The following is a 62,659-nucleotide window of genomic DNA, read 5'->3' as shown; positions in this document are numbered from 1 at the left end:
TACAAATTTCCGAGGCACATTAGCGTTGTCAAAGGCACTCTGGGGAGGGGGGGTGGGGTGATGCATAAGCCCAGGCACAAAGCCACCCCCAGCAACTCTGCAAACACCCTAACCCCTGTTTCTTTTAGAGGGATTAGATGTCAATAACTTGGAAAAGCACAGCACTGAGTGCAGAAAAACAGAGAAGTGGAAGTTCCTGTTTGCAGAAGGAGAGTTTGGTGCCGTCGGGAGGCTGTAATTTGCTGGACAAGAACACTTCCCAAGGTCATTAGGAAAAGATCATTCGCATACTGACACACACACACACACACACACAGCGGCCCAGGAGGATGCTAAACGTCGCTCTCACTATTTACATTATTCATGAAGCCACTTAAATAGCTATGACTCCTCTAGGATTCACCCCACAAACTGACATCACATCCATTTAGTGCAGGCTTCCCCAGCTCCTGTCCTGGGGGGCCAGTCTGCACCACAGTTGGCAAATTAAACCTTATTCAGCTCAGCAGCCCAGGTTTGGCAGGTGTGTTTGAGCAGGGAAATCAGCAAACTGTGGTGCAGACTGACACTCCCCCCCCCCCCCCCCAGTAGTGTGGAGCCCTGCTTTAGCATATTGAAACGGTTAGAGAAAGTCTTAAAGTTGACAAATATATTTTCTAGAATTTTTGATTAATATGTAAAGTAACACAAATGCAAAAAATACAAAACAATTCATTTGTGGTCACTGTGGAAAATCAAAAGGCTGCCAGATGTTTGCAGACCACAAAAATGTTTCGCCCTCAAACCGCCCACTCTGCTGCATCTCCATGCCGATGAGCTTCTTCCCCATCTGCTAACCGCATTAGCTAAGTTCCATTAGATGTCCAGGTCCAGCTCATCTCACCCGTGACATAATATAAAGCTATTTGCTATAAGACTCTCCGACAGCCATTAACTGAACAGAAACAGGTTTTTTTTTTTATATAAAACACTCAAGATAAATTGTTCAAACACCATCCTTGGCATTTTGATTGTACCTGTTTGCACAAATTATCTACTTATTTTCTTAAGGGCAGTTTGAAGTTTGATCTGTGTTTCACGTTGGTGCAACATGATCCCTCACCGCTCATTTGCTGCGGAGCTGAATCACGCCTGCTGCCGGACCCAAAGCAGCCCAGGATGAGCTGTGCCCAACACAGGCATCGGAAAAGTACCTACGACCTTAGGGGGGTTAGACAGAGGTTAGGGAAGGCAGCTGGTAAACATGAGCAGGAGGGAGACCATCTGCAAATGAGGAGACTGGTTACACTTGACTGTGCACACTGTACATCACCGAGACCCCTGTCATACACACAAGGCTCCTTAAAGATCTTTCAATTAGGATTAAAAATAAAACTAGAAGATACAATGGCATGAGGCTCTCCATGGTATGCAAGCAGAAGTTCTTGTGAGTAGTGGGAGCACCTGCATGAACAGACGTTCACTTTCTTTCTTTGGAAACCAGAGCTGCAGCTGTTTGGCTGGTTGGCTACAGCTACAGCTACAGTAGAGCTATTTGAACATTTTAAATTTAGTCACCAGGGGACGCTGTTCTAGTATCGCCGACTTAGGCCCTTAACTGCTCCAGTCAAACCAAGAGCTAAATACAAGCGGTAATACGTGTATTGTTTTGAGCAAAAATGTAATGTACCTCAGTAAAAATCCGACTAACTAGGAACAGCAAGTGACTGGCGTAAACACAATGTCGAGCTGCCTTATAGCTCAAATAATAAACATAAAGTTCACATTTAAAATTTTATTTTGTTATACGTGTCACCTTAAAAAACGCTTATTTGATGTATGTAACATTTATGCGTTAACTGTACATCGATTAAACCTTCAAGTGCTGAACCGTGAAAACAGGAAATTAAAGCAAATATGTGGCATAAACTATTATAGGTGAAGCTGTTATTGTTTATGTGCCATGGGTTTAAAGTAAAGAACCTTTAATACGTTGTACAATAATAACAAATTACAATAATATTTTGTTGTAATAATAAAATTTAATTTTATTGTTTAATATTAGCATCTGTCAAAATTATTTCACAAATACTTCCTAAAAACATCATCCAAATTTTGTATAGCAATATATAGCCCAATGTATAATCCGAATACTGTATAATTGGCTAGAACTACAATCGGAATAACATGGGAAAAACAGGAGGGACTGACGTTAATAAACGTAGGTGTACATACGTGGCTTCTCCAGACATACCTTAATCAAAATCAATTCATATTCCAGGATAAAGTAGCATACGTCACGTATTATAACAAAAGCGACTAAGTAAATAGTCATTTGAACGTGCGGTCCGCCGTAGTTGTAAATCTGAGAATAACGACACCGAATAAAACGTTGTACTGTAGTTATAATACTAGCCACGAGGTGGTAGCCTACTATTGTATAACAAGCCCTATGGCAATGAGGGCGGAAGAAAAACATTTTATTTAAAAGAGTGTACTTTTACGAGTGGGTTGTTATAAAGGACTTTTCAGATAGTAACAGCTGATTTCTATGTTAAATCGGGAAAAAAATCATAAAATAGTAATACTGGGAAAATTGAATTAAAAATATCTATTCGAGACGGAGCGATCAAGTTGTGCACAGATACATTTTAGTCGCAAAAATATGGCTATATAAACAGCTGAATCATGGATGAAACTGAGCAAGTGGACAGTGTGAGAGTGAGCGGTTGTAGTCGGATGATCCTGCTGCTGAATGACAGTGATCACGGGTGACCGGGGAGGGACGCGTCTTGACCACTACAGAAACATACAGGACAATATGTGGTCATACAATTCCGCTGGACGTGCCTAATTCCTCGCTTCGGATTGATGTCGCTTTTAACTAGGTCAGTTTTCCCGGAGGACTGATGATGAAAGGAAAAATGGTCGGCATTTTAGATAGGACTCTCTTGGCCACTGTAAATTTCCATAAATATTCGCGTGCAGCGTAATATTACCCGGGTTGCATATTATTCCATGAAGTGATTTATGTCTGAAGTGGGAGACGGACACCTGGCAGGGAGACTGTGAAGCGGGGCAGCACAATGTGTCCTTGGACTTTACAGACAAGGCAAAAAAATGAAACTGGAAGCAATCGTTTGAACGCACCTACTGTAAAATAAATAAGGCAAACCGATTAAAATGTTTTATTTATAAATACTCACGAGTGGAAGACGGTGAACATACACAAATGTATCATAAAAGCATTAGATAGGCTATGCGGCGGTTGTTCGATCTTAATTTTTTATTATTAGGCACTGATTTCATGTAATTTTAAAAGATCGACTTATTACCGCCATTTTAGAAACAGTGACAGAGCAACACAAATACTGCATATAGACCTATGTAAAAATGACATTTAGATCTGGTATTTTAATCAGAGGTAAAACAAAAGTAATTTGGAATATTTAAATATTAAAACAGGATAAAATCAATAGGCTACCTAAACAATAACTATTAGTTTACATTAACGATTTCCACACTAATATTTTGTAGCTGAAATAGGTTTCATTTTAAAGACGTATTTATGGTAGACTACATGTAAATTACAAGCACATCCCCATAAGCATTTTAAATGGCGGGTTTTAAGTAGCCTAATAAATCTTTAACTTCGTCGGTTACCTGAAAGGAGCGTTATAGCTCTTAACTTCATACTTAATTATAAACGCAATGATGTATTATCACTTATACTTTATCTATACTTTATCTAATTTAGCGATAACCAGAATTTAAATATTTTCTTAGCCCAGAGATTAACGTTGCCCGATGAAAAAATCCACGCAAATGTTCTACACAATATTTTATTTCCCTAAACTTAACATAAATATATTTAATCAGTAACCCGTGCGTCAAATTTAAATCCGTTAATTTTAACTGCATGTCAGTTTTACATAAATTGTGCGTAAACCACAGACTTCTTCAATCCGTTAACTTTCTTCATAGCGCGTAATGCATCGCAACCCTAAGAAATCCGGTTTGTCGACTTCAGACAAACCTGAAAAATCCATATTTTAAACGACTACATAATAATTCCGATAGGCCTATAAAAAGCAATTAAATTCTATAAGTTTTTAATGGAAAAAATAAATAGGCTACATGACATGCAGGCCGTGTAGCGGATTAGGAGAAAAGACCGTAAAGTTGGCATTTGTAAAATGGCGATTAATTTCGACAAGCCCTGTTCTATATCGGGCCGCTCTAATTAGTGTCCATTAGGAAGGTGTAAAGCGGCGCTCGCGCTGGGAGCAGATGATTGACAGGGTCCGGTGGGGGCGGGGGGGCGACGCCAGTCTTAGGTCTCAGGCGCCTGGACGGGATGCTCACCAGCAGGAGCGGGTGTAGACGAACCCAGATAACATACCTCGGCCCATTTTGGTTACTCGCCCGATAATATCCACAACAAGTCGTCCAACAGGAAGTTTTTAAGAATCCTTATCCATCTCTTTATCTGCTTTGGAAATGTGCTGCAGAAAGACGAGGGACCTGATCCGTCAATGTCACTTCGCAATAATATTTCGTATAAAATTTGTATATAATGTTGCCTTGTTAAAACTCTATTTAAAAATAATTGCTGCCATGTGATCTGTACAGGGTGCTTACATAAGCGGGCCTCATCGTTTCAGTTGTTCCTTATTCACTGCTATTATTTTTGAGTATGTCTGAAGATGAATAGAATGATGGATTTTTTTTTTAACTTTAAGACGTTTCATTAGCTGTTACCGGAGCTGTCGTCGAAAAAAAAAATCTAAATTTCCCGGTCTCATGTTTTACAAATAATACATTAATAATTTATAATTAATAACCTATAAATGTGCCATATAGACTAAAATCGTAAACACATATACAAAGATATGCCAATATTAGCATATTTTAAATGCTTCAACAAATTTTCGGCCTTTTACTATTTTAACATTGTTGTAATGTTTTTGAATAAAAACGGAAAGCAGACTGCTGAGTAAACTGTTGCATAATAGCTATCTAAATCGATTAATATTTTCAGCTGTTGCAAGTCACTCAAATATTTGGAAATCACAGGAGGGTGCTACAGTCTGTGCATACACGGAAGGGCAAAAGGGAAGAAATCACCTCTATTAATCATCTTGACAAAAAACAGTTTCCATACGCCCTACTTCATGTTTACTTTATTTCACCAATTATTGCTGCGCTGCGCCCGGCGTGTTGACTCGCTCTTCCTAAAAGTGCTGGCGTTCATTCATCAGCGAGGTTCGTCCCAGTGCTACAGGGCAGAAATATTCTTTAAAACTATAAACACCGACCCTGGGGCAGGGACAAAAGGGCCATTTACTCCACTACAGTATTAAACGTGATATATTGTTAGAGATAAAACTAACGATAATACCGTCTGCCTCCTATAACCGTCTCCACACGCATTAATGACACTTCTAATGTTAGCTTAGTTCACTTCTGAATTTAGATATTGCTCAATGCTAGACTCAGTCGCGGGATACTTTTAAATAACCAAATTAAAGCCAAATAAAGTGCTCAGCAAGGAAACTATGTATATTTCAAATATTTGTCCGTGACGTTTTGTATAGAACTAAACTAATCAAACGAGCATGAATTTCAGCAATGATAAGCAAGGAATCTGCACGCATCAAATCAGCGAGGTATTTAACTGGAGAGAATTTAATTCAGCAAAGAACTCTTGGGGTGTGGCGGGACACAGCGACTGAATCTTTTTCCTATATTAATATAACAAAGACTCGTTTTTATTTCACAAATGGTGTATAAAGTTGCTGTTCCAGTTTCTCCATGCATTTTGAAGGGATTTATATAGACATTTGTACTTAGGCGAAACAGTGGGAAGGTCGTAATAATTAGTCTATACAAAAAATTCTGTGGTATCCCAGCAAACCCTGACTAGGATAAGCGGTCGGAAGGTGGATGGATGCAGAGATGGATGCATGGATGGATGGTGGTGCTTAGGTCTTCTTAGTTCTCAGTTCTCAAGCTTTGGAGGTTTTCTGTAACCAGTTATCACATTTTGATAACGAGAGCAGCGGCACCCGGATCATTCATCAGGCGGCGGTTGAGTTGCCTTAGTGCTGGTTTCAGGTTCCAACGCAGCGCCAAACCAGCTCCTTACGAAGCTCCCGTTTCTCCCACCGCTTTCTGCCGCATTTCCAGGAAAAAAACCCAACCTTTAAAACATACTGCCGGCCTTCTTCCCTAAAATATAGTATTAGTTCAGGTCCACTGCAGTTCACCCATACATTCTCCACGCATAGCAGAAACCTGACGAAGAAGAACTTATACCTTAAGTGGTGGATTTTCGTGTTTTAGCGTCGGAATTGGAAAGTTTGCCTTCAAAAACAATGCATCAGCATATTTTCCTTTATTTTGATCCAGTGCAGTTGATTTTCCTCAGTAGTGTTTTCCAGTATGCAAATGATTTACTAGTTTAGTGACAAAGAACTAGATGTTGAATTGCAATAACTGGGTTTCACATTTGGATGTTAGGCCTGACTATGAACGGATGCTTGGTGCTTTTCACCTCATTGTGCAAGGACGAACGCAACGTCTAACAAATTAAGTTCCTGGAAACGTGTCAAAAATCACTGACAGTCTCCAAACGCCGGGGTCAACGTTATTATATGAAACCCTGAATTTCATACTGCTTGTATTTGCAAGGCATTTTTTATGCATGGACATTTAAGGTTACCTGACATTATAAACTGTCAACGTCACAGGTACCACACTAGCCAATGGAGGGCTGTTACGCTTTTTTGGCTGGGATCTGGAAGCCCCTCCTTTTCGCCGCCTGTACGTAACCGCAACCCTAGACCCTCACAAGTCAGAAACAGGGTTTATAGTGAAGATGAACACTTTTCTCAAGAGCCTCCTTGTCGCACTAGAGAGCGCTTCAGTTTGGTGAATTTTCGGGGAGGGGTAACCCTCGCGACAGCTTCATCGATTTGTTGTCGGGAAAACTGAGTAAGTGTTCACTGGTCATGTTCCCCAGCTCCCTAACGTCCACTCCTTTTTCAGTAAGGGATATATTGAATCTGGAGCAGAACCAGGACGAGATGGCCTCTTTGGAAATATCACCACGGCTGGAGACCGCGGTCCCGACTTCGTCATGTATGCTGGCGAAGTTCAAACAGGAGCCCCTGATAGAGATGCAGGCCGGGGTCCCCGTGTTCAGCGAAGACGCGGCCGACCTTAAAGGCAGCAAAAACTCTTCTCTTAACTTCACTGCTACCTTTTATGGAAAGAACTTCCTGGATATGGACATCATCAAAGAGGCACGGGCGGACAACACATTAGAGGAAAAGGAAAGAAAAGGTGAAGGAGGTTTTATCCAGCTTATGGTTGTCAATAATAAACCGATGTCATTGAGGATAAATTTGTAATTATTGGTGGCCTTTTTAAAAAATATTTTAATTTCGTTTTGTTAACGGCTTTATTAATAAATAACAGCATGGCTAAATGCATGGAAGCTTTTCTAGCAAGACTTTTATTTGTATTGTCCCAAAAACGAGTTCTTTCCACATCTTTAAAAACTCCGCAATTCAGAGCTTTAAAACTGTCAGCTGTTATAAGTAGTTGACAAGCGAATATCGAAAATGGATGGATTGATGGATGTTTAGGCATATAGGCTATATGTGTTGTTCCAGGTTTATCGGTTCGAAGTTATAGCCGGGTAACCAGAAAGTAATATTGATAACGACTAAATAAAATGTTTCGACAAATCCTGCAATGTTGCCTGCAGCTGCATAAAAACTGAAAGATAACATTTGTATGTATATAAAGATAATATTGTTTGTTTAATAAGTAGAGCTTAAGTTTTTCTGGCTCCGTTTAATTACAAATAGGCCCATCTTTATTATTACTATTATTATTGTAACTATTAAAACATTAATAATGAATAATTGTAACAACATGAAAAAATAATTACGAATTAATTATTATTATTATTATTATTATTATTATTTATTGACTTATACATTAATTCCCTCTCAAGACGAACAGAGTGACGACTTAAAGACCGAGGACACGGAGCGACCGAGACAGAGGAAGAGGCGCAAGCCGCGCGTCCTCTTCTCTCAGGCCCAGGTTTACGAGCTGGAGAGGCGCTTTAAACAGCAGAAGTACCTTTCGGCCCCGGAGAGAGACCACCTAGCCAGCGTGCTTAAACTCACGTCAACCCAGGTGAAAATATGGTTCCAAAACCGCCGTTACAAGTGCAAGAGACAGCGCCAAGACCAGACTCTGGAGATGGTGGCCATCCCGCCTCCAAGGCGCATATCGGTTCCGGTCCTGGTTCGGGACGGAAAGCCCTGTGTGGGTGATACCTCTGCATACAGTTCTTCCTACAACGTGGGCATGAACCACTACGCGTACAACACGTACCCGCACTTCGCTAACTACCCAAATCCCGGTTGCAACACAAACTACGCCTGTAATTACGCCACAGGAACCATGCCGGCCATCCAGTCACCGCCAGGCAGCAGTAACTACATGAACATCAGCGTGGCTGAGCTCAGTAACGTCCAGACCCAGTTCCAGTCAAGCAACGGAGTCTCTTCCCTGCATGGTATAAGAGCCTGGTGACGACAAGTCAAAAAAGCCTTTTTTTAACGAAACACATCATTCTTACACATTTCGAAGGCGAAAGATGTGATTTAAGTGGCGGCCACTTCACAGCCCCTTTTTTATTCTTACAAAAAAAGCGAACTGTAATGATTGTATTTAACAGGCGTGTTTTTTGTGAATGTACATAAACGAGGGCACTGGTAACCAACGATGATCGGAACACCCAATGAATGGCTTTATCGAAACGTTAATTTCTTCTTTATTATTTTGGCGATAAAATAGGAAAAAATGCCTATATGTATCGTGGAGATACACTTGATTTTTACCCCTCAATGTAACAAGATACGCTAAAATTGTACGTTACATTGTAAGATTGGCCTGCTGTATGGTTTTCCCCTCTGTATGTCAATTCCCGCAAAAAAAAAACAAGTTTGACGTTTTGTTTATAGATTTCTTTGTATTCCTTATTGTTAATAATTAGCAATACACACCGTGAAACTTTGCTAAAACGACACCCTTCTGAAAAAATACATAGAAAAGAGGGAGCATAATATAATTCGTCAGGAAAATTTGTTGTGGCGGAGCTTATAACTTAACATTCATTTCTTAAAGGAAATTCGAAGCATTTTTTTCCTCCAGTAATCGGGAATATTAGCCTCGTGTACCATTGTGCTAGAGGAATGTATTAGGCAGTATGTACAGTCCCCAAAATATACTATAGGAATTACAGACGCAATAGAGACCAATCGAAAAACACGTCAAATCGAATGCGGTAACATTCTACAAAACATGAGGTTACACAGAAGAAAAAGTTACTTCTAACCAAATAGATAAATTACTATCTATTTCTCTGCGTAAAAGCTATAACTACAGAGGGTTAGCGCGATCGGAACTATTCTAGTGAAGATAACTAAATACTTGTTATAATAAAACATTTTGACTACAATTAAGACCTACTGGAGAATAGATGAAAATTACTGCTTTTCAACGACTGCCGTAATTAAGCGATCTGTTTTTTTCGCTATATACCATTTATCGAAATTACAGGATAAACGCAGTTGTTCGGTATTTAATTGTTACATCATTAATTTTAATTATTTAATTATTTAATTATTATTATTTTATAATTATTATTTTATTATGTTGCTGTCATTAACATTTTATGACTATTACAAAATTCCATCCCTCTTCCGTCCGTTTATCTATCACAGGGTTGCAAGGTATAAAAAAAACATTATATATATATATAAAACATAAGTTTCGAAAATTGGAGTTAGATCGGTGAGTATAGCAACAACACAGCTATATAACTTCTGGTTTTAAAATACATTTTTAAGCCCAACATGAAAACATTTCCAATAGAATACGCAACCCAAAAAAAAAACGTGATTATGTCTGAGAATAACATTCACCAATAGCATTTCTGAAAGTCTTTGAACACTGGCAGATGATAGGCTGTTAACAATCATTCCCACACCTGTACATCCTGTCGTTTTACAAAAAGACGATCAATGTCACCTACTATTGGCTAAATTCAGCCAATTTATGTATATACATTTCGCTTCGAGCAGCGCTTAAGGATCGTCTTGGCAAAATGTTGGAAAGAAATATTTCATAGGCCCACGTGTTTATTATAATTTAAAGTAAACTGTTATTTAACACCATAAATGCTCAAACCATGTTGAATGAGTGGGCTTTTTTTTCTCTCATGACCTGAAGAATGTTGCTTTTCAACAGGAAGGCGCGCAAACTGTGCAACTCAATGCATTATTTTAAAAAAATGGGTAAAAAAAAAACTATTTAATTATCTTAATGAATGATGGTGCTCTCAATTCAATTCCAAGGTTACCGAGAAATATTTAAGTTGTTCGTTAAAAGCCTATTCTAGCTGTACGTTTAGAGATAAACATCGCAAGAAACCGCGGAAAATCTGAAGGCGAAGCGGGTCGGACAGTCCGACAATCCAAATTCAATTTTTAATTAAGGGACAGATGTTCAATGGCTTAAAATTTGCTCTGCACTTTTCATGTCAAATTAAACAGGTAAATTTTTGCTTTATTTGAAATTAAACTGTGACATACCAGGCGGTAAAATTCATCTTATTTTGTCACGCGCTGCACCCGATTTTTATGAGCTCCTATGCAGGGGATGTTTGGACCGCGAGAACATCCATATTCGGCTATATAAAAGCTACGCAACGCCTTCTTTGGTGTAACACGATTCATGCAATCTTTTTTTTTTTTTTACTTTTCGTTTATTCGGAAAACAGAAAAGTCTAAGATGTACGTATTCCTAAATGATCCTTCGGCTAATATTATTGTAGCCTATTATTTGTTGCATATTTATTAGCTGTAGTTCTCGGAACCACCATGACCATGGCCTATACTAAGAAGTATAGGCCTCTCTCACGTTTGTAGTAACATCGAAAAAAAGTTTCATCTTTAGGTCAATCATTACATTAGCAAACAATATTTTAGATACAGCAATAACAATCTTTAAAAGACGTTTATAAAAGCTTTAAATTTGTAAACTTCCCATCGTGGCGCACAACTATAGAACGTACCGAGCAGGGTTCACCAACATGGTGCCCGCGGGCAACAGGACACACCACAGGAGTCGCCCGCGGACCTGTTCTAAAAATAGCACAACTCACCAGTGAGCAGCGTCTAAAATTTAATCTTATCCTATTCTTCTTTAAATCACATTTGCATTTATATAGATTTGAAAATGACAATATCTAAAAAAGCATTTAAAACATGTTTATTATACAGAGCAAATTTGTTATTTTATTTCAATATTTTAGCCCTTCGTATGGCTCAGTACCCGTGAAGTAGCTCTCAGTTTCAAAAAGGTTGGTGACCCCTGGTATAGACAATACATATATGTTATTTAAAAAACAGTATTTTTTAGTAAAAAAATCTAATTCAAAATAGATATCTAAAAACACAAGCAGCGAAACGTACCATAGAACATAAGGCACATCCTAAAATAATCGCTCTCGACGAATTCGCTTACTCAAAATAAACGTCAAGTCAAAATCTGGCATCCAGCAACTATATAATTTCTGCTCATAATTAACGAATTATGGTTCTGGGGGTCATTTCAACCATCGGCGTCGCCGCCATTAAACATTTCAAAATTATTCGTTTGGACCCACCCACATTTAACATAAAATATTCGTTTTCTACCAGTGATGCCCCCCGACCCCCCACATTCAAAATGATTCTGACATAGGAAGGTACAATGCACGCTTCGTTGTATATAGCAAAACAAAGAAAAACTTTGATCGACCCAAACTGTAAGACCACACAGATTCACATGGGTCAGGGACTTCATAGTCATTTTTCGAGGTTTTCCCAGTTTCCTACGCCAGTCCATCGGCAATGCAGTTACCGCCTGCATTGACATGGGGTAATGCATTTGTTTAATCGCCTTCATCAACTCATTAATCACCAGTTCAAACCCATATCCATTTGTACCTCTCGTTTTCGGGATGGTGTTGAATGGCAGACTCAACTCAAACACATTACCGCATGAAGGGAGCCGCAACGGACAAAAACCCAGTTAATTCATTACGGGATTCATGCAATTAGGGTGATCCAGAGCACTGAAATAGAAATATTAGCCACATTGGAAGGTGATCGAACTTTTCTGAAGTAAATCACAAGGACAGAAATTAAAACAATGAAAAGAGCGTCTCCGTATGCAGTCCGATGACCTGCAGTGTCAAAACTTTATACTTTATTCCTGTCCGCCAATAAGGTTCAGAATATCATAGAAAGACGGCAATGCTTTGCAGACGATTTAGGGGGCATCCACGGCGCAAAACGGTGACGAAGCTCCAAGGCATGCGAACGCCCCCGAATTCCCCCGAACGCTCCCGAACGCCTCGTCGCCGACACGCGCACACAAACACAGCAAAGGCAGAGACAAAGGTCATGATGGTACGCTGCCGAACCACTGGCCCAGGGCAGGGAAAAGAACAGGCCTGATAACGCCACAGCGTGCTAAAAATACACAGCCTGCTCAGCCGACCGAAAGCAATAGGCGGGGGAAAATAAGCAGGAATAATCTTCCTTTCCGGGTCTTATCAGAGGAAAGACAAGGCGGCATGCGTCTTTATCATCAGTAACGTGATAACTGCCAACCACCCCCCCCCCCCAAACCTGTCGGCCATATTCTTTTCTGCCTAAGACGGCAAGTCAAGGACAATGAAAAACTGATACAATGCCCCTCCACCTATCATTTTCATTTTTTAATTATGAGATGGCTTCTTCGCACTTCTCCAGTAGTGCTGTGAGTGCGAGTTTGGCAAAGGACTCCACTGACCCTTCATGCGGCGCATAAACCCCGCCTCCCGGGATGCCCAGTCACATTCCCATTCAATCTTCCCAAATAAAACACCATTGTCTGGAGAGCATAGAGTAAACTCATAAAGCAACTGTCACAATGTGCGTGTCCAACAATCTCCGGCAAAATTACAGACATCGACACATTTTACCATGTACCAAATGACATAAAAATAAGTTACTTTATTTATACCATGTACATGTGAGAGCCTGTCAGTTATTAAAATTAAAAATATAATTACTACATATAGGTGGCATAATATATCCCAACCACAAACTGCAGCTGCTCTTCACCAGAGTCAAATACTGGAATTACTATCACTGAATGTTTAAGCTGACATAGAAAATAAGGAGAGTTCTGAGTGGGACCCTACTTCATGCATGTATTCCTGGTACAGCGCACATGACAAACACCATACCTACCATGACACCCAGCGTGGGCAATATTTAACAAGGATGATGATAACTATGAGTATGGAAGCAGAGTAACAACGTTACAAATAGCATTAATATCCATTCAGAACTTTTGTGGCTGAAGGCTAATTACATTAACAAGGCAGAAGATGCCAGTCTGGGGTGAAGCTGCCTGTGTCACATGACACTGGCTGCACCATGAGGACGTTAACAGATCTGCGACAAACCCCCTCACTGTCTAAGGCACTCCTCCTGAACGGGACACGTCCTCTGCGTTTCTTTGTGGAAAGTCTGACTGTGCGAAAGGTCTCGGTTCGGCTGCGTTTCCGTTTACTCCGGCTAAATGAAGGGGAACAGCCTTTTCTTCAGAATGTACAGGACGGTGGCCAGAAACAGGGCGAGAGCGAGGAAGATCAGCAGTTTGTCTGTCAGCTCCCGCCGGTTGTACTTTGTGATGAGTTTTCTCCCCAACTGTATGGTTCCTGTCATGGCCTTAAACTCTTCGTGTGTTTCCAGCACGGTTCTCGAAGACGTGGCTACAGAGAAGAAAAGTATGACAAGCTGTACTGCTCTGTCTCCCAGCATGCGCGCGGAAGCACAGCTAACTGGCCAGTAAGGCGCAGAACAGCCCACTGGGACTGAAAGGCTGCCATCACAACACGACAGAATGTTTACAATAGAATTATCACGGCGATTGCAGGTTACGGATGTGACATTTAGACTCATGTTGTCCTCAGAGTCGATCTGCATATCTTTTCGTGCAAACCGAGTATAGAGAAATTCTCAAAATTCATATTAATCTTGTTAGAGACGCGTAGGATTTGATCAGCACTGCGGTTGTGACTTCAAACGGACCTTTGCGTGGATTTGCCCGCTATCAGTGTTAGCGGCACAGTGCTGTGAGCTGTGCAGGCCGAGGAAGCAGTGCTGGAAAGCAGCATGCTGCTTTTCCAAGCACACAATAGCCTAACACACAGCGTAGTCCTTCGCAGCCTTATGTACAATGGGCAACGGCAGGCAAATTTTGCCCCTGGTTTTCTCCCCAGACCCTCTAGGGGGCCCCACTCACCCAGTGAGCTCATGGTCTCCTCACTTTGCTGCACCTGCTGTGACATCATTCGACTGATGTTCATGAGGCTCTCCGTGATGTCACTGGTGGTCTGGGCAAGGCTCTCTTTAGTTGTCTTTCTGATTGGTGGGAGACAGAGCCAATCACACGCTGGCCCACCTGCTAGTGTCCTTTCTGTCAACATGCCTCAATCCATACTGAGCGGGTTAGGCAGAGCTCTTAAATCCTGAGTGTCGATTCGTCAGTCAGAATTTTTTTTGCTCACAATTGCAAAGTAAATTATGCAGGGAAAATAATGTAATGCAAAGCAAGAACAGCATGCAAGGATAAATAATTTAAGCCCCAGCTGTTTACAAAGCATATTAAGTGAATGCATGCAGGTTATAGCCTCTAAGACACAGTACCATGCACAGAAAGACAGATCAAGGTTGAGAAAGGGAAGCATTTCCACTGTAGAAAGCTTATTTTAAGACAAGGATGACTGACACACATACTGCTGCGTCACAGCAAATGGTCCATACCCTTAACACCAATACGGATCTACTGTTTGCCTGCTGACGTGATGATAACGCATTTAACCACAAGATGCATTAAGCCTACTTCAGATGAGAGCAGAACACAAAGGCAGAAATCCAGGCTCATAAAACCACAGAACAGCACGCTAATTTCAAGGTGAGGCATAGATGAAATCCAAGTGCAGCATCACTGCTCACCTCTGTCTCACTGAGGCATCTCCACCCTGAAACAACTCATCCTTTTCGATGTTATCGATGGACAACTTGCAGGCAAGGTTGGCTTTTCTCCATGCTGTCTGGTTACTGTAAAACCGTAAAAAAAAACATACGTTGAAGATGTCCACAATGGTTACATGACTGTACAAAGTCAGCACACATACAGAAATAAAATCATCCTACAGAATCATCTCCACAACTCCAATCAGTATATTCATCATTTGTTTGCCGTGTCAGCATAATGTATTTGAGATGACATATTAATCCTTAATAGCCCTCTCGCACAAACATCGGGGAAAATCACGTTTTATGTGAGTATGGTAAATATTATCGGTTTGTGATAACGATCCCCTGTGAACAATGGTTTAATGATAGTCTGTGACAAGCGGTTACTCTATCGGACCGCTGGGTAGCTTTCATGATTCAAATGCTTGTACACTCCACACAGAACTGTTTAAATACCAGATAGGTGAGAGGAAACTCGTGCTGTATTAGGCACAGTGCAATAACAGGCTTCAAACTCCCAACCCGTAAGGGCGGCACATTTGGCCCGCTGCCTGCAGTCTCTTCACCTTAACATCTGCTTGCGATGGCATTCCGTTTCATTCAGTATAGCCAGCATGTCGGACTCCTTGTCTTGTTCCTTCGCCATATGCTCCATATCCTGTAAAAGAGGCGCAATGTTGTACTGTAGCTGACATACTCCTTCAGATTCGGTCTGAAACGTCTCCTCACCTGAATGCGCTGTCGAAGTTGATTAAATGTTTCTTTTACTTTGCAGTTGAGATCCATCAACTCGCTTTGCTCCGAGCATCTGCCAATATCCTAAAATAAAAGTAGTATAAAACACTCTGCGTGTTACTGATAACGGGCAAAGCACTGAGTAACTAGTTCCGTTAGTTAAACGATGTAATTGTAATTATTAGCAGTGTGAGCTGCAGCCTGACTGATGCTGCCATTCTGTTGTCATGATCAGTCCATCCCGGTGGCCACTAAAAACCCCTAACCGGCTTAACTACGTAATGCATCAAGCTAACGTTAGCCGCTAACACCGGCTACTGACCAACCTTTTTAAATAATCAACAAATTATAAAACAAAGACACAGAGCAGCAAAGCCACCGTTTAGGTGTGTTGATACAAGTACAGTGTCGGGTGCATTCAGACCTGAATGAGGGCTTTTAATTCCAAGTCATATTTGATAATTTCCTGTCCACATATTCCTACGTGGACATCCTGCGGCCTCGCCATGATGGATAATGGACTACGGCAAGCGGCAAGAAACCTAAAGCACCGCAAACGCGATTTTCATTGCCCTCGAAGACGGAAGTTACAGTGATACAGTATTAGAAGTACAGGTTCAATTGAGTGCCATGACACCTGCTATAGTGCGTTTCCAGCAAGCGATCGATCTTAGCGAATAACGAACAAGATAATGAACGACGCAAGTAAAGAAGGAGTGAGAACCACGAGTGTTTCCTGAAATCCGTCGTTAATCCAGAATTAACGAACGAACTTAAAGTTGTACTTTGATGGCTCCTCCCCAGCCAAACTCTCGGTAACAGGAGTGTGGATCCCACGTATTTCAACGTATATACTGTCACACAATATATATGCAAATGTAAAAAACATATATTGATTAGAAAATCAAGAAAACACACCGAAGCATATGAAATAAATTAACCCATTTGTTGAGAATATAAAAATGGGCTCAAAATGTGAGCAATGGTGAACAGCAACAGGAAAATTAAGTTATTTTCTGAAGAAGCATAAAACAACTTATTGACTCCAATGTTGTACAGCATAGTACACACAACAAGAATCCGAGGAGGAAATCTTAGAGCTTCAAAGGACTTCTGTAGGCTCCAGGATCACATCTTCCACATGTCTAGAGCACGCTTTACAGCAGTGTGTGTTCTTTGGTGTGGGGTGTTACACCTCTCTGTAGCCACAGTTTGGGAATTCAACACTAGAGTCAGCAGGTATTAGCTAATAGGATGGCAGATTTCTCCTAATAAGCAAATGCACCATACTTTGCCATCTAAGACACTCCAAAGCTGGACTAGATATAAGCATCATGTGTAACTCCCTGGGCCACTTGGTCACAATGTCTGTAAAATGTCCTTAATGGCTGCATATCCCCTGGCCTAGTGCCAATAACGCTTTCTGACAGGTGCAGATGGGATTCAAGAGGCTGTGAGTATGATTAGGGTTCAGTGATACATCCACTGTGCCTACAGGTCAGGTTGGGAGTATGTGAGATGCAGTACGTTGCTGCACCCACCACACGGCGAATTTCCCAAGGATCCCGGCTGGCAACCCCACAGGCAGACGCACAGTCCAGTCCCACACTCTGGAAATGACCATCCATCTGCCGCATCCAGGTGTTACATGGGCGTCCCCTTAGCCGGATCCAGCCGCTCGGGTCCTCAGCAATAAGGATCCTGCGAGCCGGATAACCCTCAGGGAAACGCGCCACATGGCTGCAGTGCCGTAACTGACGTTCCCTCAAAATGCAGGTGATGTGCCTCATTGAGGACTCTTCTAGCAACTACTCATTTTATCACAAAGTCAAACCAGTGGTAGCCAAGGATTCTCGACCTGCAGCCCCTGACCTTTCACAGAGTCAAGGAACATGGAGCCACTTTCACCCCGGTCTCCAGACCCATGGGGACCAACACAGTCCTCATAGCCAGCCCTGTCAGTGCCAGTGGTGGCATTGAAGTCACCCATGACCAGAAGAGTGTCACCTTGTGGGCACCCATCAACCACCAAGCGTAGTTGTAAGTAAAATGTCTCCCTCAACAAGACATCACTCACCGCGGTCGGAGCATACACTGAGAGAACAGTCAAGATACACAAGGAGTGCTTTAGCCTGAAAGGAGTGACATTAGACACCATCAGAGGAGCCGATCCGCTATAGCAGGGGTCTCCAACTCCAACTCCCAAAATCTTACCTGGCTTCTGATGAGCCAGACCTGTTCCTGGTATTTACCTAAAAACAGGTGTGGCTCATCAGAAGCCAGGTAGGATAGAAAACCTACTGGACGGTAGTCCTCCAGGACCGGAGTTGGAGACCCCTGCGCTATGGCAACAGCTACCTCATGAGTATGGAAGCCATCAGACTGACCAGACCAAAAGTAGATATACCCACCTACAGAGATCTAGCCACTCCCCGGTCGGTCTACGTACCTCAAAGAGTGCTGCCACCGAAATGTGGAGTTTACGAAGCTCCCCCAATAGCAGAAGAAGTTGGTCATCTTGCCGGAGAGACAAGATATTCCAGGCGCCTACCTGGATGGGTCACCTCAAACTGGGAGCCTATTAGCTCACTGGCGGTTTCGACTCGTCCAGGGATAGAGCTCCCAAAGGCTTTCCCCCATCCTATTCATGGTGCGTGCAGCCTTCCTGTAAGCGGTGGCAGCAGAGCTACTGCTGTGGAGAGCAGAAGGGTATTGTACCTGTTTATTTTCAGCTGCTGGGTTTTACTGTGACTGGAGTGCCAATCCTGCCACCAACCCCCAAAATGTTGGGGGACCACTTGTAGGGCCGAATGCAGTTTATCGTCATACCCAGTCATAGCCTGAAGTTTTGAGAATGACAAGCATTGATTTTCACACAGCTGCTTCAGTGTCTGTAGATCTTTTTGTCAGATGTTTCTATGGTAAACTGAAGTATAATTACAAGCATTTCATAAGTGTCAAAGGGTCAATTATATCCTAATTTTGGGATTAGGTTTTTGGGATTAAAGAAGGACTTTTCAATTAATTACAATTCATCTTCACAACATTCTGGAGTTTATGCAAATTGCCATCAGAAAATCGGAGGCAGCAGACTTCGTGAAAATTAATATTAGTGTCATTCTCAAAACACTTGGCCACGGCTGTATTCCTTCCTGCTGGACAGTCTATGTAGTTGTGGACACAGTGCAACAGAAATGTGATCAATGCCCAGAAGCAGGACACATCAAAGTGCATCTGTAGGTCTGCAGGAATCCACCAGTGGTATAGAAGCAGAGAGCCGTCAGAAGCTGCACGGTGCACCGAGGGCACAATTCCGGTGTGTTCCTCTTTTCAATTAATCCTGCACCAAAGCAGGAGGCTCATTATTTCACCCCAGGCCAGCCTGTATTACTCTATGAATCCAGAACATAAGAACATAAGAAATTTACAAATGAGAGGAGGCCATTCGGTCCATCAAGCTCGTTTGGGGAGAACTCAACTAATAGCTCAGAGTTGTTAAAATCTTATCTAGCTCTGATTTAAAGGAACCCAGGGTTTTAGCTTGCGCTACACTAACAGGAAGACTATTCCATACTCTAACTACACGCTGTGTAAAGAAGTCCCTTCTCAAATCCATTTTAAAATGTTCTCCCACTAATTTCCACCTTTGGCCACACATTCTATTATTTAGACTAATATTAAAGTAGCCATTTCGCTGAACAGCATCGAGACCTGTTAGAATCTTATATACCTGGATCATGTCCGCCCTTAGTCTCCTTTGCGTGAAGCTAAACAGATTCAGCTGAGCTAACCTCTCCTCATAAGACTTTCCTCTAATACCAGGAATCATTCTCGTAGCCCTACATTGCATCCTTTCCAAGGCAGTAATGTCCTTCTTAAGGTATGGTGACCAAAACTGCACACAATATTCTAGGTGGGGTCTTACCAAGGAATTATATAATCGTAGCATCACCTCCCTTGACTTAAACTCCACACACTTAGAGATGTAACCCAGCATCCTATTGGCCTTTTTTATTGCTTCCCCACACTGGCAAGAGTGGGACATGGAAGCATCAACATACACACCGAGGTCTTTCGCATACCTTCATACATCTCTACCTTTATTTCAATGGAATCCATAAAACATCTATACTTTATATTTCTGCTCCCTGCATGAATCACCTTACATTTATCTACATTAAATTTGATCTACCAGCTATCAGCCAAGTCGCTAATTAAATCAAGATCCTGTTGTAGCTTCTATATTGAATTGTTCATTACTGACATGGTCCAAGGGGTTCATGGCCTCAAATGATGACATTGACAGCAAGAATTCAATTCAAAGCAATTTAATGCAATCATGCAACACATGAATGTAATCTAATCAAGAATAACATAAATAATTACATAATAGATGTGTATATTGATCTTACATATGTACTAATAAGTGAACTTTATATTAGCATGATTGTAAGATAAAAACTGTGTAATCACTTTAGCCTGTTCTAACAATATGCATTTGGTTTATGTCAGCTCTCCAAGTCCGTTTCCATGGGCATATATTTACTGTTTTTGCATATTTGACTGCTTATTTGTGTTGCTATTTGTGTTGTCTGCAGTAGATTTTCTGGTCAGTGTCACTGGACTGTCAAATGGACATGGTTGTAACAGGCTTACCTGTGTGAATATATAGCTCTTCTTGTCATGCTACATAAAATGACAGTTAAATAATTTATCCTATAGGCGACACTTCTAATGTGGTATTCTTTCATTCTGATTAACAGTGACATGCACAGACTTTTCAGGCAGGTGCTCGGACAGGGGCTTCTGACCGGCACTTTTTGCTGATGTAAATATCCGTTATCCCGGGGGGGGGGGGGGTTCAGTGTATGCTGTTTATGTTAATATGCTGTGTGATTCGTATTAAAAATGTAAGCTGTATTGATACAGCTGCACCTGCACTGTGCATGTAAATTAACAAGAAATTTCTGTTACATTTTAATTCTTCTTACTTACATTCAAAGTCAAACTGCAAGTCTGCGCCCTGTTTTCAACCAATTTGAACTGACTTCGACTTTCAAGGTCATTCTCACGTCATTTCTGAATGATGCATGGCCCTGTTATATACACAAATCACACACCGATGTAACAACAACGAGCCCCTTTTGGGCTAAGTTATGGTTTTTCTAGGTGTTTTATAGACACTCCTCAAAATGAACCGGCAGTGTGTTTCGTTTTCTGTTTCGGCCGATCTCAGTCTCTGACAAGACAGCAGGCAAAAGTTCAAATAAAGGACAACGTAGAAAATAACAACTGTTATTCCACATAAGAAGTCGGCAGGTTTAGTGCAGCACCTTGCTGTGCAGCTGGTGTTTTAATAATCGAGACGGATCACATAAATACTTTTAAAAACTTGTAGTTGTGTGTATGATGGAAGTACGGAAGGTCAGGGGATAACACTCTCGTCCCACACTTCCAGCCCCAGGGAGTCTCACTCTCACCTCACCTCTGCCCTGCGTGCACTTTGCTTCCCCTCCTGCCCATAAACAGGCAGGCAGGTAAATTCTCTGAATTGCTTTGTGCCCAGTGAAGGATGCTGGCAAGGGCAAAATGGCAGAACTGCAAACTCTCACACATCTGGAGCAACACTCACACTTTCAGACTCTCAACAACATTTGCCGCCCCCCTCGGTACAGGATGAGGTTTGCTGCGAGGGGGTGGGTGATACTTGCTTGCTTGGGGGGGGGGTCACATGGGCTTAGACCACCACTGCTTGTGCCCTGTGTGATCATGGGACATTTTCCAGGTGCATTGCAGCTTTTCCGGAAAAGAAGCCGGAAGATCTTTTATTTTCCTTGATGTGTGTTCTGCTCATTTAGCTTCCAGCTGGGGGGGGGGGGGGGGGTCACTGGATTGTGGGCTTCACTGGCACATGCAGGATGTCGAAGCAGGTCGGCGTGATCAACATCATTAGGAAATGGATGGATGGATGGATTATGGGATATGATGGGGGAGAGGCAGAGGGAACTACAAAGTAAGAAATGCAGCTCTGCATCCCTCAAAAATGTGGCAGCTGCCGTCTCCTACTCGCCAGGAGAGATACGCTGGAGAATTCCACAGGGCGTGATACAGCATTAATCGTGTTTCCTTACTGTAGGTATTGTGGTGTTTTAACCGTTTTCTCTCTTTGACAGGACTGTTTATCAGTAGCAATTCATTGCAAATGACCAAATTCCTGCCAAACGGAACTGCCTCCACATCTAGGCTTCCAATGCTCATGATAAAGTGTTTGTGTGTGTGTGTGTGTGTGTGTGTGTGGGGGGGGGGGGGGGGGGGGGGACAAACACAGGAGGCATGAAAAGTGGGAAAACATATTCAAAGTAAGATGCACACGTTCACCTTGTTCCTAATGTTTATTATTACATTTTTTTAATAAAATCTATAGTAGAATGAAACTACCAATATTACAAGCAACTGGGGTACCAACTCCTGGCTGATACAATGTTGTAAGATAATAATAATCACAATAATAATAATTGTAATAATAATAATAACAATGACAAGAGGCACAACTGCAAAAGCAAAAGACCCTCAGAATCATTTAAGAAATGCTGTTTTTTTCACATCAGTACACATACGACTCAATTAGCTGATTTGTTTTTCAAATGTGCCTCAAAACAAGAAAAGAAACACATTTAGAGAATGTGACAAACGAGTAAATTCAGCACAGCAGTGAAACAACATAAATTCACGAACATTTTAGGTATTATGTGGACTGCTATATATGTGACCTACAATTATAAACAAGAGAAAATAAGTAAATTACTCTATTTCAGCAGGATGGACGTCTGCAGATTTCTATTTTTTCCCAGAAGACCTATTATAGAGCACTTAGCAATGAAATACAGCCTTCTTATTGTAAAACAACTTTATACATAGATATATAGTACTAATTGCGTAAAGACCCATGCTAGTTCTCTTCATTCGATCATACGACATTGTAAGTATTGCAGTGTCGGCATGAAGTTCTCAGGAGGAAGACATTTTATCTCTTCTCAGATGCACGGAGCAACTGCAAAATCTTACCTCTAAAGATCAGCTTTGCACTGACTGTTTCGAAATGTTATTATGCGGCTGTGATGACAGGAAATGCCGTTCGCTAAAACATTTACTGCCGTAGACGCCAAGCGGAAAAAAGAGAGCGGGTCTCACACCTGAGCAAATAGTGGCGAGACGGACGACACCAGCATCGCGCAGCAGACCAGCTCATGGCATCGAAACCTAGGTGGACACTGCCGCTAGCCTTCGCGTTTTTGCACAGCTACTTTGCCGCTCCCAGACATTTCTTCCTTCCTGCAAACCCGCTACGGTCATGGTTGAGAGCGGGTGTGCTGCAGAGAAACCACAAATGCAGCCCTCTCAAGTTTTAATACGGCTATTTTGAAAGGCTTTAGCTTCCCAAAAAGGTGAAAGGGTTTTGGTTATATATAAGTAAAATTCTTTTTGCTTGGTAACTGTTCAAAGACTTGGTTGAGGAAGATGTAGCAAGCTTAATTATAGGGACATTTGGGGAACTGCGAAATGTACCCATTAAAGAGGCACAAAGATCTGCTGATTCAAGAATGGCGATACAAGAAAGGTTTAACTTACAAACTGGAAAACATGCAACCAATCATGTAAAAGGTGAAGTTAGCTACGAGGCTCTGCACTGTACTTTAAAGTGAATTACTAACAATTGTACTAAGAATCACTAAGGTACATCAGCTTTAGGTTTTAAATAAAATATTACAAGGAAAGATTAGGAAAAAACGAAAAAGTAAAACAGAAAACAAAGTGCAAGGCATTTTTCTTCAAGAAACTTATAGACAACACTGAGTTCATAAATACAACACAAATACATAGCAAATGATTTTTCTAGACACAAAGAAGTTAACTGCCACGTGAAAGCGGTTTGTTTTAAAATAGGAAAGTGATCATTTCAGTACTTTCAGCAATGTTTCACGTCACATCGTGGTGACTGAGCATTGTCAGCAAGTTACTAACTTGTTTTTCCAGACTCAACAAAAAGCAAAAATTCCATCTGAAACAGACTAACAACGTTCATTTGCGAATAACAGATACAATTTCCATGTGAAAAGACAGGTTAACAAAGCAAGACAGCATCATTGTTACCAAAAATGTGTTATTTTCATTCATAAAATCCTCTGGCTTTGAAATATTAAAGAAATGAAGAGTAAATGATAATCACCATAATTAAGGCACCGAATGAGCAGATATTCTATTATTCTATAAGCATGGGCTGTAAATTTAATCAGATTCACCGCAATGCATTGTTCTGTGGAACTGCAAATATGTTCCTTTCACTTTTGATTTCAGAAGACAAACATAAACACATATGGCCTCAAATTTAGATACATCAAAAAAATCCTGGAATTCCTTGCTTTGCAATGTAAAAACAATGGATATTTAGATTTTCGCAGTTATGATTGCTCAAATATTATGATTGACTATTATCATTATAATTAAATTACTGTAAAACCACAAACATCATAGTGTTCAATCTGACCACATTTAAACACAAAAATGTGTCAGATCAATTATATTCATTAGTAACAAACAAATTTCAGTTATGGCACTATGATGCTGTTGGGTTCAGAAGTGGGTGTTTCAGAGATTTTACATGCCTATGTGTAGAAACCCTGTACACATATTTACATGTCAGCTCTGCCTCTCACTTCTCAAGGATGTTACACATCAGCAAAAAGAAACTAAATAGTTAGTGACAAAATCCATATTTAAGGTCCATGAAATGGTGGAGCAGGTTTAAATTACAGCAGTGACCAAAAACTCGAAAGAGCAACATCAGCGAGCAACATTAAGACATCTGCAAGCATCTGTGAAAGCCTTCTTATCTACCAGGCCATCTGATGCACCTCGAGGAAGTGGGCCGAGTCTGCTAAGGTCTGCCTGCCATCTGCTGAGCTCCATGGCTACATGTATAACAAGTGTAGGTCAGTCGTGTATTTGCGGAAAAAGACCGTAAAGAAACATCCGGACTTGCGACAGTGAAATCTGCATAGTGCACCGATCATCATCGATATCGTATTCACATGTAGGGCACCATGTAACTGTGTACTCTAAGCATGCCAAAGTCATAAAAATACGTCCCCTGCATCCTCTCCTAAGGTCAGTTTTATTTATACATGCGTGTCTGTATACCTCTACTTAAAATTTTCAATAGAGCAAAAAGGAAAGTTACTGGCACTGAGTTTCCATTCATAGATGGTTTAAAATGCCACAGAGTCCCCTGGTTAAGATGTAAACCTGCACAGCTTGCAGTGATCTGCTTCAAAGTGCAATCACCCACAAGGACATTATAGAAAGCCAAGGTGACAGCGATGGGGCAAGCAAGGCGATCAGCATCACGTTATCGAGATGCCTCCACGCGGGGGCCTTGCTAGAGAGTTTGAGTCCCATGAAGGCATATCACATTGGGCCCCCCAGTCCAGATCAATCCAGTTATATTCCAAATTTTCTAGACCCCCTGTCACACAGGGACCCTTGGACTCGTCCTAACTTTCTCCTGCCTTACAGCACCGCCGCCTATACGTCCAACAGACCTGCTTTCCTGTGAAGCACGTGGTCAAGTTCCCCCTTCGCAGACCACACTCATATGAGCCTGGACTCACCATAGCAGCAACGCTGGTCTACATGAACTTTTGCGAATGGGTGAATTGTCAGAAAGAACGAGTATTCTGGTTGATTTCCCATTTCCAAATGACTTTACATACAGTACTGAGATATTCTACTCTTCCTAGCATTCACAAAGCAGCAGGTTCTGTGAACGTCCTACCGTAGTTTCCCCCAATAAATTGAAAGCAAAATACAAACAAATTAAAACAATAACGATAATAAAATGTTTAAGCATCCAGAATATGCTTCTACACTGTACACCAACCTGAAGAAACCCTAAGCAGAATCAGGTTTCCATAGGAAATCTCTACTAAAGGCAAAAGATTAATGACATCAGAGTCATCGGAACATCAGGACCTTCCCATCAAACAGCTGACTGCCCATCCAGACACCGAATGAACAACCTCCTTGTCCTGTGGGAATCACAGTCCTCCTGCAGCACTCCTAGGCCAGATTTAGCAGCATGTGGAAGGAATATACAAAAATTTGCATTTTTCTTTTTTTTTTTTTTTATTCAAAGTGCTTTCTTTCACTCTCAGACGTAATATTTCTGAAAGACCTCATAAAGTCAATGTTTTCATGGTAAGTTGCCAGCTTATTATATTTTTTATTTACAAAGTTGAACACTGCAATATAGACAAACCAATGACCATCACGACTAACAGCAACACTTACCATGAGAAATACACAGACTCTCCCAATTTGGATATTATTCTGATTTCTATAAAGCCCCCCCCCCATAACAAAGATTAGCAGAGTGGTACAGGGCCTCATTCTGACTCCACAGGCTCTGGGGCCTGGTCGTCTCGCAGCACTGCTGGCTCTGTAACCCCACCGCATAGCAGTTAGATGCTGCCTTCACGCAGCTTCTCTCCCAATGACCCCACAGAAAAAGCAACCCCACATTGAGACAGTACTGTTGGATCGCAATCTCATCTGCCTCCAATATATCTCATACAGGTTTATAGTTAAATAATGTACTACGTTTTCCTTATATGAATCTTTCTTCTGTCCTTATCAGCCTGTTTGTCACACCGGCCACAAAGCAGAGAGAGGCCGCTGAAGATGTCTGGCCCAAACAAAGACTGTATCAAGCTGCATACACAGAGACCCAAGAGCGGCGGGAGTAATATCAGGATGCACTTGATACTGAGACCCCTTTAAGGAATGACCAGAACACCTGAAAATGTCACCACTAGCACAGCTACGGAAGCGCCAGGCTCCTGTTCAGTGCAAACACTCAGGAAAGCATTTATAACAGGAAAGAAACTTCAGCAGGAATAACTTTACGTCACAAAAAACTAGAAGCTTCCTGTACAAAAATCTTTAGCTTTGAATATGAAGTAGATAGACCTTTAGAAATATATCATGCTTAATACATGTTCAAGTGCCAAACTAGAAGTAGATACACATGAATATGTATGAAAGTATGTACACGTACAGCTGTGTAACTATGTATACATACTTCACGTATTCTATATAAAATACATATTTCTTTGACATATAGAAATACTATAGCTTTTGGTTATTTTCGGTGACATTTACAAACATGCTTGATAAAATCATATGGTTAAATGACTAATATTCTTACATATCTGACACAGAGAGCAGTAGGACACATACTGCAGCAATGACTACAGGAAAGCTCCATACTGACTCAACACAGGACAACAAAATGTACAGAGGGTGTGAACGGACTTCCTTCGCTAGCTAATTGGACCCAAGCTAAATTCACAGTTCACTGAGGATCCCTGACCCTTCCCTCTCCTTACATTCATTTCGGCATCTTATAAGCTGTGCAAAACCTTACGCGTACTGGCTATTTGCCATTTTTGTTGCATTCGTCTTTGGTACAAAAAATAATAATCATACTCAAAATATAGTGTGCAAATATTTACTCTTATCATACTAATTTTTTTAAATCCAAGTACCAAAAACCAAAAGTCGAGCCATCTGGATACAATTCACTGACTCTGTGGCATACATATATCTACATTAATCACAAGTTCCTATGTACATTCTGAACATTTTAGAGCTAAAATACATCAACATGTAACCAAGCAGTCTCTTTCTGTTAAAAGGCAAGCTCTCTTTAAATATCCCCATTGAAAATACAAGGCACAATGAATATTACTTTTTTTTCTTGACAAACACACCAAGGTAATTACGAAAACAGGAATTTACAACTTCTCTCCATTGCCTCTGTCATGACATGAAAGCTAATGGCAACTGAATGTCAATAGATTTTTTTAAAAAAGGAATAACATCGTTAGCATTTGAGTCACATGTCGAAGCTCCGTCCCATTTACATTGCTAAGTTGCCTCTTTCACCAAAACTCTCACGTTCCTTAAAATGTGTCCCCCTTCTCCATCACTGTCCAGGGAACAGCCTGGAAACTCGCCGACAGGGACACGTTGTATCGACGGCTCCTCTAGTAGAGCTCGACGGTAAGCGCTCGGCTTCCTTCAGTTCATATCTGCAGCTGCTGCTATTGTGATCAGGACAGGCAACTTTTGCGGTCAGCCTTCTGTCAGACATGCCTATAGTGCAATTTTACTTGAGATAGATTTTTTTTTTCCAATAAATAACAGTGGAGGGTATGAGTTCTTGTAAATTGGCCTGTGACCTGCAAATGGTGGATCCTAGACAAGGTTCACGAGCGACAAGCGCTGAGCCGAAACACTGAACACTGAGCTACAGCCTATGACGTCATTTAATGTACACATGCACAACATGTGCATCTTAAAAACATAAATGGACATACCTGTAGGTATATATATACACACAGAGATACATATATCCGAGGCATGTAGATGCTGTTATCAGTACACCATGCAGAGTAGAACACTGTTACAGGGTGAGAGCCTGGTCCTCTTGACGCACTCGCCTCTCTACACCTTGGATGTGGGAACTCGGAGACCCACCAAGCCTCCCGTGGGGTCGCCGGCTGCCGTATTCTCCAGAATCTGGTTGACGAAGTCAGATGTCTGCCCAGCGACTGGAGACTTCACTGCAAAATAAGCAGAGGGCAGGGTGGGGTGGGGTGGGGTGGGGTGCTCTGTTAGGGTTAGGAAATCCTGGAAATCTGCGACCGTCTGGTTGGGTGACGCTCAGAAAACTACTTACCCAGAGTTTCCTCGATGAGTCGGTTGAGTTTGTCCGTCATGCTCGATGCCTTGTCCTCTGTCAGACTCTGCACTCTGTTCACAATCTCCTCCTTGATTCCATTGATCACAAACAGAAGCCGGTCTGCAAATCAGCAAAGGTACGACACCAGAACACACTGGCATCAGGGTCACAAGATGGGCACATGCTTTACGATACAGTTATGTTTCCATATACGGAGACCTGCTCCCTCCCTACTGCAGTAAGTATTATATTATATCCTCAAATATAGGTGCCATAACTTCCCTGCCATGCCTCCCCCGCCCCCCCAAAATCCACTCCAGTTACTTTCATCACCTCTTTTCCAGTGTACTTCAACCTTGCCAACGTGACCATTCGCTCCCTACTAGGTTCTCCTGCCATTTGAGCTACACAAAGCTGCACAGGGGCGCTGGCGCCAACTAGAGGAGCCGCCAAGGACCTTAGTAAACCCTGGTCGACCTGTAGGGGGCATTGATAACAGCCTTCCCACAATTCCGGTCACGAGCCCCTGTTGCCGTAGTCCTGGCCACAGTTGGCAGATGACATGGCAGAGCTAAGCTAGCTTCCAGACTCAGCAATCAGGCTACAGAGCTACTGAGCCGGGCCTTCACTCAGGATGAGAGCCTTTGTGGGTGTAGCCAGCTGGCAAAAACAGTAGGAACAAAGCAGAGCCGGGCAGGAAAGGAACTCAAGACCAGCACAATGACCACAGTTTAATTTGACATTGTGCCATATGAATTAAAGCAGCTGCCAACATAAAGCCTAACGTGTCAGAGTTTGAAAGAGGTAAACGTTTTACTCTTCTGTTACCGTATTCTGTGCTGAGGCCCCAGAGCTTGACCTTGTTGGCCTCGTACTGAGCCTTCTTCTTCAGCCGGCATGCTCTAGGGGAGAAAGGAGCAGAGCAGCAATGAGGCGAGCTGAGCGGCAATGAGGCCAGCTCAGCCCAAACAGGCAAGTCCCTCGACTAACAGCGTATCTACAGCAGGCAGACACCATATCACAGGTATGCTTTAAAAGCAGGCAGGCAGTATGCTTTAAAAATAACAGCTGCTTATTTGGACTGTACGTCATTACGTGTTGGACATGGACGCCCATGGACACTGATGTACGCCTTCTCCCCAGGGCTCCGTACCTGGAGGCCAGCTTGTTCTTCTCCTTGCGGGAACGAGGCCGGGCCGTCAGCGGAAGCTCACTGACAGGCGTCAGGTCGCTGATGACCTTGTTGAGCTTGTGGAGCTCGCTGCCTATCTGCAGCAGCTTCCGGGGATTGGGGGTGAGGTCCTCCACATCCGTACGGCGAGACTTCTTCACCGCATGCTTCCCTGCCATCCCAAGGACACAAGACAACGTCACGCATGTCTCCTAATGACATGAAAGCCCGCCACATCACGTTCGCAGTGCAAGACGTTACCTGCAGTTGCTGCCCCAGAACTGTTGTATAATCTGCTTCTCTATGTCAACCAAGCCACACTAGCCACTGCCTTTAAATCTGCTATTAAGACATACATTTATAGACAGGCCGTCAGTCCAGGATCCTGTAGTTCTGGGATAGTTGGTTATTTTATTTTATTATTACTTTATTCCTGTTGCTATTTTACTCGGATTCTTTATACTTGTGTGTATTTTCCGCTTGTTAAAGCACTTTGGTGTATGCTAGCCGTCTTGAAATGTGCTCTATAAATACATTTTACTTACTTATGCAACAGAATGGCTAGTCTGCCTGAATACAGCTGAGGATGCATCGGCCATGGAGTATAAGAAACATTAAACTGGCTGCATGAAATGTGAACTTAAGGCTTGCCGTCTTCACGCTCTGCGTCTGTGTGTCTGCACACGCACGTGCACCCCGCTCTCTTCGACAGCATGTCAGTCAACATCGCCCTGATCTCAGGCTCTCCCCGCTCCCTCACCAGGGTGCAGCCCGTTCTTCTGGTACATGTTGCTGGGCAGCGTGTCCCTGTCCCACTCGGAGGGCTTCAGCACACGCTCGTGCTTGGCGGCCGTGAGCTGCTCACTGTACTCCCAGAAGTAACGCCGCTTGCCTCGCTTCCGGAGTAGGCCACTCGTCAGGGCCTTCACGTCGTCTGCGGCATCGTGGTCACAGCCTGCCAAAACAAGGCCACGTCAGTTGACCGTTCGGTTGTTCTGTCAGTCGGGGTCACCTCCCCAGGCTGTTCTTAGGCCTTGCACGCCTGTGCCGCACACGTATTCTCTTTTCTCTCTTCAAGAGAGCACGTTCACTGGTGAAACCCAGTGTCGTCTTGCAAACTGATTCCTTCAGACACAACTCATCTTGTGAACACAGACCACAAAAGGCTTTTGTCACCAGTTGTCAAAGTCCCCTTTGTGTCCTTATGCACATCCTCTTTTCAGGCCTTAATAAGCCAAATGCGATTGGTTTGTTCATTAGAACACCAATTTGCTCCATGTTATTACACAGAGCTGCAGGGGGCGTAAGAACAGGCACAGAGTCACTGGGTCTTTGTGTTTATCATTTATCATTGAAAGTGACCGACTTTGTCGGCCCCTTCATGTTTCCCGAAATTTCCAACAACCAACGTACTGTCAAAATATGCAGCAGAAAACAGAGAAAAGGAACTGGAGGGAACAAGTATCTTTTTGTCTCGTCTGAAAGACAGTGACTAAGCCAGGAATCTGCTGCAGACAGTCAAAGCACATTTCCAAACAAAAAAATCACAATCAGGCGTGCAGCTCTCGGGTCCATGGAGGCCTCTGTCACTAATCACGCTCATCCTGTAATGCAACAATTTCGGTTTTCTCATTTGCAGTGTTTGGATGGGAGTCGCCATAAGTGCAACTTGATCTAGGCAAAAAAAAACGTTGCCTAGCGCAATACAACATTAGGCGAAAGGTCAAGCCCTGACTCCTAAATCTGCAACCTGAATGCAGCCTAAATGAGTGTACTGCAGAGCAGTCGCAGAAACGTATACAGTGACAGACTGCCACTGCCCGGTCATGCTACCATTTCAACGCGTAGCCATGGCTCCACAACAGTGCAGCTACCCAGCATTATTCCACCGAAGCATCTGCTGCAGGATGTCTGGCCAGACTCTGTAAGGCTGCCATACAGCAGGCAGGAATCAGCACATTTTCCTGCTGATCTCACTTCGATGGCGGGAGTGCGGTAAAAAGAGCGACTTTCTTTATAAAAGGGGCACTGCATACTCGTAAAGTATCCAAGTGTGTTCTCTGCTATTCAAATACTTGATGAAATTGGACACTTTTAAGTGTGACATATAGATATTCTGAAGATACCCATGAATTATATCAGACTTTCAATGCGGGTCAACCTAGGGCTGCAGGGTAAACCAATCCGAGAAAAACTACGGTACTAGACTTTTGAAGACGGTTGATCTAGCTAAAAGCTATCTGTCTCTTTAAGCTGACCGGTGACAATGTTGACATTGTGTTAGTGGTGTGTGTGAAGTTACGGGAAACTACCGAGAACAGCAGCAGAGACAGCAGTGCCCTTTTTTACTTGGTTCAGACCAGAGATGGCAGAGTTTTCGGCAAGACCAGGACTCATCGACAAGGTGGGGGTCCAAAGTGAAATATGGAGATATTTCTGCTACAAAACGGATCATAAAGGGAAGTCCCTAAGCAGCAGCGCCGCCGGCCGAGCACTGTTTTAGTGTGTCTCACAAAGGGAGGCAACAGGATCAAATCTAGCCTGACATCCATTGGACAAACATCCCAATCTTTTCAAGGAATTCAAAGACTGACAGGTGACAGCTGACTAGTTTGCTCCCCGTGAAGCCTCTCTGCGGTCATGCGGGGCTGCATTTCACAAGCGACCTGAACTAGCTGATTAATTCAACTCGACCAAACTGCTAATATTAATAAAACAAAATGACACCCAAGCTACTTTTTTGACTAATTTGCTTACATTTTATTTTTACTGACCTGGCTACAAATTACCCAGTTATCATTAAAAGCATTTTTGTTTGAAATAAAGCACAATAACAACATTTGATGGTGGTTCCCCTTTTTCAGAAAAAAACATCAAAAATGATCGAAACTGAAATTCATAACTTAGCATCGATATCGAAACCAAAATATTGTTATTGTGACAACACTAGCTCAACCAACATGGAATGAACTGAGAGGAATGAAAAAAAAGTTTTACTTGGGTAGGTGTGACCGCTTGTCTAATTTCCGTGGGACTGTACCCCCTCAATGTGAGAATCACGGTTGGGATGTGCAACCACGTTATGCACATCGTCAGTCTACCTGGCTCTGAGAAGCTGTCACTGATCTCGTCATCCTTCTCATCCTCGAAGTCTTCCTCTTCCTCCTCATTCTCAGAGAACTCATGCTCACTGCCAAAGCCCTCATCGTGGTCTTCATCGTCCAGCTCTACCTCTTCGAGGTCCTCAAGCTCCTCTTCCTCTGCTCCACCCTCTTCCAGCTCATCTTTACTACTCGGCTTGCTTGGTGGTGTGAAGAGGGAGTAGTTGTGCTCTTCCCCCTTGTCCCGTGCATCCTCGGCCCCCAGAGAGCCGGTAGGGATCACGGCTTGGGACCCCCCTTCTGCCGGGAATGAGGGCTGTTTTTCCCAGAGCGGGGTAATACCGCTTTCGGGCTTGAGGTCTACTTCTAATCTGGGCTTCTCCAGCTTCACCTCCCCACCCGATGCGCAGGAGGACATCCTGGATGCAGAAAAGATGGTGCCAGCTGCAGCGGCAGTAACAGTGGGGGCAGTAGCTGGGGTGGACGGTGGAGAAGAGGGAGGCAAACCACCATCGACAAAGGTGGGACTCAGACTCAGGTCAGTTTGGGGTCGGCTGAAGTCGACGGCGGGCCGACATGGCATGTTGACTCTAACCTTGGCCTTGCGCACATAGTCCTTGTTGTGCTCCGAGGGCACAGGCACTGCCTTGGGCACCTGTGTCTGGGCCTTGGACATAGTCTCCGTGCAAGATGGGACTGGCCAGGTGGCTTTCTGGGAGCCCTCCGCATAATCCGGGAGTAGGTTCTTGGCCGAGGAGGGGCCAGAGGCTACCAACTCCTTGGCCGCCTTCTTGCCTTTGGCCGCCAGGGGAAGGCTGGGTGTCTTGTGGATCTGCAACAAGTCAGGGTGGTATAGGGTGTCGCATACAGGCTGCGAGTCCTCGCTGTTTAGCTGTGCCAGAGTGGGAGTTTTGCTAATCACCTCCTCATCCTGGTACGGGCTAGAAAAGTCGTCCAGGCCAAGGAAGTCCACCTCTTTTGTCCCCCAGATATCACAGCTGGTGAGCTTGGTGTACTTGGTCAGGTCTTCCCAGTATGTGTCCCATTGTTCAAAACTGGAGTTGCAGTTCGGGTCGCCATCCAGAATCTCCGCCAACTGACCCACACTCTCGATCTCCTTGCTGTCACCTAAGGAGACGTCAGCTCCTGGGCTTTGCCAGCGAGTCATCTCTGTGTCCTGCGGAAGGATGGACAGAGCAAACAGAATCACGCTTAGCGTCTGAAAGCCTGGCCTGCAGGTTATGCAGGGCTGTTTACTGTCATTGACAGCCTGTGTTTCAACTCTACAGAGACACTGTATGTCAAACAGTGCAGGATTTCATGGTGGAGTATGATTCCTTAGTCTGAGGCAGAATGTTGTACCTAGTGTGTGTGTGTGGGGGGGGGGGTTGATCCAGTAACAAACACTCTCGAAGGTCATGATTGGGACGGCGGGGGAAACTCACCAGCTCATACATGAAGTCGGGCTCTGAGCCGCTCACCAGCAGGTCTGTACTGGTCAGTGCCTGATCAGCAAAAGTATAGCTCTCAAAGGCATCTCCAAAAGGAGGATCCATCCCAGTGATGCTCGGCTGGTGGGAGGAGGGGGAGTCCTTATCTTTAAAACAGCCCATTTACAGTTCACACACCACTAACACCTGCAAATCTGAACAACACCACACCTAGTTTCAGTTCATTTTCAGCATTTGCTTTCAATGGGATCGGTAGGTATCACCCACTACTCTACAGGCAACAAAAACACACTCAGCACAATTCCTCAGTCATTCCCCTGAGCCTAACATCCATAACATTATTAGTTCAGTAATAACTGAAAATAGTATGATTTTGACTTATATTAACATATTAGCGTATGATGCTCAGATGTTTTATGGCAGATAACTGTCTAAACAGACAGCGATCTTAAGGATCTATGGCTGTAGTTTCTGCTGTTTCCATCATTTCTAAGTTAATAGTCAGTTTTAGTCATTTGTAATCACAAGTTTCAGAGATCACACAACCCTCAAACTTTCAGAATATCACATTTACATAAGAATTTCCTTTTCATTAAGCTTTAAATCCAATACCAGGCTTAAGCACTACTTCTTGTTTCCAAAAAATGTATCATGACTTCCAAGTGTTTTAACTTCGGAAAATACTGGGACCTTTGTAAAAATCAGCAGTGGCATGGCCCAGCTTATGGCTTAGAGCACTGCTGAAGTCCAGCTTATCGCTTAAAGCAGTGCCGAGGCTCTACTTATTGCACAGAAGCTTCATTTAAAGCAGTGCTGAGGCCCAGCTTATTGCTTAAAGCAATGCCGAGGCCCAGCTTATTGCATGGAAGCTTCATTTAAAGCAGTGCCGAGGCCCAGCTTATCGCTTAAAGCAGTGCTGAGGCCCAGCTTATTGCAAGGAAGCCTTGCTTAAAGCAGTGCTGGGACTCAGTTCTGGCACGTTTCAGGGGACCATTAAGGGACGCCAGGTCGCTCGCGCCTGTGCTCCAGCTCACTCACCAAAGGCATCGCCAAGCAGAGCTCCTCTGGGTCCAATGGGAAACCTGACAGCTGTCTCTGGTGTTCGGCCGCGTCCAGCTTGGTGCTCTGCCAAAGGGGATGGGTGGGTGAGCACGCAGGCGGGGGGGCCTCGTCCTACTCTCTCGCTGACTTCTTCACGTGAGCTGCTTGAGACCTGGGCTCCGGCTTGCGTCCTGCTTCAAGAATGCAGATATGGGGGGGGGGGGGTGGGGGGGTCAGGTAAAGCCCATGCCTCTTTAGCAAAGGTTTGACAACACAGACAAGTTGCTCCTTTTAACCCAAACTAGCTTATAGTGTCTGGTGATATATCTCAACCCAGCACCGATGTCAGGATCTCGATGGAAACATGACTACATAACAACCGCGAAATACACTGTACTTAACTGCAGATTCAAAGATTGCCAAAGCAATACAATAAACTGTTACACAGCGGGAGCGAAGGGGACAAGTGACACAGAACAGATACACGCAGCTCTTTGCATAACAAATCACTGACATTATCTAATCCATAATAGGGAGGACAGAATGCAAAGCCAACCCCCCCCCCCCAACACACACACACTCCCCACAGGGCTACCTAATTACATCACCTCCCTGAGAGCATCAGCAAAGTCAACCCCCTTTCTCACTGTCAAGACAGCAGGTCACAAAGCATAGGCCAGACCGGCCAGCCCTGCAGGGGGCAGTGTGAGCGGTGGAGGAGACGGCCTCAGCCCCCCACCCTCTCTCCATGCCTGGCAGGTTGGCTGTGGTATGCACCACGGCTCCGTCTGCTCACATGCGACGCCACCTTGGCGGGGAGGCACATGACACGTATGACTGAGAGCGCCGAAAATAAATGGGCCACTTGTGCCGAGTCGGAGTTGGAGCAGAGCGTCTGGACAGCATGATGGTTAATGAGGCCAGTACAAGTAAAGTATGAGCAAGTCCTGCTGGGACTCCTGATTATCAATTAACCGCCACTAGGTGGGGTAGTGGTTAAGTTTCTCATCTCTCAAACTTCCTTAACAGAAACAGCTACAGAATGTTGCTCACCTGTGACCTGTATGTTTAATGAAATGTGCAATTTTTTACCTGGTTAGGTTCATTGGTGTCATTTACAAGCAAACACAAACAATGAAGTATGGTTTATTATAACAGACATCAAACAAGCTTTGATGCAAGCTGCATTTCTTACGATGTGTCACTGCTCGACGTTTTACCCGTGCGGTGGTAAAATCCCCCGCTACTATTAGAGGACACAAGACACTACAGTTATGACCAAGAAGTAAAACTAGGGTCTGAATAAGATCCCTCCCCTCCGCTAGCTCTCCCTCTGAGACATTTCAAAATAAGAAAAACAGCTTTCCGACTCAGCACTGTGCTAAAGATATCCTCAAATGTGTTTTGAATTCAGTAACCATAGCAGCAGAGGTTGGGCATGAAGGTGAGGTCCATTTTCACCAAATTTTTGTCGGGGACCTTTCAGATTTTTCTAATGAATCTGGCTGGATGACATGTTCTCGTGTATGACTGCATAAAATATGATTTGATTCGTGTGAATTTGCTGGGTTGGACGGCAACATGAATTTGCCAGTTATTCAGCAGGTTGTGTGATCGCTTGGTGGGCTGCACCCGCGTGTTTTAGGTTCAGACACATGGCTCGCTACCTCATCCCAAAATGCAAACCCCCTCTTTGCTCAGACACGTCCGAAACCATCAGCAAACCACACTCTCTCTATCCATTCCGAAGTGCTTCAGCTGAAATTTTACAAGTTCTTACATCTCAAAAATATTTTGTTTTATTCTCAGGAAGCTCAGGTGAGGGGGGGGGGGGGGGCGCCATGCAGACGTGCCAGAAATCCGTGCTCTAGAGAAGTGTGCCACGAACATCGAGACATCTCCGGAAACAGGAGCCGGAGCCCATGAATTACCGACGATACCAAACAGAAATTTCACCACCCACGGTGCCAGGAAAGATAAAAAAACAGATGAGTCAAGCGTAGAAGCATACGAGGTAGGTATAAAATAATGGAAGGCCTCCCCCAATGACAGACATCCACATGGGCTTCTAAACACTGGGTCCAGTTCATTCAAACTTCTGCTTCTTCTAGTTAAACCTTTTGTCCACCGGTAAATTCGCACCTATACACTATGCTGAAAAAGATGGCTAGTCACAGCTAGCAAAAACTGCCATGCATCCTGGTTTGAGTCTGTAAATATAACACATTCGTTCACTGGGCACGAAACCAACAGCGTTAAAGGTGTCCTCCAGGGCCGAACCGGCACCGGTTCCAAAAGTGTACTTGCTAATTACCAACAAAAATAACCAGGATGCCAGAAACTCCGACCGACCTTTTGTAATTGGTTTAGGAATGCATGGAAGGCAGTGACGACTGACCGCGTCCATTTCCACAGATGAAGGAATCCGCAGATGGGCCAGGGAGAGAGACTCCTTCACATTCTGCAGACGGCAGAGGAAGGACAGGGCAGAGGGAGAGAAAGGTTCTCGCAGGAGGACAGTAATCACCCTGATCCGAAATGGGCCGGCTGCACCCTTGCTGAGCTCCCCCTGCCCGACTAATGGTTCCATCCATGACCGGCCAATCCTGATAAGTATCACCCTCAACTCCGCCCTTTGCTGGGCACCAATGGCAAGAGCGTCATCTTCCAATTAGTCCACCGCTTGCTTGTGTTCATCTTCCTTATTTCCATACAGCCAAATCTCCGGAGAACCGTCAGTCGTGCTATGCACACGCGCACACCCGCTGTGACTCGAGATGTACCACAGCGAGGCTTCTGTACACACAATAAACCAGTTCCTCCCACTTTCACTTCCCCAATACCAGCAGACGTGAAACAGCTGAACACATAGACATGAGGGACGGCCCTCATGAGCCGAGAGCAAGCGAACCATCCAGAAGGCTGTGGCGTTCGTTACAGCACAGGACGACGTCGGCACAGCCACCTGCAACACCGGCCAGAGACCAGACTGCCAAGGCAGACCTCAGTGATGCACAGTGCGACACAGATCTGCAAAGATGAACAACATCACCTCCATTCTTGCCTGCAGGTTTTACGTGGCTGGGAATGGATGCACAGCATTTTTAAGTGGCCTGCATCCATGGAAACGCCAACTAAACAATGGTTCAATGGCAGTAGTGCACATGGGGAGGAAATTAAATCTTAGGCCCGGGCAGCAAGAGCAAACAAAACCATGCTAAGTAGAACACCAAAGGCACAGAGGCGGTTTTCGCAATGGCGTGACACCGTTAGGCTGTGTGCAGGTAAAATTCAGCTCAGGTAGACAGGAAGGCTACAGTGCCAGTCAACAGCATGCGTGCATGTGGGCCATTAGCAGGAGCCGGGAACAAGGAAGACTCTGCCTGCCCTCCTGGCCCTAACCTGGCCAGGCAGACATGGCTGCCGTCCTCGGGCCCCAGGGATCCCTGCTGCTGCGGTGACGTTTCATAGCTCAACAGGCACTGAGTGCTTGCCAAGCCAGAACTGTCTTATGGCAGATTAATCTGCCCATCTTCGCCGAAGGATGTGTGGAGCAGACGTGAACGTGTTAGTGATTTGGGGAAATCCCCAGAAATACACAGTCCTGTTTGTGTGCCATAATGAGCCAGAGATGGGACAGTCCTCTAATATTAGCCGTGCACTTTGTACATGGTTTAAGCGTCCAATTACCAATGAGGCATTTTCGAAACTCAATACATGCCCAGGACAGAGCATTATTGTCCCATGATGCACACAAACACGACACATGCCTTCTGCCAATCCAGGCCCTCAGGGTCCTATTAGTGCCAGGCCTGGTCACTGTGCATGGCCCCCTGCGGCCCTACCCCCCTGCAGGGGTTCTGGAGCTCTGCCCTGGGGGCAGTTCCTCAGAAGTGAGCTAAGGAAAAATCGGAGACACCACCATGAAGGACTGGACTGGGGGGGGGGGGAGGAACCTGAACACAAAGCAGCGGGGCAGTCAGCCATAACCCTCCGCTGGAATAATGCAGGAGAAGTCAAATAAAGGGCAGCCGGCAAAGAGCTGCAGCAATCACACAGCACTGGAGGTGTCTGACTGCATAAAGTGCAACAAGGAAACCAGCTTTCAGTCACTCTCAGTCTGCAGCACAAACAGGAAGTAAAGATATTTTAAGATAACCGGAATGTTGAAGTACAGCCAAAAACTTCTGACCAGATAATTCATCCATCCGTCCGTCCGTCCGTCTTCCAACTTCTCATACAGAGCAGCTTGGTGGGGGGCCTGAAACCTACCCTAGGCAAGACAGGGTGCAAGATACCCTGCGCACGATGCCAGTCCGCTGCAGGACACACACATACTCGGCCCACAAAACACGAGAAGAACGTGCAAACAGAGCAGGACACGAGTCCACAGCCCTGGAGCTGTGCAGCTGCAGAAATCTTCCGTCCAGTCAGTTACCAGTGTAACTGATAACTGTGAGGGGCTGTTCAAAGCCAGATACAGTCCAAAAAGCTACAGCCCACAAAGCCGCATCCCTGCATCTTCACAGCTACCATCGATATACCCTGCTAATCATCCCTGGTGGGCGACGGGGACCCCAGCTCACATTTCGTGGCCCATCCCTGGCTGGCAAGGGGGACCACAATCAAGATGTCTCTATTGGGCTTTGAATTTCTGCCGTAGTCCCAGAGATAAGATTGCAGTGTGGTTTCGCTTGTCGACAGGAATCGTTTCTCACTGTGCTGCTTTTTTTCCCATAAGCTCTGTGAATAACACCACTTGCAGTTTCTATCCTGCGTAAGTTGATCACAGAATAAAGTTGGTCACAGAAATAGGCTAGATAGGCAGCGAGAGGCAGCTACTGGCCTCACCACTGCGGCGTGAGCCCACCTTGCTGGACACAGATCAGAGGCAGCCCTTAATGCAGGTCTGCACGCTCACCAAAATAATACACACTGTCACAATATCACTATCAAGCTTATTTACATACCCCCCCACCCCAAACAGACTGCTCAATCAGATTAGCTGCAGGCTAACAGCCGACAGAGAGAACGCTGAGGTGCTGCATGACTCAGCTAATGCTGGCTCAGCACAGAAACCACACTCTATTTTTCACGACGATCCACCATTTGGACTCGTGTGCTTCTGGCTGAACTTGCTGGCCAAACTGCAATCTGCTTCGAATATCAAACTGAGCTCCGGGACGAGGTCCCTCTCTCCTTGGGGGAACAGAAGTGTGTATGCTGAGGCTGAAGCACACCTCATTACAGACGTGCCACAGTTGGATAGCTTAAGATTCAGAGAACAGAGTCACATGGCAGTTTTCCTTGGCCTATTTCCAACCTCCATCATTATGTCATCCGACGATCCACCTGTTTACTTATTTACAAGCTCTCCACACAGTCCACACCATTCCTCCTTTAGACTCTGCTGTTGCAATGTGATGTGTTAAGTCCCAAACTTCATAGGATCTAAAGACAAACAGACATTTTAACAGTAAGCATAAAGCACTTTTGCACAATCACAAAAAATGTCTAGGTCATGCAGTTTGCAGCCCAGTCCTGCTCAGCCAGACTGACCTCTGCTCACTGAGTGAATAATCACACACATCAGTGCAGCTGCAGCCTATGACGTTTGCCCTTTCGCCTGCTTCCCTCTGAGCTACTTTCTCCACAAGTGGTTACCTCCTCCACCCTCACGTTAAGCTGGCATCGACCCCTCCACCTTTAAACTAACATCCAGCAGCCCACTTCTCAATTACACTTAGCAGCTCAGCTGATGTTTTCATATCATCCAGCAGCTTTTCATGTTCAGGCGACTTCATCAAGGGTTCCTCTGCCTCCTAAGACAGGATGCAGGAACCTTCAGGACAGACATTCATGTCCTTCAATGTCCCCCTCAGCATTCTGCCTGCACCCCCTACTGTCCATACGGCTCGTCATAAAAATGATTCTCTATCTTGACTGAGACAGAAGCAAAATCACCCTTAACACCTTTAAGAAATTTCAGAACTGAAATGTACACCACACTTGCAATAGCTTGACGCATCTCCAAGGTAACTGTCCTAAATCACTCTCAATCTTGAACATATCCCCTGACAAATGTCCTACTGAACATAAGAACTGCTCAGGATTGGCGATTACCACGCCATTACCTCGCAGAAAGCCAGGCAAAGTCCTCGATCAACAGCAATGGACAAGCAGAGGAGCGGTTTTTTTGTGTCTGAAGGCTGCAGGGCAGCGTGGTGCAGTGGCAGGTCAGTCCGGATGGCAATAAACAGAACCACAAGTGCCATGGCAGCATATTAGCAAACACAACACAGCTGCAGAAACAATATAACAATGTCCAGAAGAGCTTGTCTCCAAGACCGAAACTGTGTAAATGTTAAAGGGACAGGCATATGTCAGGCAGGGAATGAAATAAGACACAGTGCCGAGCATAATGTGAAGAGGAGGGATTTCAGCCTCTTTTAAGATAAGCAAAACCAAGAGATGGCTCACCAATCCCACCAGCCAAAACTTTAGCTAGAAAAGGTCCCGGTACTCTACAACCATGGAGAGAATTACAGAATAAAAACAGAGAGAGATTAAGTTTCTCCTTTGCTTTCATGGCTGTCCTCACTCCTCTCCCAGCACACCTCCTCAGCCATGTGCTGGTCCTCCCAAATGCCTTACCTGCTACTGATCCCCCCCCCCCCAATTGTCAGCTGCCAAAATGAGGATTTTTGGGACCGGCCTCCCTCTCCATCCTGATGCAGGATGGCAGTCAGTCTGCATGCCTTCACCCCTCCCCCTCCGATCAGTTAACCACATCAAGCAAGATGTTCTCTCTATACTCACATTTGGGGATTTTTATTGCTCAGACTCCCTCAACAGAAGCAATCTATAAAGAAATACATGGCTAGAAGTTGCAAAGCCCTCACTGGCATTGGAAACACCTATCTATTTTACACCATGGTGCATAATACAGGAGCAAGAAACCCACTTTCAGTCCTATCAATCACTGCCACTTTTCCCCCCTGGCTCTAACAAAATTACATCCTCCGCCGACAAGAGCACCTTAAATCTACTACATTAATCAAACACTCACAAGTCTTAACGTTCCTGGTAATATCTGCAAGGAAACACAACCTAATTAACTTTTTATGGCAACATTAACTACATTCCAAAAACAAACAGACTAAAAATACTGTGGGCAAAGCACATGTATTCTCTTTTCAAGCCCTCTACTTTTCTGATGTTGTTTGCATTTACCGGCAAAATCTATTAAAACGATATGCATGGATGACAATATCCGAGCGTGTCCGTTGTACAAAGATCAGTAGCACATATTGAGCGCTTCAATTCGAATACTACTACAAAGAAATATTTCGTACAAGTCCCTCTGTACATTGTATGACTCTTCTCATTTTATTAATGGACCGGGCCAATGGGATGGATTTCGTCTTTCATATGCAGTTCCCAAGGGGCTGCTTTCTCCTCAGAAGACAGCGATTCGTATAGCTCTGTGAGCAGCCTTTTGGCCAGATCCCACCCTCACACGGGGAACTGCACTACACCCGTCAGATGGCTGTGACCTATAAAGCGTCCGCTTTAAACACACACACACACACATAGTCGAGATGCGACTTTCAAAACTTTTCGTTATGTTCTACAAAAAATTTTGTAAAAACGAGCGCTCCTCTAACTATAGTAATATCTAATTTAAATCGGAAGTGTACTTCTGTTTGGCAACGACCCAGCTACATTCATCTCCCTGTTGCTCCGAATTCAACATGGCCTCCAACACAAATTAAAAGGAAAAATGTCAACCAACCTTAATGACAGACGTGTCACGAGTTCTTTAACCGCATTGGTCAGACTACAGGTGAACCCGCCCATAATCTTACGTAAAGGGACAGACTTGCCGTCAATCAAAATGAAAGTCTTCGACAATTCACACCCATCCATTTCAGGATGGGCTGAGGCGAAGTACATAAACAACGTTTAAAATGCCATCGAAATGCTATATATTCATAGTTTAAAAACAACACAAAACTTGAAACACTGCAAGAAATAACAATTACACTAAACATGCGCCAAACAGTCAGCAAACAACTTATGGACATTTATTATTTCGGTTCTGAAACGGCTCGTTAAAATGTAACGTGTTACCGTAATACATTTTATACTTCCGATATAGATTAACTTTCAAGAATGTGGTCATTCGGGCCGAGGGATTTCCACTTCTCCAAACAAATAACAAGCACAAGTAACACGGGTAGTTAGTTTGTTAGTTAGTTAGTTAGAGAGCTCCTGCTGCTCTCCCATCGAAAACACATCGCCGTGAAAGGGGGCGTGTACCGCTTAGCTTGTACCTGTTCTCCAGCATTGCAATAAAACTAGCAGATTATATTCGACTTATTTGTTTTCTAGTGAAGCAAACTGATGGGTCTAGGCTGAATTTGTTTATTTTATGTATGTCACAAGCTAAATTATATATAAAACATTTCGATCATATAGATACAGTACTAAGCAGACATAAAATGTCGTTTTCCAAATACGTGGGAAAAAAACGCAACTGCTAAGCTACGAAAGACATTTTCAATTAAAATGTGATTTGTACACAATAAAAGAGTATCTGTAAAATAAGCATATTAATATGATTCACATTTTAATCTTGTAACGCACTCTCAAGTAACTCTGAGGACGAATGTACACAATTTTTTAAAACTCAGAAATTGTGTCTGATGACCGTCACCAGAAATGTCAGCCGTAAAAGTTATCATGAGAAAACTAGACATGCAACATCGTCCCCTATCTGACATCCTCGATAAGATAAGAACGGCAAGTTTGAAAGTAAACATCAATCCACCACGCCTGTCAGGCGGCACAGTATGCCAGCACTTCTCATACTGCGGATCATGACATTGCTCCAAGTCCCTTCACAATCAGGTTTCGATTTACTTCATACTAACCCGTGGGTCTCACCACCGACGGCCTCGGCACTGCTCTCCACGCCAGCGCTCCGCACAGAAGCCATCAGACTCGCCGCCTCCTAATTTGTTTAGCTCGCCCTCTCTTTATCTAAGGAAATTTCTAGATCTTTGCAAAACTATCGGACGGCAAGTTCAAAGGTCGTGCAATAACAGCATCACTCACCTTTCTGCCCTTCATTAGTTTCTCCAAATGTTATTTGCCTCTGTGCTGGTATCCCTTTGGTGATATTTTTTTTAATTTGTATAAAGTCCACGCTGTCACTCTCTCTCTCTCTCTCTCTCTCCCTCCCTGGTTTGTTTTGTTTATCTTCTTCATGACGCGTTCCTGGAAAGCGCGTGACTCCCACCTCACGTGGTCCTTCGGCGACCAATCAGAAGAGGGCTCCGGGAATACCCCGAAAACAGCGCTGCTTTGCTCTCGGCGATCAGACAGCACCCTCCACCGCCGGCCCTGTTAATTCCTCTTAGTTTGTTGTAAACTGATGAAGTGCATTACATTATTAAAATGTTTTTCTAATTAATACCAAGATACATTTCGTGTTTTAAGTGTGCTTCCAAAGTGATTGTTGGATAATATTCGCTGCCAATAATTACTAGAGGATGTAATTTATTTCTGGCTTTTATCAAATAATTACTGTAAGAAATTATGTAACTGTCTTACAAGGTATATATTCTATTTAAATGCTGTCATCATGATTCGGTATTTTGAAAAGTAATACAAAGATTATTAAGATGTTTGTAGTATCCAGCAGGCATTCATGAGTAAGAGTAAACGTATAAAGTCAGCAATACAAAATTTTCAAGCAAACAATGCGGTCATTTAAGGGGTATAAAATCACACAGTATCTCCCACTTATTAAAACAATTATCCTCTGCTCTGTTCCAGTGACTGACTGAAAAATGCATAGTCTGACAACACTCTTAAGCACTCCTGTCAGTATCTGCGCCGTTCAAACTAAAAGGCTAACCCCGCATTTTATAACGTAAGACAATACGGTCATATATAATTAAGAACAACAACAAATGTATCACTACAACTAAATACAACAGAAATAGCCAAATCATCGTTTCTTCAATTATTTTTTTATACAATCATTGAAACGGGCTGTTCACAAAAAGCTGTGGATTGTTCATAATCTCAACTGTCTTTCTGCAAGGTAACAGTTGATCTATTGAAGAGAATAAGGTCCATCCAGGCGTCACTAATACCGAAAATGACGTGACCCACGCTGTGGATTATAGCAGAAGAAAAGGTCTTTCAGGGGTTGGCAGCAAATGTTCCGTTTTAAGATCATTTTAGGCAAATAAACCGAAGCAACAACGCTCACAATGTTACATAAAGTCTTCAAATGAAACACTGAATGCTGCTGCTGTATATCCAGAGGGAAGGATTGTAGTGACGTCATCTAGGCCTACACTTCCTCAGGAACCGGCATCAGCGCTCACAAGCGAGGCCGGCGTGCTCCGTGCCTGTCACTCTTATGCTCCTTGTCTGCCAGGGGCTTGGAAGGTGAAAGATGAATAATGAAACAATAGCACCTGTGAAACTCACATGCTTAGTACTTGAAAAATGTGTGCTTTATTAAAAGTAGCCATACAACCACAGCTGGGCAGATTACAACATACATGTATTCTGCAAAAAACTTCAGTAATCACCGAGGAAATATTGTGAATTCACTTCATCTGCACTCGGTGTCTGTTATTGATTTAATGTCTATCCAAGGCACTGATCTACAGGTGAAAGCACACAAGTCATCTGCAGATGAAGAGATTAGTCGCCTGGCACAACTTGATTATATTTCAGTTGTTTCTAGCTGCAGAAGTAAAGCTGTTTCTCTCAAACAGATACAAGAGAAAGTGACAGGTCACACTTTCACCTTTTATTTCTAAATGTTATCTTTAATAATCACTTAACACAGGGTTATTGTGAACAGGAACATCCCTTAACTGCATTACATTTTATGATTTGAAATGTTTTATACATTAACAAAAGGACAGCATAAAAGGACTAAAATGAACATTTTAAGCAACGCAACCTTTTGTCATCAAAGGTTTAATGTCTCTGACCGCAGAAATTCCACCACAAAAGATGCTAGCAGTTAAATTATAAAGAAACACGACAATATGAATAATAAATAAATGTGTATTCTATCAAGAAGCAGTTGATCCTACCTTGGATTCATAAAGAGAACAAGAAAAAAATCCTCAAGCATACCGATCGAACAATAAGTCGTTAAAGCACAGAAATTACACAAACGAGCAGAAATGACATTTACTGATTAGCATTCGTAGTTTGTTGTGCTGAAATAGAAACTGCCACCGCAGGTGTACGATGCACGCTCAGACTGCCACTTAAGGTCACTCATTAGCCAATGCATCATACTTAAAGAGGAAGTTCCTTTTGTAAAGGTCACAAGAACAGTCTAGTGAGGAACAAAGCACCTTCTGCAAGAGAATTGGGGGGGGGGGAACAGTTAAATTAATTTCAACTATGTCAGCCATTTCCTCTCAAGCAAACAAATGCAAACTTTTCCCTGGAGCACAGCTATTTGGGCTGTGTTTTAACTTGCGGTACCACAATCCCATTCCAATTAAGCAAATATTCTGGGCAAATAAAAAAATAAAAAATCCCCCACATTCTGAACTAATAAGTGTCAGCAAGAGCTGCCTGGCCTTGGGGGGCAGAAGTAAAGTACACTCTGCACCCCTGGGCCACAGGCCAGCCTTCCCACATGATAGGAAACAGGGAGAGAAAACAATCAGAAATAGTGTGAAATACGGACTGTAAGCTGGGTAGATGCACACAAAAAATTACAGCATTACTCCAGCTTTTCCAGGTGGAACCGAACATTAGGATACTAAAATTAGACTGGAAATCTGTTTTTTCACCTTTGAAGACATTTCTTTGCTAAGAAAGACAAACTCCTTAGCAGTCTAATTTACACGAAAGTTATATCAATATGTACAACATTCATTCTAAACATACAGAAGAAACAGCATCTTTGGAAAGCAAATGGTTTCTATGAGGAGCTGATGTGCTCTCGTCTTACTGTTGTTATGGGATGGATGTAAAAGTTGTAGAGCTGACTACCTGCTAAAGGAGACTGCCGCATTCCTCATGGCCAGTGGTAATAGAGGTACCAAATGGTGTCATTGGTCAGTGATGGTCCAAATAGGGGGTTCAGCTGGGCCAGGATAGCAATCAACCAACTGTGGGACACAAAAAATTAACGTAAGTCCACTGCGAAACGTTTTGCTTTGCGGGATTCGTTTCCATAACACAGTAACATTCACATTCGCAAAACTGGAACCCAAATTACTCTACAGCTGTTATTTCAAAGTTTCCCACTGATTTACATTTTTCCAATAACACATATAAAGGGAAAGTGAATAAACCAGGGCATCCAGAATAAAACTCCAAGCAATAACCATTAGTATAAGGAATCTAAAACGTTATTCTTTAAACTGCCAATAAAACACACTGTTCCTCCAGTTACAAATTCTTTATTTAGCAGATACTTTTACCCAAAGTACAGCTGAAAGCAGGGACAGATAGTCCTCAGAGCAGTTGGACTTAAAATTCTTGTTGAAGGGCCCAGGAGTGCAAAGCCTGGGATTTGAACCTATGACCTTCTGATCCCAGGAACAGCATCCTAACCTACTGAACCACACATCATTTTTTAGTTTAACAAAATATTTTTCATCATTTTGTATTTTTTTTATTTAAAATGTAAGACCTGCACGCTAGCTGAATGCGTTTAATTTTATCAGGTACACATATTATAAAAGTCTTGTTTTTAATAAAATCGGGCTGCTTATGGGATAGCATGGTGTTTAGTGCCCCCTGGTGTCAAGATAACTAAATAATGCTAAACCAAAGCTTGCAGAGGTTAATTTCCGCAGAACTTTACGTTAATCCACCTAATCCTCTAAAATTTACCTTTATGATAACGACCTCAACCTCCATACTCGATTCACCTGCCTTCCAGACACAATCTATACTGTCAAAGTCTGTACTGTCACAACACATGCAAGTTCGACTGTGTATCGATAAGAATGTACATCCCAGGAGTCCAGTACCTGCTTATGGTTCAGATTAGGGCTGGGCAATAAAGAAAAACTATTTATTGTGGAAAAAATTATCATTCAATCTTGATAATAAATATCATGATAGTCATTGTTCCTAGGGCTTAGGTTGAGTTTCAACATCAGTAGGGACTAAATCAGCCCCAAAACCCCCAGCTCCCTAAACACACACGCTGTACTTCCACAGTATGGATGTCCCCACATTCCATACCAAAATCTACGGCCTTGCATTATTTCTTCACTTCAAGGCTACCCTGGTGGCATGTGTGGGTCCTGGAGCGGCACAGTACGGTAAACTCAGGCCCACCCGTTCAGCGTTCTCGGCGGGCTGCACAGTACGGTAAACTCAGGCCCACCCGTTCAGCACTCACGGCGGGCGGCACAGTACGGTAAACTCAGGCCCACCCGTTCAGCGTTCACGGCAGGCGGCACAGTACGGTAAACTCAGGCCCACCCGTTCAGCGTTCACGGCGGGCTGCACAGTACGGTAAACTCAGGCCCACCCGTTCAGCGTTCACGGCGGGCGGCATTGTACGGTAAACTCAGGCCCACCCGTTCAGCGTTCACGGCAGGCGGCACAGTACGGTAAACTCAGGCCGACCCGTTCAGCGTTCACGGCGGGCGGCACAGTACGGTAAACTCAGGCCCACCCGTTCAGCGTTCACGGCGGGCTGCACAGTACGGTAAACTCAGGCCCACCCGTTCAGCGTTCACGGCGGGCGGCACAGTACGGTAAACTCAGGCCGACCTGTTCAGCGTTCACGGCGGGCGGCACAGTACGGTAAACTCAGGCCCACCCGTTCAGCGTTCACGGCGGACGGCACAGTACGGTAAACTCAGGCCCACCCGTTCAGCGTTCACGGCAGGCGGCACAGTACGGTAAACTCAGGCCGACCCGTTCAGCGTTCACGGCGGGCGGCACAGTACGGTAAACTCAGGCCCACCCGTTCAGCGTTCATGGTGAGCGGTACGATACGATAACACGATAATGTCCTACAGGTACACATGTGTCTGGTTAAATCAGTTCACTGTTGAAAGACAAATGGATTTTTCTTTCTCTTTGTTCATTAGGTTTTAATACCACAGGTCATTTAAAAACTGATTTAAAAAAATATATAGTTGAGTTTGTAGTGTGATTTCTCTTATGAATTGTCAAGGGACTGGCCCACCTGATTTTCTGCCAGCCCAACCACGCTATAAATTCGGACTCAGCTATTGCTTCAAGACTGCATTTTAGCTTAAAATTCCCTTAGAATTGCCCTTAAACAGATTCGGGACATGAAACAGATGACAGACTGAATGGACTGTAAATCCATCCATCCATTTTCCAAACAGCTTATCCTTCTGGGTCGTGGGGGGTCCGGAGCCTATCCCGGAAGCTATAGGCACAAGGCAAGGAACAACCCAGGACGGAGGGCCAGCCCATCACAGGGCACATTCACACACCATTCACTCACACATGCATTCCTACGGGCAATTTAGTAACTCCAATTAGCCTCAGCATGTTTTTGGACAGTGGGAGGAAACCAGAGTTTCATGCAAACTCCACACACATGTGACCCAGGCAGCGACTAGAACCCGGATCTCAGAGGTGTGAGGAAACAGTGCTAACCACTGCACCATCATGCTGCCCCGGACTGTAAATCAAAATCTAATTAAAAAAAAAACTATTTTTTTTGTCACAGGGTGCAATACTATAAAATGATGCCAATTCTCAGTCTTGCTGTATGTTACGGAGAACAGGTTTCACACTACTGGGAGAGCAACTGAAAAAAAAAAACTGTGTCCCCTTCTGAACCAATATGGGATGCATTTTTCTTCAGATTTAAAATGGAAACCCTCATTTCTGGTGTGCGTCGGTGTAAGTGCTTGCATTCTGTAGGTTCTACTGTATGACAATGCTTCGAGTAGTGAAATACGTTTGCAGTATTTCCAGTTTTCGTCCGAGTTTACAGTACACAGCACTGTTGCCAAAGTACTGCCACACCACCACCGTCTTTTCACCTTGTTCATTCACAATATTTTCTTTTCTAAAACAGGTTGTGGCTGCTGACCTGTCACTTTCTTCACCAACACTGTGCTCATTTCTTCATGACAGTAACAGAACACTAGCATGCAACGCGCTCCGCTAACGCAGTCAGTCGTGCTGTACAAATGTTATCCGTTCTTAAAATATTACCATATTAATCGTTGGAATTCATCTTTTTATTGTACAAATTTTATATGACAAGTATATATATTGCCCAGCCCTAAAAGTAGGATAGCCTTGGTATTCTAATTCTGTGTTTTTTATATATTTGACTAACAGCCCCAAAGGAGAGTTTGGTTCGCGCGCTCGGGGATATCTGACAATATCTGCACAAACGAACGACAGCAATGAATTTAGAAAAATGTGAATTAGGAAAAATAAGCAATTGGAGCATAAGTCCTTCGTTTGGCCATTTCCGCAGCTGAAATGTGCCTGGAGGTGATTGTTCGTACCTAAATCACATTCACGGTACGGCAATACTTACAACAGGTAACAGCAAACCGCCGTTAAGACCAGCATAGTCACAATGACCCTACAGGGGAGAAAACACAAATATCAAACAAAAAATTAACGTGCGGGAAGAAGACAGGTAGTGGTGGCAATTTTATCCAGTCTGCTTCATGAAACTACGTTTTTTAACTTGCATTTTAGCTTTTTGCACTTTAGCATAATTGGATTTTTAACTTACACAGTCTACAAAAGAACGGTTCAGGATGCATTTCACTCCGTGTTGTACTTTGTATAACTATGTATGCGACAAAGGATCTTCAATCTTGAAGATTTGTTAATTAAATTAAAACCGCTGGTTTGCTGTTATGGAAATGAAAAGATTTCTCCGCAGTATTTATAAATTGTTACTGAGTGGAAGAAAACTGCAGGTCGAATGACCAAACTTCATAGGATCGTAACTTGTTCCTTCTAGTTAAACTGCTGACTGTCACATGCTTCTTATTCAGACTCCATTCGGCAATTGGGAACCAACAGTTCGGAGGCAGAAAGAGGAACATTTCAATTATACATTTCTAAACGCATCTGAAATGAGACCTTAAAAGTAACCAGCATAAATCAGCACAGCATTCAAGGGCATAGATGTGGGTATAACGGAGAGATCATGTCCCCACCGATATTGGGGGAGTACCGTGTGTTTGGGGTGGCGGGGGGATCGGGGCTGATTTTGCCACAAATAATGTCGAAAAAAACCTACTCCCTTGACATTACTGTATGTCCCAAATAAGCGTGCGAATTAAAACTGAAATAAACGCCAAAGAAACGTAAACACAATCAAATTGCACAACAGCCTTATTGTCAAATTAGGACTTCCTTCGTGGTGAAAAAAAAATGCAAAAATGCGTGCAGAAAATAGAAGTAAAGCATTACAGCTCATTACAAATCTGGATATCGCGATCTACTATACCAATTACACATAAACGTTTCGCTTTTGATGGTCTTAAAAAGCAACATTATGTCCAACACGCCGAACTTTACCATTAGACTAACGAACGACAAGCAATAAAAATATGAAAAATAAAACGCGAAATTTTAACACCGACAAAACCCTAAATGACTAACAACGCGAAAGAAACGTGCAACAGGCTTTACCACGATAGTGATCTTTCTACTTACCCCTTGTTCGGTCCTTTGGGAATAAACCACGGTATAACTCCACCAACTACTGCCCAAAACAGTGTCATTACCGTCATAGGAATCACAAAAGAAAGGTTTTCCATTCTCTGTGAAGTATCCGGTGCCAATATATACCACCCAGAAAAAAGTTACTTGTTTTCTACTTTGAAATCTTAACAGTACGTAGTTTTCTGGACAACGCAATTTAGAACCAAGAAACTAAACAACTCGGTGAGACACGTCGGCCAGGAAGCGAAAGTCACATGACGCGCCGAACCGAAGGGGCCGCTACGTCACAAAGCGAGTTACAACGTCAATCAGTACACCACTATTGCGTAATTAATTAACTTCACAGCACTACTGTTATTAAACAATACTAATTTTTATTAGACATGAATATTACTGAGAAGTATTTCATTCACTAATAGCGTAGAAAAAGACTCACAAATCGACTTCATTGCTGGCATGAAGTATGGAGCAATATTTTTCACCAGCTGGGGTGTTTTACCACCCCACCCATAGTTTAAATTGAGTTCATTCATTTTCGTAAAAAAATCTCCAGGAACGCTCTTGGTATAATTAAGAGAACTCGTTCCTGGTAGCTCACCACGAACTTCACTTGTAAAAACCGGTTTAGCTCAGCAGTTACTTCGCCTGTTGGAAAAATTGACTGCCCTCTCCTAGGATCAGACCGCAGGCACAGTCCGGCATTTATATTGGGCAGTGGTGGCTTAATGGTTAGGGAAGCGCACTTGTAATTAAAAGATTGAGATTTGAATCCCTGACCAACAAAGCACCACTGAGGTATCCTGAACGTACTAACACTGAATTAACTGCCCCCTGCTATGTCACATCACATATGCTAAACGTAGAGAACATTTCATTGTTCTGTGCTGTCAACACTGATCACTTAATTCTGTTTGGGAACATAGTGACATTTGGGGCCATCGTGACAAAGAGTTAATTTTCAAGTTTAGCATGTTAGAAAGTCTGATCCTCAGTCCAAATATGAATTATCCAATTGCTTAAGTGTCTAATTTCCAGATGGCAGCAGCTACTTGCCGTTTAGTCAGTTATATCTTGCCATTTGAAAGTTTAAGTTTTTAGACACGCTATTGATCCAGCAGATCGCCAATTCGGCAACAACTGTTTGCAGAATCAATCATGTTTGTAGAAAGACATGCACACAGGACACCAATGTGGATTTTTCCTTTTATTGTCATTAGCCAAAGTCTGAGTTTCACTCCTGCATTTTTTCAATAGTCTCCTCCTTGTATTTGCCCTTTTCCTTGCCCTCCTGTCGTGATTTTGCTTTGCGCTCCAGAATCTTCTTGCGATCCTTGTCAAGCTTTAGCCGGGTTATCACGACCTGCGAGAGAGAGAGAGAGAGAGAGAGAGGGGAGACTGAGAAACATTCCAGGCACTTACAGAAACAAGGAGGATTAAAATAAAACGATCTTTAGCCCTTTATGCTTATATGCATGGCTGACAAGACGGACATGGCAGATGTGGGTTACCTAAAGACGCCAACATATCAGGGTTACATTCCCCTAAGGTAATGTAAAGACTGTGAATGGGTGAAGTCTTGTGTTGCTTTCAAGTGCTGGTCTCTGGGATCCCACCTCGTTTTCCTTATTGGCTACTGGTGTTCCTGTCCTTTGGTGTCACTGGCTGAGGTCTGAGCCCCTGCAGCCAATGAGGTACTATATAAACCGGCTGAAGCTGCACTTTAGGGCCTTTGGGGATTTAGCAGAGCAGTTCTGTGTGAGTGCTCTCTGTTAGCCTATGCCTTATGGGATGTTCATGCGTTTGCTGTAGCGGCAGGTCACTCAAAACACTGATTCACCCTTTCTTTGCTTTTATCATCTTTGCCAGAGAAACCTTGTAGGGGAAAGTGGCAATTTTAGTTTGATTATGACCTTTTTTTTCCCTGTTTTTCGTTGGGTTGCAGGTTTGTACTTTTTGTCTTGTACATTAGGTAACCAATGGAACCAATTTTTGTTCCAACTCAGGGTTGTTTTGTTCGTTGGCCTGTGCTTCTCCCTTAAAGTATTTTATGCTTTCTGTGAAACAACCTGGCAAAGACAAGCCATACTAAACTGACCCAGATAGTCTCACGTTCCTCCATCCAGTGTAAATGCTGCTCCCCATACCTCTAGGCCAGCTTGGGGACATACAAATGTGAATCAACACTGCATTTCAGCCCATAAAAAAAAACCTACAACACAAACTACTCAAACTATCCCTGTTCACCAGTGACACAGATGCAGTGGTTGAGAGTTCAGCACCCAAAGGATAAAAAAATCAAGTTTGGGAACAAAAAGCCGGAAATGCGGCCCTTCCTTCCCATGCGGCTTGAAGGCCGCTCAGGATCAGCTTGACAAAACACTTCACATGTCACAGCTATCCTATATACAAAAAGACTAAGACAGAGCATTCAGACACAGGGATGCACTTACCTTGCTGGGGTGGATGCCGACGTGCACAGTGGTGCCATTAGCCTTCTCGCGCTGCACACGCTCGATGTAGATGACGTACTTCTTCCTGTAGACTTGGACAACCTTGCCAATTTGCTGGCCTTTGTAGTGTCCTCGTACAACCTGCAAAAAAAGAGAGAAACGTGTCCAAATACAAGACATAGCTATTTCTGAGAACTGAACTGAACGCAGAAACTGTGCAATTTTCCAAAATCAGACCATTTGAATTTATGGTGCTTCAATTAAACTACTCTGTGCTGGTAGAGGCAAGAGGACACCAGATTTTGGGAGTTACCTAGAAATACACAAGGTCCTATATAACATGGCTATAATTTCCACAGACCATATGACCTAAACTGATTCACCATCAAGCTACTAACTGCCCAAAATAGCAATTATAAAGGGAGGGGAAAAATAAACAAACAAGAAAAGCGTCTAGCTAATGTGACCCTGCTTTTAAACCATGAAAACTATTATTTTCAGTTATGGCAAAAAAAGTAGTTTTCCTTTACTCAGATCTGAGACTCCCTGCAGAGTAGCTGGATTAACAAAAACATCTATAAAAATATACAAATATATGGTTTCTCAGTAATTATGCCTTCATTGCAGTTAAAATACATTCAGCTATATCAAAAGCTTAACATTCTTCAATTGTCTCCAACAAACTGATTCAGTCACTGTCCTGAAACAGCCTCTGCATGCCTGGAAGGTAAGCAAAGGTCAGCAGTGAGGAGGCGTCCGGCTTTCCTACCTGGACCTCGTCATCCTTACGGATGGGCATGGAACGCACATTATACTTCTGTCGCAGTTCCTTGGAAAGAGGGGAGGACATGATCTTTCTGCGGATGTGAGAGGGCGCATTGAAGTGCCTCTTGCGGTTCTTGCGACGTGACGACGACACAAATGGATTGAGCTTCATGATGGCTGTAAACAGAACATAGACACCAGCAGATAAACAGTTCAGCTCAGGCACCCTGCATGCTTCTGTCAGCGCATTAGCACACTGCGGACGAACACCATGTTCAAATGTATGGGTACTGATATGTAGCAACACCGTCAATAACAGCAGTCCACCAAAATCCAAATTTGCAGAATTACCACAAGCGTTTCACAAGTCGTCCCTTGTAAGGACAGATATCAACGAACCACGTAATAAAGTTTAAATCTCGTCCTCACTTGCTTGGGTGGCACTGTCCCATGCAGGTCATCTCACAATTACAACGAAAACCGTAAGCTAAACCCAATAACTTTAGACAACTGGAAAACACGATAACTTGGAAAAACTTCATCATACATGCTAACTATTTTATATTACAATACTAATACATTCTCAAAGACAGCACGCTCCTGAAATGCCCGTCACCTTTTATTAGAAAAAGATCGCCCCCGTTCATGAACGCTACACTAAAACACAACACAGGCGTTGTAAAACATACGTTTCTTGATATGCGAATAAACAGTACAACAATAAGTGCTTATATGGAGTAAATTATTATCCTAGACATGGACAAACAAGTTAAAATCCAGTCGAGAGCAAGTATGCTACTGCCTTACAGGCCAAGAGGTTTGTCGGGGTGATTCGCTGCTTAATCTCGGACGTGGAACACAAATATCAACTCGTACATCGTTAAAAAAATACATCTGAGTGGAATTTTTGGGGCAGTTCGGTGACATTATGGGCTCAGGACATGGATGATTGTGGATATCTTTGTACTTATTAAGCGCCAAGTATCCTTACCCTCTCGATCACTCCACTATGGCCGCCGGAAAAGAGAGATTCGATTTACTTCCGCTCACATTAGTGCCGCCGTGGTCTCGCGAGAAATCCTGACGCGCTTCGGGATTTCAGTGACGCGGCGAGATGGAAGACCGTGCGGCACCGGCAGTCCTGCCGTCTACATTGCACGTTATACTTTTAGTTACATGTTATCTATTATATGTGTATCTGTGTCAGGTAATTTTTGGTTTAGTCATTGTGCTGATACACTTAAGATTTAGTAGGCATTTGTATCCATAGCGACATAGAATTGAGAAAGCAGGACCAGGCACTGGAACACTTGGGGTTAAGGGCCCAACCGTGAAATCAGTATGCCAAGCGCGGGGATAGAACTGGTAACTTTGCAATCACAGATGCAGAGTCCTAACCCGTCGAACCACACACTGCCCCGTTACATACATGGAATGTACAATTTTCTCCGGTCACTGTTTATTGTGTTGTCTTAACAGTACAAACAACAATGAACATATAGGCAGTTATTACTTTTTTTGTAAACCTTTTAATCAAATAGGTTTTTCAAAACAGACTAATGCTCCATTTAATTATAAATATTTAAAGTACAGTCTTGTACTAAAAACATGATAGAATTCCATGAGATTAAAATCTCAGTAAGCAGGTCTTCATTGAATTCCTTTGTGATAATAACTCAAGTAGTTAACATAATATTTAGAAAGTAGAATGACAGCGACATTCCCGGATGTTTCACTTTTAGTGGCACAGCCCAGGGTGCATGAAGTGGTACTGATACCAAAGTCCAGGAATAAAGCAGGTTCTGCAGGGGTAGGACCGCTGCTGTCTCGCAGAAGCCGTCAGCGACTGCTGCAGGAAAGATCCAAGCTTGTGTTTCTGAGTGGTCCAGTGCAAAGTCCGGTACTGATTATTTGAAACTGCCCCTGGTGTATGTGTGTGAAATCCTGTTACTCTGAACTAGCTTGCTGTCCGGTATGTAACCCGTCTGAGGCTTAAGATATCTGACAAATAGTGCAAATAATCATTGCCCTGTCTGAAAGTTAATGAAAGATCATGTGGATTACTGTTTACAATACAATACATAGCCAATGAGTGAATGAACTGATTTACGTCCCTCCAATGATGAGAGATTAAATGGAATTTTATGGATAAAGAATCGCTTTAAATTAAGAGAGACGATGGAAACTAGTCGTGTTTCAGTCATCTGCCTTAAAATGATTATTTGGTCTCAGAAAAAAAACATATAAACACGGGATGAAGAAGGTTCGCCAGAAAAAGGGGGGAACAGAGCAACTCCTGACCATACAAAGTAAATCAAGATAAAAAATAATGAAATTTAACCTCCATTGACTCCGTTTATTGGGCTTGCATACTGAGTGGGGTGGGTGGCGGGGTCTCATATCCCCATTTGGAACAATCAGAACCGTAAGGTTCAAAATATATTTCCATTTACTGAGAATAAAGAGCAGACTTGTACTGAATAGCTTTTGTGGAACGTCTGCGCGATTCAAGTACAAAATATGGTGTGGCAGCTTGTATAGAAATCACCTGGTGCTTGATGAGCCTTTCTTCTGAAGTTTAAAAGTAGGGAACATAAAAACAAGTCATATCAAAGACTTCCATGGTTCCTGGGCAGGTGCGCTTTTACAGCACTGAGTCAACAGTCTATCAAACGCGAATGGCGGAGTGAAAAGAGCCGCAGAGATATAACCCTGACACGGATTAAGGAAATAAAACAACACACAGTTTTCTCTCAGAGGGCGTTTCCTGGATCATGTTTGCCTCGTTGAAGAGTGATTGTTTGTACTTTGACATGGTTTAAAATTTCATTAAAAGACTGACAAAAGGGAAACTTAACAGTGATACAAAGAACATAGTCTAACTATGACAACGGCGAGTATGGAAATTAATAAAAAGCGTTAATTTGCAGACCAACTAATTTCATTTAAATAAAATATACTGAAATGGCTAACTGAATTTTATCCACTAGTTTTTATGGATATGGTATGTAGCTCCTCAGAAATCTGTTGTAAAATCAGATAATAAAATCACGTAACGTGTTTTTATTCAATTTCTGAAGGAAAACTTCAACAGACGCGCATCACAGCGAGCTCTTGGTTACTTAAAACCGGGACACATTATATATATGTAGCAGAGGATAGAAGTTGCAATGCAGAATTCGGATGCGCAGAATTCCTAAGTCTGCTTGTCACAACCCACGTGCTCGGGGGGATTAGCGGGCCGTAATTGTAATTCCCCATCTATTTATCGGAGTTGTGTTTAGGATTTTTTCACTCCAGCAACGCAGAGTGTGCGGTTCTTATTCTCGGTTAATTCGGTCATAACCTGCGATTAACGTTCAGATTGGGGACAAACGCCTTGTGAGCATAATTAGAAGCTGTAATTTTTGTTATTTCTTCGCAGAGGTCAACAAAACAGGATTATATCATATATATATATATATTTTTTATCATGGTTAGTGTTTGCATACACCGGGTAAGTTCATTTATGCATTCATATGTTCATATGTTTTCACATTGTTTTAGTTAACTTTGTCATGATTGTGACTTTCTATTATTACACTACTCACTGACACGTCATTCTACCCTGCAGTAATTAATGTAATAAAATTATGCAAATAAAGTCGTGTGCGAGGATTTCTTAAAGAACTGGGTGTCATTCTCACCTATTCTAGGTGTTTTTTGCATTACTGATTTATACCATGGTTGTCCTCGAGGCTCAGACAGAATCCAGAGGTGGGCGAAAGGACGCGAAGCGCTCGCGACGGAGACACGGCCGGATAAAAGACAAAATTGCGTCTTCCCTGTTACAAAATATCACCAGCCAAAACAGTTCGCCCGATCCCATCATGGCAGGTGTGGACGGTGGCTCGAGGTCGCCGATTCGGGAAGAGGACTTCGAGAAGAGCATCGAAGAGATGGTTGCACAAGTGAAAAATAACTCGGCACTGTCTAAGAACAAGTGCGTGGTGGACCGACAGCTATGGATGTCCAACACTCGAAGCCTTTCCCCCTGGTCTTACAGGTTCTGCTGCTTTTATTTTTGCTGACATAAAATTAGATTTACGTTTATTGAGAAACATTCTCAATTAAATTGCTATTTATACACAATGAATCTACAAGCTGTTAGTCAGTCCTTGTGCACAGACTACTTGTTTTTTTTCAGTTGGCTTTATTATTATTATTATTATTATTATTATTATTATTATTATTAGGCCTATTATTACTTGCCTATCAAACGTGACACTTGCTGAACGGCCAGCTCGTTTCATATGAAGTTTTGACTCATTATTTTGTAATGAACTGTTTTGTGGTATTAACATACTGTCCTTGCATTTCACGTACGAAATGAAAAAATTAGAATCAACCACGACGAGAACCGCATTCCAGTGGATATACCAGAAGCCAAATGCTCTTGCGCCGGCTGCATCAACCCTTTCACAATGCAAGAAGACCGCACCATGAGCAGCGTCCTGATCTACACGAAGATCCCGGTGCGCCGGCGACTGTGTGACCGGCTTTCCGCGAAGCACCGGAAGAAAAAGAAGTGCCTTTCGCAGTATAAGACTGTTGTGGAAAGCATCGCCGTAGGTTGCACTTGTATAGTGTGACAGGAAATGGAATAACGCTAAACTAAACTTTACGAGTAACTGTGAGAGCCCATTGTATCGATATAAGCAAGTTTCAAAACTTAAAATTTAATAGTCGACATGATGCATTACTACCGTTTGATATTCTGTGTTATATCTTTCAAAACCGAAACAGGAACATTGCAATACGATAATTTCAAAAAGAACTTATAAGAAATTCAAAAGGAACTGAGTGTTTATTCAAGTTTTTAGTCTTTTCAATACATACGCTTCTATCGGTTATGACTCTGACTCTTTTTCAAATTGTAACTTTTCATTCATTTTTATTAAAATTTATTATGGCATGCTTGTCTACATTTTTCTATTACAGTTAATTGCTCATTTTATGATTAACTATACGAGTTTAAGGACAATATTTAACTTTTGACGGTATACCCGGTAAATATTTTAATTGCCACATATGAACTATTCCTATATGACTGCTTGTTTTATGACTCAGCTGCCATGAGCTGGTTTTCATTTTAAGATGTAATAAAAAACTGATTAATCCATTTCGAAACTTCGAGGAAGTGAATTTTCATCATGACGAATATATTGAAAGGTGAAGTACTCAGACCTTATACCTAATAGGCCTGATTAGGAATTAAACATCTAATCGTTTTTTGGAACAGATTTCTGAGCAATTTGTACAAATCAATTTTGTACTATTAAAACACAAAATTATTCATAAATAAATTCCGTGTTCATTCCAGTTTTCAAGGTAGACGCTTTTTACTCTAGAGAACATTTTTTTTCGGTGCAAAATAAATCATTGTACAGCAATGCAAAGTATATTGTTGAAATTTTTTAAACTACCTACAACATAATTTTCAATTTACCGCAAGACAATCAAAGGCAGGAAACTTCACGTTGTCAACAGGATCGTCTATGAACAAGCTACCGCACGTCACAATTCTGGGGGGGGGGGGGGGGGGGGTGCTCCATAAAGCGGGATTTCTCAGTTAGTTGGGTTAACTTAAGCTAAAAGTTATAATTGTCCAGTAGGAATGCTCCTTACTTAAACTCTTATTGGACAATCTTGACTTCTAGCTTAAGTAAACCCAGCTAACTGAGAAATATATGAATTGCTTTGCTGAACCCCCCAGCTGTGGATTTCTGTTCACTAATCAAAAACTGGGGACATCTTTTGGCTAAAATGTGCCTTCAGTTATCTCGTTCCAGGACTCCCCCCGCCCCCTTCCCCATTTTGCAAGATCGGAGGGGGTCCTAGGCTTTGGTGGGACTTAAAAACAACATATTAATGTAAATTATGTACGCTGCAGTGTGCTGTCTTGGCCTGCTCCATTTGAACTATATTAAAGCGGATATATTCTGTGTATGCACTTGCATCCATCTCTCAGTGACCCCTCCAGTTCCATGTAATGGGTGTGGACCTGAAACAGTTCCCAGGTAGCACAAGTTAAAAGGCAAGGGGAACCCCAGGGGTGCCGTCATTCACCACAGGGTACGCACACACACACACACACACACACACACACACACACTGTGATGTCAAAAAGGTTCACACTGAGCTGTGTGCTGAATTTGTGAAGTTCCAGGCAAACAGAGGATCTGCTACAGTTCACCTCAGTAGGGCAGGCCTTGTAGTCGGATACAGGCCTTGTAGTCAGATGCAGGCCTTGTAGCTGGATGTTCCGGGCAGGGAGGAGGGCACTATTCCGTGTAATACAATGGCCATGATCACTCTCTTGTTTGTGGGGTTCTGCTCCAGGCATATGTGCAGAAAGACAGCAATGCCTTGAGGTAAACAAGCCCGAGTGAATATGCTAAGCACATCCCACACAGTAAATCACAGCACAGATTACACACACATACACAGGTTTGTAATTATATCTCCGTGGGGACCCTCGATTAATTTCTATGGGGAAAACTATAATCCCAATATAATGACCTTAACCCCCACCCTGCCCTAAGCTTAACCTTAAGTAACCAAACAAAATATGAGACTTTTGACATTTTTAGCTTTTTTACTACATTCACAGGTCTTTGTGGGGACCTGAACAATGGTCCCCACAATGTCCAAAAACAGGTTTTCATCACGTTGTTTAATATAATATAATGTAATATAAACATAAACCACACACACACTCACACATTGACACACACACACACACACACACACACACAGGTTAGAACATGAGACCGTGGTTACTTTGCAGAGTCAGTAAATGTTGCGAAGTAAGTCTCGTCTATGTCTCGTTGACAAAGTAGACACATTTTGTGTTTGTAAGGGCACCTAGACCTATAATTATACCAGTCAGTTAACAAGTAATGTTCTTGCAGACACATGTAAATACAGACACACGCCAAGGGGACCTCACAATACAGAGACTAAACCCGTAAATTACTTAACAATTAACAAGCCAATAAACAAGCAAACAAATAAATGTTTGTTTGTTTATTTGTTTGTTTTTAATACCTATCACTTGAGACAGACGAATATTTTTAGCGTCTTTTAAGTCCCTACTACGTAATTTTTGGGGGCTACTGTTTATGAAGGTGGACAAAAACGGATGTGACATTTACCTGGCTATATCATGGGAGGAAAGCATTAAACGTAAGCGCAAAATTTCTTTTTTCGTATGCAAAATATGAAATAGGTTTATGGCGTACGTGGGACAAA

The 62,659-nt window shown here is 43.0% G+C and overlaps 6 protein-coding genes across 14 annotated transcripts; 2 read left to right on the top strand and 4 right to left on the bottom strand.

Annotated features, from left to right (window-relative positions):
- Positions 1-6,908: 6,908 nt before the first annotated feature.
- On the top strand, positions 6,909-10,518 carry nkx2.5 (NK2 homeobox 5). Its single transcript, XM_049029869.1, has 2 exons — positions 6,909-7,326; positions 8,006-10,518. Exons 1-2 carry the CDS (start codon positions 6,993-6,995, stop codon positions 8,593-8,595), a joined length of 924 nt encoding a protein of 307 aa, XP_048885826.1. The 5' UTR covers positions 6,909-6,992; the 3' UTR covers positions 8,596-10,518.
- A 2,576-nt stretch (positions 10,519-13,094) lies between these two features.
- Positions 13,095-16,454, bottom strand: LOC125751049 (vesicle transport protein SEC20-like). Its single transcript, XM_049029508.1, has 6 exons — positions 16,306-16,454; positions 15,876-15,965; positions 15,713-15,804; positions 15,123-15,227; positions 14,410-14,528; positions 13,095-13,876 (listed from the first exon to the last, which is right to left on the bottom strand). The coding sequence occupies exons 1-6, from the start codon at positions 16,387-16,389 to the stop codon at positions 13,680-13,682; spliced, it is 687 nt and encodes a 228-aa protein (XP_048885465.1). The 5' UTR covers positions 16,390-16,454; the 3' UTR covers positions 13,095-13,679.
- A 5,800-nt stretch (positions 16,455-22,254) lies between these two features.
- On the bottom strand, positions 22,255-45,163 carry LOC125750142 (CREB3 regulatory factor-like). Of its 9 annotated transcripts, XM_049027546.1 has the most exons (10): positions 44,568-45,163; positions 40,771-40,898; positions 35,445-35,641; positions 34,401-34,600; positions 32,956-34,132; positions 30,615-30,809; positions 29,837-30,026; positions 29,512-29,585; positions 28,681-28,803; positions 22,255-28,564 (listed from the first exon to the last, which is right to left on the bottom strand). In XM_049027546.1, the coding sequence occupies exons 4-10, from the start codon at positions 34,566-34,568 to the stop codon at positions 28,446-28,448; spliced, it is 2,046 nt and encodes a 681-aa protein (XP_048883503.1). In that variant the 5' UTR covers positions 34,569-34,600; positions 35,445-35,641; positions 40,771-40,898; positions 44,568-45,163; the 3' UTR covers positions 22,255-28,445. The 9 variants fall into 9 exon arrangements, with proteins under 9 accessions (XP_048883503.1, XP_048883501.1, XP_048883506.1 ...); XM_049027544.1 differs by lacking the exon at positions 40,771-40,898; XM_049027549.1 differs by lacking the exon at positions 40,771-40,898 and having other exon boundaries at positions 34,401-34,526.
- Positions 45,164-45,964: 801 nt separating this feature from the next.
- Positions 45,965-52,412, bottom strand: atp6v0e1 (ATPase H+ transporting V0 subunit e1). Its single transcript, XM_049027551.1, has 4 exons — positions 52,143-52,412; positions 51,004-51,051; positions 47,496-47,614; positions 45,965-46,849 (listed from the first exon to the last, which is right to left on the bottom strand). Exons 1-3 carry the CDS (start codon positions 52,244-52,246, stop codon positions 47,521-47,523), a joined length of 246 nt encoding a protein of 81 aa, XP_048883508.1. The 5' UTR covers positions 52,247-52,412; the 3' UTR covers positions 45,965-46,849; positions 47,496-47,520.
- A 930-nt stretch (positions 52,413-53,342) lies between these two features.
- rpl26 (ribosomal protein L26) lies at positions 53,343-56,447 on the bottom strand. The gene is made up of 4 exons (XM_049027540.1): positions 56,358-56,447; positions 55,371-55,543; positions 54,602-54,742; positions 53,343-53,511 (listed from the first exon to the last, which is right to left on the bottom strand). The coding sequence occupies exons 2-4, from the start codon at positions 55,536-55,538 to the stop codon at positions 53,383-53,385; spliced, it is 438 nt and encodes a 145-aa protein (XP_048883497.1). The 5' UTR covers positions 55,539-55,543; positions 56,358-56,447; the 3' UTR covers positions 53,343-53,382.
- Positions 56,448-58,674: 2,227 nt separating this feature from the next.
- On the top strand, positions 58,675-60,320 carry LOC125750753 (interleukin-17B-like). Its single transcript, XM_049028986.1, has 3 exons — positions 58,675-58,862; positions 59,062-59,411; positions 59,748-60,320. The coding sequence occupies exons 1-3, from the start codon at positions 58,839-58,841 to the stop codon at positions 59,995-59,997; spliced, it is 624 nt and encodes a 207-aa protein (XP_048884943.1). The 5' UTR covers positions 58,675-58,838; the 3' UTR covers positions 59,998-60,320.
- Positions 60,321-62,659: the final 2,339 nt, after the last annotated feature.

This window comes from Brienomyrus brachyistius, chromosome 10, assembly GCF_023856365.1.
Source record: "Brienomyrus brachyistius isolate T26 chromosome 10, BBRACH_0.4, whole genome shotgun sequence".
Lineage (NCBI taxonomy): Eukaryota > Metazoa > Chordata > Actinopteri > Osteoglossiformes > Mormyridae > Brienomyrus > Brienomyrus brachyistius.
Note: the sequence above shows the minus strand (reverse complement) of the source record. Positions and strands in the feature narration are given on the sequence as shown.

Bases quoted from the DNA above. Each gene is read 5' to 3' on its own strand.
- LOC125750142 (XM_049027541.1), bottom strand. From the start codon at position 44,448: ATGGCTTCTGTGCGGAGCGCTGGCGTGGAGAGCAGTGCCGAGGCCGTC. The intron at 30,027-30,614 runs GTGAGGGAGCGG...TTGGGATGGCAG, and splicing joins GAAGAACGGGCTGCACCCTG to GGAAGCATGCGGTGAAGAAG. The intron at 28,565-28,680 runs GTAAGTAGTTTT...CTTATTTTGCAG, and splicing joins ACTCATCGAGGAAACTCTGG to TGAAGTCTCCAGTCGCTGGG.
- nkx2.5 (XM_049029869.1), top strand. From the start codon at position 6,993: ATGTTCCCCAGCTCCCTAACGTCCACTCCTTTTTCAGTAAGGGATATA. The intron at 7,327-8,005 runs GTGAAGGAGGTT...TTCCCTCTCAAG, and splicing joins AGAGGAAAAGGAAAGAAAAG to ACGAACAGAGTGACGACTTA.
- LOC125750753 (XM_049028986.1), top strand. From the start codon at position 58,839: ATGGTTAGTGTTTGCATACACCGG. The intron at 58,863-59,061 runs GTAAGTTCATTT...CACCTATTCTAG, and splicing joins TTAGTGTTTGCATACACCGG to GTGTTTTTTGCATTACTGAT. The intron at 59,412-59,747 runs GTTCTGCTGCTT...TGAAAAAATTAG, and splicing joins CTTTCCCCCTGGTCTTACAG to AATCAACCACGACGAGAACC.
- LOC125751049 (XM_049029508.1), bottom strand. From the start codon at position 16,389: ATGGCGAGGCCGCAGGATGTCCACGTAGGAATATGTGGACAGGAAATT. The intron at 15,966-16,305 runs GTCTGAATGCAC...CTTTTATTTTAG, and splicing joins AATTAAAAGCCCTCATTCAG to GATATTGGCAGATGCTCGGA. The intron at 14,529-15,122 runs GTGAGCAGTGAT...CCCACCAATCAG, and splicing joins GATGCCTCAGTGAGACAGAG to AAAGACAACTAAAGAGAGCC.
- rpl26 (XM_049027540.1), bottom strand. From the start codon at position 55,538: ATGAAGCTCAATCCATTTGTGTCGTCGTCACGTCGCAAGAACCGCAAG. The intron at 54,743-55,370 runs GTAGGAAAGCCG...CTTTTTTTGCAG, and splicing joins GTAAGGATGACGAGGTCCAG to GTTGTACGAGGACACTACAA. The intron at 53,512-54,601 runs GTAAGTGCATCC...TCTCTCTCGCAG, and splicing joins TCGGCATCCACCCCAGCAAG to GTCGTGATAACCCGGCTAAA.
- atp6v0e1 (XM_049027551.1), bottom strand. From the start codon at position 52,246: ATGGAAAACCTTTCTTTTGTGATTCCTATGACGGTAATGACACTGTTT. The intron at 51,052-52,142 runs GTAAGTAGAAAG...TCTCCCCTGTAG, and splicing joins CCCAAAGGACCGAACAAGGG to GGTCATTGTGACTATGCTGG. The intron at 47,615-51,003 runs GTAAGTATTGCC...TGTGTCCCACAG, and splicing joins GCGGTTTGCTGTTACCTGTT to TTGGTTGATTGCTATCCTGG.